The 66,365-nt window shown below is 38.0% G+C and overlaps 2 protein-coding genes across 2 annotated transcripts; one reads left to right on the top strand and one right to left on the bottom strand.

The window, feature by feature from the left end:
• Window positions 1-12,120: 12,120 nt before the first annotated feature.
• On the top strand, window positions 12,121-13,397 carry LOC132304667 (uncharacterized). Its single transcript, XM_059802405.1, has 3 exons — window positions 12,121-12,431; window positions 12,722-12,980; window positions 13,083-13,397. The coding sequence occupies exons 1-3, from the start codon at window positions 12,121-12,123 to the stop codon at window positions 13,395-13,397; spliced, it is 885 nt and encodes a 294-aa protein (XP_059658388.1).
• Window positions 13,398-22,186: 8,789 nt separating this feature from the next.
• LOC132302595 (rust resistance kinase Lr10-like) lies at window positions 22,187-26,542 on the bottom strand. Its single transcript, XM_059799502.1, has 3 exons — window positions 25,429-26,542; window positions 24,239-24,270; window positions 22,187-23,933 (listed from the first exon to the last, which is right to left on the bottom strand). Exons 1-3 carry the CDS (start codon window positions 26,274-26,276, stop codon window positions 22,771-22,773), a joined length of 2,043 nt encoding a protein of 680 aa, XP_059655485.1. The 5' UTR covers window positions 26,277-26,542; the 3' UTR covers window positions 22,187-22,770.
• Window positions 26,543-66,365: the final 39,823 nt, after the last annotated feature.

Below are 66,365 nucleotides of genomic sequence, written 5' to 3'. Positions count from 1 at the left end.
CACAAGTGTGTGATCGACCATAGGGTGGTTCTACACTGATCGGCGATACTGCCATTTACATGAGATTGATGTGTCAGTGACACTAGATATTGGTAGACTCAGATTTCTAACCACTCTAGTGGTCCTGGACATGCACACTTATGATGTTACTTGGGATGGATTGGTTATTTCACTACCATGCCCAAGTTAATTGTTATGATAGGTTTGTTGTTTTTACCATACCTAGTCAGGATATGTCCGTCGTTACTATGCCATGTTCTAATGGGGTCACTAGCACGTATTTGTTGTATGTGGAGGAGGAAACGAATGAGGAGATTACTGTGTCATTGGACAACATACCAATCGTACAGGAGTTTCCAGATGTTTTTCAAGAGATTCCAAGGTTGCCACTTAGTTGAGAGATAGACTATGTGATTGACTTAACTCCAGGCACTACGCCTATTGCTAGAGTACGATACAGGATGACACCAGTAGAGATGCGAGAGCTGAGGGATTAGATTCAGCAATTACTTAGCCAGGGTTTTATACGTATGAGTACTTCACCCTGGGGAGTACCAGTTTTGTTTGTGAAGAAGAAGGATGGTTTGCTTCGCCTGTGTATAGATTATAGGGAGTTGAACAAGGTTACTATTCATAACAAGTACCCTTTACCTAGGATTGATGATCTTTTTGTTCAGTTGAAGGGAGCTACATACTTCTCTAAAATTGATCTGCGTTCTAGATATCTGATCGGTTGATCAACTATACATCAACCTTCACAATAGCACGAATCATTGTAAAATAGGGCTATTGGTCAGGTAAGTCGAACCACTGGGACTGCGCTAGTCTAAGGCAACCTAAGTGTCTAGAGTCATTCTTAGGATAATGAAGGGGTATAGAGTGTTTGTTTGTCACTAAAGATAGGAATGTAAAGATGCATAAATTAAGAACTTGCAAGAATTTAAAAGAGATAAAATGTGGGTAAAAGAGACTAGGGAAGTAACTTCACCACCTACAATATAAACATGCTAGAAAATGATTCATTCGGGGAAAAATAACATAAATATGTGGCTATGATAAGTAGTTACTCATGGTTACTACATTACCTTCAAAGGATTCATGGAATCAATAGGCAAGAACAATTTATCAAAGATTTTACATGCTCAATTACCTAAACTAAAGTGTAATTTAAGACATGTTCACTAAGCTAGAAATTGTCAAACCATCAATCATATGATAAGAGCACATGAAGCTAAGAATTAAGAATAAGCCATCAAAGGAAGAACCTAAGCTATGGCCTATCAAATCTCTCAACAACATGCCATTAAAGCCATTCCAAAAATCTCATCTTCATTGTCACCATGAAAATGTAAACCATACAACCATGAAAACATACATTCTAAGACAAGAAAGTAGGTCCAACATGATCATTAAATCAAAATCCATTCATTACATCAAGTAAGAGTTCTAGATTATGGAATCACCACAAAAATACATTATTTTTCCCAAACTAGAATCAAAAGTAAAGCATGCTTACAATGAGGGGTTCCATTACCTCCCTAGAGGAGGAGTTAGTTACACATGGGAGCCTTAGAATGAAGAAGAACCATGGATCCTCCTTCCATTTTCGAGCTCCCCTTTCTTGCTCCAAGAACTCTCCTTATTTTCTTGCTCTCTTCTCTCTCCTCTATCTTCCAAAATGTAGCATAGCAATTGTGTGGCCTTTGGTTGCCTTTTGTCCTCCAACAAAACCCTCTCTCTCCTCCAAGGAACACCTCCAACCACCTCATAAAGAAGGAAGATGGCATTGATGAAACCAATGTGCAAGTGGCTGAAATTGAGCCATTTTCGAGTGCAATCTGCCTGATTTTCGAGCACTCGAAGAGTGGTCTCGAGCACTCTAAATTAGTGCAATGTGCAACATGCTCTTCTTGCTCAGCACTGACCTACTTTGGTAAAACTGCTATAACTTTGTGCCCCGAACTCCGAATGATGATCTGTTTGAATATTTGGAGAGGTGATTCAGTGCTTTAAAAACTTCATGTTTTGATAATGACCCAATTCTCAAGTCTGGTTGGTCGAAAATGGGGAGAAAGGCAGTACTTCAGTGCTGCCAGGCAGTTCTGCGCACCTCTGTTAAGAAGATCGTAACTCTCTGCTCCAAACTCCGAATGACGAACCGCTTGAAGATTTGGAAAGATGATTCAGAGCTCTAAATCTTTTATGTTATGATGGAAGTCCAGTTCTTGAGTTTACTAGGTCAAAAATGGTGACAAAATTCAGGATCTACTGCTGCCAGAAATTCAGAATTGGCACCCTTTTTGTTCAAAATTCCACAAGGCATCATTTTTGCTTCCTTTTTGCACTTTAACCTGAAAATGCACAAAAACATGCAAATGGAGTTAATCTACATAAAATAATCAATTAATGGACTTTGTTAATGTAATTTAGGGCGCTTGAATATACAGTATTCAGCGCTTATCAATATCATCAACTTTGGGTTAAGGAGCAGGATATTCCTAGGACAACGTTTCTCACTAGGTATGGTTCTTATGAGTTTCGTGTCATTCCTTTTGGATTAACTAACGCAATAGCAGTCTTTATGGATTTAATGAACAGAGTATTCAGGGCTTACTTAGATCAATTTGTCATCGTCTCTATTGATGATATTTTGATTTATTCTAAGTCGGAGGACGATTATGCCAAACATCTTCGCATAGTATTATAGACGTTTCGTGAACACCAGTTATATGTTAAGTTCGAGAAGTGTGAATTTTGGCAGCGGGAAATGAAGTTTTTGGGTCACGTGGTGTCAGAAAAGGGAATAACAGTAGATCCAGCCAAGGTTTCGGCAGTGGTCGAGTGGAGATAGCCTACATCACCTACTGAGATTCGGAGTTTCTTCGGATTGGCAGGATATTATCATAGGTTCATTCAGGGGTTCTCGAAGATAGTGGGACCACTCACTCACTTAACTAAGAAGGGTGTACGGTTTGTATGGGATGAACACTGTCAGAAAGCTTTTGAGGAGCTAAAGAGCAAGTTGACTTCTGCACCGGTTCTGTCTACTCTTCAGAGTGTGATTGAGTATCTTGTTTACACATATACTTCTTTACAAGGTCTTTGGTGTGTTTTGATGCAGGAGGAACGGCCAATTTCGTATGGATCTCGAAAGCTTAAGCTTTATGAGCGTAATTATCCAACACATGCTTTGGAGTTAGCAGCTGTAGTCTTTGCCTTACGTAATTGGAGGCATTATCAGTTGGGAGAATCATTCAGTATTTAATGATCATAAGAGTCTGCAATATTTGTTCACTTAGCTGGAGCTGAATATGAGATAACGCAGATGGTTAGAGTTTGTAAAAGACTATCATTTCTCTATACAGTACCATCCAGGGAAAGCGAATGTGGTGGCAGATGCACTCAGTCGTCGATCCTATGCGAGTCTTTCTACTTTATTCACTACTGAGTAGAATGTTTTAAGGACAGTTGATGAATTGTCTGATGCTTTTATATCTTGCATGGTAGTTACACCTTTTATCATTCACAAGGTCTTGAAGGCACAACTCACGGATCAATAGTGTATTGACAAAGTTGAAGAGATAGCTTCTAGGAAGGTTCCATTTTACTATATTGGGATTGATGGAGGTTTGAGGTACAAAGGACGTTTAGTAGTACCTTCTGCTGACAATTTAAAGAAGATGTGATGACTGAGACTCATCATTCTAAGTTTTCTATTCATCCAAGAGGAAACAAGATGTATCAGGCTATGAAACAGTAATTTTGGTGGGCAGGTATGGAAAAGGACATAGCTATTTTGTCTCTCGGTGTAGTACTGGTTAGATGGTCAAGATTGATCATCAGAGGCTGCCAGGATCTCTACAGCCACTACCTATACCAAAGTAGAAGTGGGAGAGCATTTCTATGCTTATAGTATTTTTCAACTCATTGATGATTGTGATACCCCTCGATTCTAGAGTCACGGGTGATCAAGTCCGAGCACAGAATCAAGGGATACCAAATAATCAATATATAAACAAGCACGAATAACAAAAACTGAATTAAAAAAAAAAAAATTAATTATACGCTGGAAGAAAACTAAAATAAAAATCCTCAAACCTTAAATAATAATTTAATATAATTTAAATTCGTACAACTCGGGAATCCACCTGGTGGACCCCTAAATACAAATCTTTAGATAAATTTACAGAATTAAAATCCCAAAACCATAATAGGAAGGAAATCCTATGTAACCGGTAGAGTGAGTGTCTGTATCTGCATCAACACGCTCAAACTCTAAGCTGGAACTGGCGAATACCTGAAAAATAGGAGTGGGTCAGGCCCACATGCAAGTTCCAATCTACTACAATCCGTACATAAACCCGATACGCAGATACATCCTAGATAGCTCGGCAATATGTACAATAGTCCATATATATATAAATACACACTATAGGATGCTCACTAGCCTATAACATAGTTCAGCCTGGGTAGAAGGTGACATATAAAACACGCTTTTCAGCGGCCAAGTACCTAGACCTACCAGAGAACATTAGTTATATCCAGCTACTCAACCTTTGTAATATACGTACCCTAACAATGATCAGGAGACTCAAGCTCGTATCACGGTACCATAAATATATATATAAATTCCTTCCTAGTGCAGAGATAAAACAAATATCCATTATGTCGTTCAACTGTTTTAGTTGACAGGACATGCATCCATGTAGGATTTAATTGTTTTAGTTAATCCATTCCGTATGTATGAAGGGGTAGGACTTAGCTTTTTGATCTAATCCATCCCTGATATGTCACCATCTCATACCGGTACATATAATGCAAATGATCATTGAATGATGCAACATTATGAGCAGTACATCAAATAAAGTCCACATAATCCATATAGTTAATAAACATAGATTTTAAACAAGTCATCAACTAAAAATCCAGAGTCCATCCATGTAACTAACGAGACAAAGTTTAATAGTTCATCAAGTTTAAGTACAGCATTCATCCGGATAATTCAACAGAAAATATATAATTAATTCTGCAATTAATTCCAGGCCAACATCCAATTAGATCGACAGAACTTAAGTATTAGTTCAGCAATTTAAGTCCAAACCAAAATTCAATAATTTCAGGGTAGTGCGTAATATTACAGCAATTAAATCCTAAGCTCAAATCCATGTATTGTAGAAAAGAATTTAGTATTTTCACAGTTACCATCCGAGGTATGCATAGATCAAACATGATATATAACTGACCCTAGCATACAACCAAAATAAGATTTGTAATCAAATATATATATTCCGTTAAGTTACTAAAATTAAACTAGGCATTTAAACTCCTTCTGTCCGTTAACAGCTTGCACTGCTGTATACTTTATTATGGTTAAATCTATGAGCAGAAAGACATTAATTTATTTAATGTGGCTCTAACCTAGCATAATAACATATTTAAAGTTCATGCTACAATCCGTTAAATTTTTTAAAAGAAGATTTAGCAATTTAGTCCGTCCTATCCGTTTAAAGCATACAAAGTTGTTTATTCTTACCCTGTTTCTACCAATTACCTTATGGACCAAATTACACATTTAAAGGGATTAAAATCCATTATAATTACTTTTAGAATTCTCATTCCAGTCCCTGAAACCATTTAAAATCCCAAACAGTGCCCAAAAATGTCCAAACAGTGTCCAAACCACGCCCAAACATAACCCAACCAAGGGAGCCTGCTCTAAAATCAAAGAGCAGGCTCTTTGCCACTTAGAGCCGGCTCCCTAACCCCTTAGAGCCGGCTCTTTGAAGGGGGAGACGGCTCCTATAAATTTGGAGCCTTCTCTTTCCCAACTTTGAGCCTTCTCCACTTCTTTGCTTCACCTCTGCTCGTGCGTTTGATGTCTGTGCTTCCGGCGAAGCTTCCTATCCTATCCCCAAACCTTTGTAGCATCGTTAGGATTCTATTTAAGTTTTTTACAGTCCTAGAACCCCTCATACTCCAGTGTAAATCAATCGACAGAAAGTAAACTCACAACAGAACAGTTTATGCAACAATAAGTTTAAACTTTAAAAAAAACACAGAACAGATTACAGAAAACATCTAGCATGCATAAAGTCCATTTTTAAAAGTTTAATTACGTTCCTGGAGTCTATATAAGATGTACAGAACACAAGTTTACAGGAGAGGAATAGATTGAAACTTGCCTTAAGATTCCGATTTGAAATCTTCATCGTCGTCTCTAAGTTTCAGAGCTTCTCCAAGACTATTCATTCCTCTAATCACTGCTCCAGTTCAATCTCATAGTAAACCATTCCTTCCTCCTTGATACGACCTTCAGTTACATTGCTGAAAGCCTTTCCCCAGTTTTCCTTTCATGTTTTACCCCTCAGCCTCTCTGTTTTTCTTTTCCTCTAGTTACGGGAACATAGTTTGTTTTTTTTTAAAACCCTTGCCAGACCTACAACTTATATATATATAGGCTCCATTAAAACCCTAATCCTAATTTCCATGACTCATTATATGACGGCTATACCACATAAACCCTAAACTTAATTTATAAACCATATAAGCCATATACAACACACGTCAGTTAAAACCAATTAATCAATCAATTAAATTAAAACAAATAATCAATTACTTTAAAATACCAATTAATCATCCAATTAAATTAAAACAAATAAGCAATTAATTTAACACAAAACAATGCTAATTAAACATATAAAATTAAAACAAATAAGCAATTAATTTAACACAAAAACAATGCTAATTAAACATATAGCCAAAGACTCACACAAAACACAAAATCCAAATAATTAAATAAAAATGAAAACAAAATTCAAAGAAAATTTAATTTAAATTCCAACTATATCCTTTTAAATATTAGGGGTATTACAATGATATATCTATCATTATTCTAATTCCAACTAGGTTACCATGAAGTAATTAATCATTAAAAATAAAACCATTGAGCAGTAATTGAAAATGTAATTTTTTTATTTTTATTTTTCTGGGCCAAAGATCTTGTAATCAAATTCAAATGCACTTATTTACCTATCACAAGAAACAAGTGGATACATGCTTATTAAACCAATTCAAAATCCCCAAAGTTTCAGACTTGTGCTCATACAAGGTTTCATTAAAGTGAACACAGAAATACAAAAAAAAAGTAAATGGAATTGAAAATTTAGCTGAACTTACTTGAGAGCAAGCTTTCTATAAGCAGTTTTAATCTCCTGGTCGGATGAATCTCTAGTCACGCTCAAAACCTCATACGGGTCTCGGCGAATCGCCAGGGCCGAAGTCCCTTCCGTCTTGGAACCGCCCATTTCCCCCTCTCTTTCTGTAAACACACCTCCCTATTCTTCACTTCAAAATCTTGTCTTTTTCTTTCCCTCTCCAGAGCTTGTAAAGCTATATCTTCTCAATTGCTATTTGCTACCATCAAATAAAAGACAAACACCTTATCTGCAAATCACAATCAGAAAGACGACAAAGAAAAAACCCATCAAAATCATCAAAGAATAAAAAAATTTAAAAAATCAGACCGAGAAAAACTAAGAGATTTTACAAATTGTTGATGACCGCGCCACAATACCTGATTACGTGGCGCCACCTCTGCAACATAGGCACGACTGGCCAGTGCTAACCTGGCGTGCCCACGGTGGATTAGGTATTCTCGAGCTACCAATCCAATAACGGAGATTACTGGCCGAGGAAGGGGTCGCTACCCTTCCTCTACCGCGGTCGCGCCCCGCTCCAGTCGGATGGGCTCCTTCCCCCCTGGCTCGCTTGAGGTTGCTCTCTGAAAGAGCAACCTCGACAAACCTGTTTACACATTCTCCTTCTTGGCGAAAAAGACCTCGGGACAGAACTGGGATGGGAACCTGCGAGGTCATGAAGGCAGGACCGCGAAAGGGGCCTATCCCCACTGAAGCACGGGAATCTGAGGACATGTGGATAGGTGGCTGAGATCTAAGGGGTCGCCTCAGGCCGAGGCCAGCACAAGGGGGAAAAGATACCCGGTACCTAAGCTCGAGCGATGAAGGATAAGAAAAGCATTAATTATGAAAGACATTTGATAAGACCCGCATTAATTAGGGAGCGCCGTTACCTCCTTTGACCGAAGGAAAAAGCGCCGTGGCCCATCCATCAATGTCTCATCCGTCAAAAGAAGAAGCCATCGAACCTTTGGATAAGAGTGGGCTCAGCCAAAGGACTAAAAGGCATTGACCGAGGAAGTAAACACTATAAATAGGGGTGTTGATCAGCCTCTAAAGGAGGAAAAACCACCGTATTAATACTTATCCTCTGACAAGCTCGAGTTTGCACGGTACTGAGGTCGGCCTTCCTTTTCTCAATCTCCGTACCTAGAGAATCCCTTGTGTTGCTTGGATCTCCACTTGGATACTGATCTCAGATTTCTTGGCATACGTGGAACGAACTCCTCATCCTGCTCACGAACTACCATCAATATTTTGGCTACTTCACTGGGGAGGAACGGTTCACCCATGTCAAGTATACGAGAGATCAGTCCGTCCTCTCAAACCAGCCCTGCCCTAGGCGAGGGCTACGATGGGTCTGTAAGTATGCCTGGGTTGTACTTCCCTGGAACTAGGATTATCTACCCTGATGCACTAGTCGAAGCCCATAACTCACTGTCGCATAGAATGGAGCAGCTTGAAGGCACTCAGAGGGAGGTAGTGACCTTGCTGCGGCAGATTGTTGACCAAGGAGCACTTCAGCGAGGTGCAAATCCGAGTGACAACCTTCTTGATGAGTTTACTGGGGAACATGCAACCCCGGGTAATCCGGCGCGACAGACATTCTCGTTGTCAGTCGCGGCAAGACGAGCCACCGGTCGACGCAGGCGGTCGCGAGATACACCGTCGCGGGCTCGCCGAACCCTTTTTAGTACTCCTCTCATGGCACCCGCAAGGTTGAGTATGCCGAGTACCGGTCGGAGGGAGGCTCGTCACAGAGACACGAGCTCGGACGGATTCGGACATCAACAGGACCCTGTGCAGCGGTCGCTGTATGTAACTATGGCGGACCTACAAACGCTGTTGCGAAATGAAAAGAATGTGCTGATGCAGGAGGCAGCCCCTGAACCACCTTACGCACAATCCATCGCGCTTCTCCCTTACCCCCCGGTGTATTTGACCCCCAAGTTCAGCAAGTTTGATGGAAGGAAAGGGAACCCGTGAGAGTATGTGGTACGGTTCATTGAGGCCTTGGGGCCCTTCGGAAATGATCATACTCTACATCTTAGGGAGTTTTCAAAAACTCTCACGGATAGGGCTTACAAGTGGTACGCGAATTTGGAGTCTGGGTCACTTACCACTTGGAGCCAGCTGGCTACCATATTTCAATCCAAATTCTTTTAAGCAGAAGAGAGGGTGACAACCCTTTCCCTGACTAAAGAAGTCCAGGGCCCTGGGGAGGACTTGCTCTCATATGTTCATAGATTTCATGATTGGGCTATGGAATGTTATGAAACGTATGAAGAGGAAGCGGTGGCCAAGATTTGCATACAAGGCATGCAGAGGTCTTACCGCATTCACCTCATTAATCTGAAACTCCTCACCTTTGCTGACTTAATTGAGGCATCTCGGAACTTGGCAAGCAATCTCGCTATTTGTGCGCAGGGTGCTACCCAAGAGGAGTATCGGCGTAGATGGAGACCCCAAGTCACTGCTGCAGATGAGCCCCCCGGAAAGAAGAACGCGAGACCATCCCGTGCCCCTCGAGCAAAGAATCCGGACGAAGCGCCTCCCCCGTTCCCATGTACCCCTAAAGAGGTGGAAACCATCCTCAAGAAATGGATCCAGCACGGAGACATCAGGCTGCCAGAGGTCTCTCGTGAGCCCACCTTGGAAGAAATGGCCTACCCCAAGTACTGCATGTATCATCGGTATACTCGTCATCCTACTTATGATTGTTGGGCGTTGCGGAATACCTTTCACAGACGAATTGCTAACGGTGAACTCATTCTTCCCCCCAGAGATGTGAGGGAAGAGCCTTTCCCTGCGTATGATCGTGGAGTGGCAATGATGGTGTCCTGCAGGGAGACCGAAAGGGAAGAGACCGAGGGTGGTGCGGCCGAGATCACGCTAGTGCAGGGAGATGACCTCGAGGCCTTTCACTTGTTAGAAGCGGCTCCTGTCAAGAATATTCTCCAAAAGATGGATTTTTCTCCTTTTGCCCAGAAGGAAATAGCAAAATTTCTGTAGCTAGCAGCAAAGGAGGGTGTCAAGGAGGTGGCGTCTATCGCGTCACTCCCTGTATCACAAAAGTCAGCAGGGTCGGCTTTGGTCTTTACAGAGGAAGATAAATGTGTCCCTACTCCGCACAACAGGCCATTGTATGTTACGGCTTCGCTCAATGGGGTCAAGCTCAAGCGAGCGTTTCTGGATAATGGTTCGTCCCTCAATATCATGCCTCTGGAAGTCTTTCGCCGCAATGGTTTACCAGATGAGAAACTTATCCGAAGGCCAACAGAGATCGCCAGGTTTGGAAGTGATATTCGGAGAACTGAGGGGTACATGACGGCCGAGTTGACCATTGGGAAGTTCAAAAGTTCGGTGAAGTTTCACGTCATTGATTCGGATACCTCTTACCATTTGCCCATAGGTCGAAGTTGGATACACAAGTTCGGGATTGTACCATCCTAGTATCACCAATGCATGAAGGGGTTCTGGAACGGGAAACAGGTGATGGTCCGCTGCTCTGATCGACCATTTACTAAAAGAGAGTCTCACATGGTAGAGGCTGGATTCTTTAACGAGTTAGAAGATGCAGAGGAACCACAACCATTAAGGGCCTTTCTTCTACCGAAGTGGGAGGATGTCGACCAACAAAAGGAGGAGAAAATGCCAGGAGCGACTGCTAGCCGGAGGAAGTCAGCTATCTGCAAAAGGATACGTTTGGCCGACGGGAGAGTGGCATACCGCTTATGACGGTGTTGAGGGGCACGATCTAGGGCGAGATCGCGCCCCCGAGTAGAATCGTGTCAGGTAGAATCTCTGAAATTTGAGGAGGCCAAAATGGAGTCAGGCGAATCCGCTCGGCTCAGTTAAGAAGAAGTAGAGGAAGTTAATTTAGCCAATGACGGTCGCTCCCGGATAACCTATGTGTATAAAAAGTTGGAAGGAAGTGAAAAAGCGGCACTGGTAGCTCTGCTCAAAGAATTCGAGGATGTCTTTGCCTGGACATATGAGGAAATGCCCGGATTAGATCCTTAGGTAGTGACTCACCACCTTAACGTGCGACCGGATGCACGCTTGGTTAAGTAGGCGCAAAGAAGTTTTTGGCCAGAGCTTGAGTTGCAGATAAAGGAGGAGGTGCAGAAGCTTTTGCGTGCCGGCTTTATCAAACCAATTCAACATCCCATGTGGTCAAATGTGGTTCCAGTAAAAAAAAAAGAATGGAAAAATTAGAGTTTGTGTTGACTTCAGAGATCTGAACAAAGCATGTCCAAAAGATGATTTTCCACTGCCTATAATTGACAACTTGGTAGACTCAACCTCAGGGCATGAAATGTTCTCGTTCACGGATGGATACAGCGGATATAATCAAATTAGAATGGCGCAATGTGATGCAGAGAAAATAGCATTCCGCACCCCCATGGGAAATTTCTATTTTACAGTCATGCCCTTCGGCCTGAAGAATGCAGGGGCTACTTACCAGCGGGCCATGACAGCTATTTTTCGTAACATGTTGCACAGGCAAATGGAGGACTATGTAGATGATCTGGTGGTGAAATCCCGAGTTCGTAGTGAGCATTTGACTAATTTGAGAATTGTTTTCGAAAGATGTCGGAAGTTTAAGCTAAGGATGAATCCACTGAAATGCACCTTTGGGGTCGAGGCCGGCCGTTTCTTGGGCTTCATAGTGTATCGTCAAGGGATCGACATCGAGCAAAGCAAGGCCCGAGCTATCATAGAAATGCCCCCGCCGCGATCCCTCAAGCAACTGAAGAGTTTAGTAGGAAGGGCCTCGTATTTACGACGCTTTATACCGGCGCTCGCAGAAATAACACATGCTTTTGGCGCTCTGATGAAGGAAAAGTCCGAGTTCAGATGGAGCGAGGAACACTAGCAGGCTCTCGACCGTCTCAGGAAACTACTCTCCTCGCCGAACACCATGATAGCCCCTCGGACAGGGATTCCCCTCAGACTCTATATTACCTCGACAGAGCGCTCTATTGGGGCGCTCCTCGCTCAGGAAAAGGACGGTCAAGAGCGCCCCGTGTATTACATCAGCCGAGTTGTGCAAGGTGCCGAGGCACGCTATTCTTTGATAGAACGCCATTACCTCTTCCTCGCCTTTGTAGCTAAGAAATTCCGCCATTATTTCTTAGCCCATGCCATTCATCTTATCACCAAGTGTGACCCGTTGAGATATCTGCTCTCGCGTCCAATCATTTCGGGGCGAGTGGCACGGTGGCTCTTAATGTTAGCTGAGTTCGATATCCATTGTCTAGCACCACAGGCCATCCTAAGTCAAGCCTTGGCAGATCTGATAGCCCAATTCCCCTCTGGAAATTTTGAGCCGGTGTAGGATGATCTTCCCCTCGATGAATTCGAGTCAATTTGTTGCGTGGATGAGAACATGATCTGGACTCTGTCATTTGATGGATCATCAACCTCTACAGGAAGGGGCGCAGGAGTAGTGTTAACCCCTGAAGAGGGGAAAGCCCAAAAATTTTCATACAAGCTCACCTACGGATGTTCCAATAACACAGCAGAGTACTGGGTCTTCTGGCGGCCCTGGAAGCTAAAATCAAGCGGTTGCACGTGCAAGGGGATTCAAACTTGGTGGTAAAACAACTAGATGGCTCTTATGCTATCGAAGAGCCGGCTTTGGTAGCATATAGAACTATTATCCAGAAGCTCAGTGGTCACTTTAGTGAGCTCCAAATAACCCACGCACCGAGGGCTGCTAACCGGCATCCGGACGCCCTGGCCACTCTGGCATCCAAGGTTGAGATTACAGGAGAATCAGTAAACATTCGTATTCACAGGAAGAATGAGTCATGTCTACATAACATAAAGTGCACGGGTAATGAAGACAAGGAAGACTGGTGAGCTCACTATGAATCGCAGCTGAAGTGCGGCACGGGCGAGGTTCCTTTGTCGGAACTAAAAAATTTTGCATTGTATTTTGGAGTGTTGTACTTTAGAGCGCCTGGCGGAACCTTGGCAAGATGCATCAGAGAAGAAGAGGCGGGAAAAGTATTGGATGAAATTCACAGTCACACCTGCGACGATAATTCCTTGAGTCTATACCGAAGAATACAAAGGCAAGGGTATTACTGGCCGCGCATGGCAAAGGATGCTGCGGCTGTACAAAAGGCGTGTTCTGATTGTCGAGAAGTGTTCGAGGGGTCTCATTATGTAGCCAATGTTGAAGAAGACTGAAGACGGAAGTATGTGGAGTATCTTAAAAATCAGACGCTCCCACAGGATCTCGAAGAAGCTGCGCTGCTAAAGAGGGAGGCCAATCGTTTTTTTATCTGTAGTGGTGAGTTGATGAGGTACGGCTTTGACGGCAGACCTAAGTGGTGTGTCAATTCAGCCGAAGCTCGCGAAGTTCTGAAGCAAGTGCATGAGGACGAACACCAAGGGTGGAAGAGGCTATACCATCGCATTATACAATTGGGTTATTATTGGCCCACAATGCAAACTGACAGTAGAAGCTACGCCCAAAAATGTTGAGAATGCCAAGTTCATAGTCATGCCATCCACGCGCCAGCAATGGAACTACAGCCCACGGAGGCTCCTTGGCCCTTTCACACATGGGCAATGGATTTGATAGGACCCATTTCACCCAAGTCTAAGAAGATGAAATGGATACTTGTAGCAACAGAAGTGTGCACCAAATGGGTCAAAGCGGTAGGTCTATCGACAACGACTGGGCAAGTGGTAGCAAACTTTGTTAAGGAAAACATCATATGCTGATTCGGCGTACCTCGGGTCATTGTGTCAGACAATGGAACCCCCTTCGTTAACAGCAAGGTACGGGCACTCCTTCAAAGGTATCGAGTGGCCCACCACAAGTCGACTCCGTACTATCCTAAAGGTAACGGACAAGCGGAGGCCACTAACAAGACATTGATTCGAATCCTAAGTAGAACATTGAAGGAGCAACATAACAAATGGGCTGAGCAGTTACCGTTAGCGCTATGGGCATACCAGACTACCACAAGGGGAGCCATAGGCACCACCCCCTTTTCATCGGTATATGGCACAGAGGCGGTGCTCCCAATTGAAATAGCGATTCCATCTGGAAGTCTAGCTGAGCGAAGCCAGCTACAACTCGACCCCCGGATAGGCGAGCTCGAGGCGCTTCAGCAGCAGAGAGAGCATGCAAGGAATAAAATGGTAGTCTATCAAAGAAGGGTGGCTCGGGTATATAACGCCACTGTGCGTCCTCGGGCATTTCAAGAAGGTGATTTAGTCTTAAAGACCGCAACACATGTGATGCGAAACTTGTCCGCGCCTAAGTTTACCCCCAAGTGGATATTATGACATCGGAAGAATAGAGAGTAACAAGGTACTGGGCACGTTTAACGCTAAATGGTTAAAAAAGTATTACTCTTAATTTGTAAGCCTAATTCGAGGTCCTAAGACTGTAAGAGGCTTTTGTAATACCAAACCTGCTTTTGTAAGGAGAATCATGTTTGCTATTCGCTTAATGTAATGATTGAGCATGATTTTCTCTTTTTTCTTTCTTTTCACAAATCAAACATCTGGTTGACCTCACCTGTGATAGAGGTCGTTTAAAATTCATTTGCCCACCTCACCCTGGGGAGAGGTCAAAGCTGCAATATCACCTCGCCCCAGGGAAGGTCTGTCAAAAAATAAAAAAAACTGGCAGAGAATTGATTTATAATAACTTCCATGACATTGCGACAAAAAGGGGGGGAAGTTGGAACTAAGCAAGAAAAGACTGATTCATTAATAACATAAAAGGGACCCTCAAATGGGCTACAAACGGTTCTCGCTACAATTTTTTTTTTACAACCTCAAGGCAAATCATCTAACGCTAGAGTAGCGGGGCCGAGCAAGGATAGCTTGTGTTTGATCTCGGCATTTAGAGAAATAATATGTTGCTCCCGCACGCTCACTTGTTCTTGTAGCTCAGCCAGTCGAGCCCTCTCGGACTGAAGAATCTCTTTCTCCTCCTCGGTCTGATCTCGAAGATCTTTGATCTCCTCTACCATTCTTTCGCGTTCCACAAACGCCTTGATTCGTGCAAAAATGTCCTCAGCCCAAGCTACGTCAATCTGTGCTCACTTCAGATTAGTAAATAGGCGATCTAGGGAACTGAGTTTCTCCTTACTTAAAGAACGACCCCTGGCCTCACGAAGACTCACCACTAGTTCACACGTTATTTTGTATGCGAATTCTAGAAATAGAGGCAACATCCCCTCGAGATTGCCAAAGGTTTGAGGATGTTTAACCATCACCTCGTCTAGGATCTCCGCCTCACTTAGGGAAACATTGGCCCCACCCCACGACACGTGCGAGGTAGCATGTGCCCCGTGATCTGGCCCAGCAATGTTCTGTTCGGGTTCTTCCCTTTCTTCACCAGAACAATTCCGTATGTCTGGAATCATGTTTAGCTCCGGTTCAGATGCAACTATAGCTTCAACTTGACCAGCACCCTGTTCCCCTGGCTACTTCGAGCCACGAGGGCCTGAGACTTCATCTCTGGAAGAACCGCCGGAGTTAGAGCTTCCAGTCTTGTCCAGACTATCTTCAGAGGAAGGAAGGGACTGGAGAGCTGATTCGACCATCTTTTGGAACTCGGCAATGGGTTCTCGAGGTAGCATATGGACGACCTCGACCTGTGAACTGGTATCGCTGTTCTCGCCATTGCGGCCGGAGTAATGACCCTCAGAACCTACGGCGGCCTCGGCTGCATCAGACATGGCTGCCTCGACGTATGTGGTATGTGCAGAAGTGAGTTGAAAGAATAGGAATGAAGTGAGTTGGGAAGAATAGGAATGAAGGAACGATACCTGCATTAGAAGGAGAATGGCTCTGACTCATTTCAAAATTAAAGATCCCCATGGCGGGGTCTGCTTCAGTATTAACCTTTCCCGTGTCCTCGTTAAGCCGGCCTAAGTCTTTAGCCAAGGGGATTAATTCCTTCCCTACCCCGCGGCGAGGAGGCGCGGGAGGGTTGAAGTTAGATGTTAGTACCGCCCGTGCTGCTTGCTCGGGGTCTTCAAGGACACTCACGAGAGTGTGGAGGGGATCGAAAGGAATAGCTAAGCCAGCTGGTGCCTCGGGAGCTTGGACTATGGTATTACCAGGTGCGGTTGAAGCCGGAGCTTTTTCAAGAGGCGCGGACTGAGACCTCGTACTCTGGGCAACCCTAGCTCGAGCTGAGGGGACAGAAACCCCCAAGGAAGGGATGGAGACTGGAGCGAGGGGAGCTTCTTTGGTGGTGCCCTATATACATAAAAAAGAGATGGTTAATTTAAAAAGTGTAAGGAAGTGGCAAGTAAAGAATGCTCGCGCTTACCTTGGCTCTCCTGGTAGAGGTGATCGCGGGCACAAAGGAGCTGACGTCCTGATCAATCTTGCATTTGTCTCGCTTTGTCTTGGTAGCTCGGAGAGCTATCGTAGGCGCCGCAGTACTTGGAGGGACCAGAGGTGGTAGGCCAGTGGTGTTACAAAGCTTCCCGCGAGCAGATATAGAGGTGTTCTTAAAAGAGCGAAAGGAGGTATTGCCTTTTAGCAAAGAATGAGCAGGAACAAGAGTTGGAGTACTACTCACAAACTGCCTGAAGGAAGTTATTACCTCCTTCCAATACACTTTCGTCTGAGGTCCCCATCGCCCTACTCGTGCGGAAGAAGGAATGTGAAGGATTCGGCGATCCCCTAAGAGTTCTGCCTCCTCGAAATCCAGAAAACGTAAGAAGCCCAGGGCATAAGTACTATGATCTTGGCGAGCTCCATACCCATAGTCCCGAGGAAGCCCCTGATCAAACCCAAACTGTCGAGCTATCCTATGGGGATTGTAAACCTTGCCCCCTCCCAAGTTAGGAGGAAGAAGGGCTGGAAGGTAACCCGCTGAAGTCATGGCAACGATTGTCAAAGCTGGGGTACGCCTTAATGACTTGCCCGAGATAACCATGCCATCTCTCGAGGCGCAGCACTCCACCCGAGGACCATGGATGTAAGGGTGAGCTAGGAAATAACTCTCGCGGTCAATGTACTTCGCAAGCTTCTTTTTTGTGGTTTGCTTGTGCCATTGAAAGGATCGTTTCAGCCCCTTGTCTCGAGGAAGCGCTTTTGGGCAAGGACCATACCGAGGAAAGTGCTCATAAAGGAACATCTATAGGAAGATGGTGTTAATAGGAGAAACTAGACTCATGCGACCTACAGAGTGCTCCATGCGGGCGTGTGCCAAGTCAAGCTCATGATAGAGTGTGCCGAGGAACAAGGAGGCCAAGGGGAAGCTGTTACCATAGGACAATCTCACGGCTAAGGGGATGAGATCAGGACAGGGGCCATCATCGGGGGGACCTGGGAAGATGAACCTCGATAGCCAATATAGGAGGAAAGCTGCGAGGCGAGTCGAGTCTTTACACTTGGGACCATTAAAAGAAGCCTCTTCCTCTTGGTTCGGAGGAGGAAAGTCCCGAAAGTAGTAACGGAGGAGCGACACAAAAGTGCATTTTTTTCCAGTCTCCGGAAACTCCTCGCGAAGACCATCATCTTGGTAAAGCGAAGCAATCTTGCCGGCCGCGGTAACACCACTGCGTAGCTTGGCAGCAAGTTTGACCTCGTCTTCGGAAAGTGTCCACGAGCACGGGTTGTGCTCACCAAATACGTTTAAGCACATGAGCTGCACAATATCCTTTATGGTAAGGGTGAACTCCCCCCACGAAGTGACAAAAGTATGGGTGTCGCGGCTCCAGCGAGACAAGAGGAGAGCGAGATCATGGATGTCTCGCGGAATGGTCAACTCATGGGTGTTGCGGATCACATCAGTGATCTTGAAGACCTTTAAAGTCTTAAAAAATTCAGCATCAGAAAGTACAGCATCTGTCCATTGCTCCTACCCTCGACCGTGGCTGGTCTGGCTGGTAAAGCTGAGATTGGAATGAGGAAAGTCGCCGTGCTCAACTCTAAACCTTAGCACCGAGTTAGCAGGAATAGGCGTTCCTACCCGTGCGTAAGGCTCGCCCTCAAAAAGGAACATGTCTCCTGGGGTCTCGTCAACCTCGCTCAATTCATCACTGTTCGACCAAAAAGTATCATTCGAGCCAAAGTAAGGAGCGACTCGCCATTCTGCCAAAGGAGGAACATTGGGAACATCGTCGCGTAAGGTCATGACCGAAGCTCTTTTTTCCGAGTAAGGGTCTTGAGGAGTTTGAGAGGGGTCTAGTTTGTACTGTGTATAAGGGGTGAGTTTTGGTTTAAATAGTGGGGGCCCAGCACCCCAAGTGTCGCGCCCCTGGCCGGCGAAGACACGGGGCTCGGTATCCGAAGCGTCACAGTTCGATGTGCCAATAAAATTTTGACACATAAGTTGAGAAACCGAAGCGACATGACCTCTTGAATTGACATTTCTCCCCGGCATTGAAGTGATGTGACCCTTCGACAGAAATTACAGTAATAGGGATAAAATAAAAAAATAAAAAAAGAAAGAAAGAAAGAAAGAAAGAAAAAGCAGCTTGCTCGAGCCCCCCTCTCAGGAACCTCGAGCAGGGGGGCAAAATGTTGATGACCGCGCCACGATACCTGATTACGTGGCGCCACCTCTGTAACATAGGCACGACTGGCCAGTGCTAACCTGGCGTGCCCACGGTGGATTAGGTATTCTCGAGCTACCAATCCAATAACGGAGATTACTGGCTGAGGAAGGGGTCGCTACCCTTCCTCTACCGCGGACGCGCCCCGCTCCAGTCGGATGGGCTCCTCCCCCCTGGCTCGCTTGAGGTTGCTCTCTGAAAGACAAAAGAGGCTGAATTTATAAAAAAAATATATATATATCTAATTTTTTTTATTTTTATTTATTATTACGTATTTTGCTAATTTTGTAATTACATATTATTATTAGCTAAGAAACACTAGGCCACGGCCTTTTGGTTTTCATTCTTTATTTTAATTGCCAAAAGAAAATTTTATTATATTTAATAAGATTAGTAAAATGTGCATTATATATATAAGAATAGTTTTGTATATATCATTCTAGGAGTAGTTGATAGAATTTAGAATTTTATTTGTAATTGATATAGAATTTTTAGGAGTAGATAACTGTTTTTATATATTTATTAAAATAAACAATATTATAATAATTAAAAATACATTATAAAAATAATGTTGTATATATAATTTTTAAGAGTAGTTGATAAAATTTAAGATTTTATTAATAGTTGATATGAAATTTTTTGGAGTCAAGTATAGATATAGAATATATGTCTTACCTTTATATATATATAGAGAGAGAGAGAGAGAGAGAGAGAGAAATTTTTATATTGTCTCCTTCTCTCAAACATCCAACTTTAAATTTGGTAAATTGTAATCATATATTTTCAAATTATTAGTATTCATAGTCAATTTTTTTGTTATAAAAAGATTAATATAGTCTTCAAAATAGTAATACTATTTTTTACTTAAAAAAACATTTGAATAATTTTCTTGCACCTTTTGGAGCTAAATTTATTATTCATCAAAGGTTGCATAGGGCAGTGGTACTTACTCATCTTTTAAAATATATAAATAAATAAATTTATTAAAACTAGAATTTGATTTTCTCATTAGAATTCAAATATTTTTCCATTTTCATAGCATGTGTCTTATAGCATTACATTGTTTTATATAACAATTTTACATTACTTTATTAAATGATCAATTGGCCCATTGGTATCACCCCTTCCTCTCCCAGAGGGAAGGTAGGTTTTTTTCAAACCTATTGAAAATCAAGGCACAAGATTCGCCTCTTTATGAGGATATTCAAAAATTTCTCATTGACATATTTTATTGGACCAACCAAGCCAACGGAAGGAAAATGAGAAGAAAAGGTTAATAATTTAGGATGAAACTAAAAATCATTAATGGATCCCTCGCGTGATAAATTACCCCTTAATAAAACCTCTCACATGATATATTCTTTAAATCTACCAACTACCCAAAAAGAAAAGTTCTATCTTTTCTTTTCTCTACCTTTCGTATTTTTTACTCTTTCAATGTAAACAAATTGTAAGAAGCAATAGGATTAAAAAGTTAGGATGAAACTAAGGCTATGTTTGGTACGGTGGGTTTGAAGGAGGATGATAAGAGTAGTTATGAGGGAAAGGGAAGGGAAGAATAATTTTAACTCTCCATTGTGTTTAGTTGGTTAATGAAGGAAAAGAAAGGGAAGGATAATAATTATGTTTGGGAAAAGAAAGGAAAGGGAAGGATAATAATAAATTTACTATTATACCCTTATTATTATTTTAAAGGAGATATATATATATATATATATATATATATATATATATATATATATATATCTTATATTTTGCTACACAGCACCTCCATCTCTAATCTCGTTCTCAAATCTAAACTTGCCCTCTCCTCCTCCTCCTCCTCTCTCTCTCTCAAATCAAAACCCACATCTTTCAGTTTCCATTGCTGTTCCAGTTCGGGTTCACCGTGGCCGTCCGCCTCAAAAAATCAAAACCCACATCTTTCAGTTTCCATCACTGTTCCAGTACAGGTTCGCCGTCCGCCGTTCGCAAGCTTCCCGCGCTGAATACATGCCCAATATCAAGTGCAATTTTGAGGGTAAAAGTGGCATGACAAATATTATATGAGCCATTGCCTGCCATTGCCTTCCCTTTCCTTCCTTATCCTCCTATTTTTGGAAGGTTAAAGAAATTACTGTACATTGTTATGAAGAACCCCTCCAAACCCTTCCCTTTTCCTCCACTCACCTTACCCAAACACAATTTTTTTATAACCCTCCATCACCTTTCCTTCCCTTTCCCTTCAAACCCACTCTACCAAACTGAGCCTAAAGAAAAATGAATGAAAGCTTTTCTTATATCTGGATTATATATAAAAGGGAAAAGAAAAGAAAATTAGAGCTAAGGAAGGGTTTGAAAACTCATGTCCTTCTAAAAATTATAATTAAGAGAATCAGTGATTATCTACTTTTCTTTTTTTTTTTTTTTTTTTTTTTTTTTTTGAAAAAGATAAATGGTCTGCCATTGTTTTTTTTCCTTCCTCTCTTATCCTGAAAGGTTGGATTCTAATAGAAAAAGAGAAGAAAAGAAAAACAAAATGGAGCACAGGTGACCACATCCATAACCAACCCTTCTTGGCACAAATTATCGCAATAGCTCAAGACCATATGGTTTCAATTTCCCCTTAAACTTCCTATTTTTTTTATTTTTTTAAATTTTATATTTTTTTATTTAATTTTTTTAATTTTCTTTTACACCAATTTTTTAAATTATTTTTTATTATTTAAAATTTTTAATTTTAGTCAATTTTATTTATTTCTTTTTAAAAAAAAATTTTTAATTATTTTTTATTTTTTAATTATTTAAATTTAAAATTATTTTTAATTATTTTTAAAATTTTTTTGGAAGGTTTTAAAATTTTTTATTATTTTTAATTTTTAATTTTTTAAATTATTTATAATTATTATTTTTAAAATTTTTAAAATTATTTGTTTTTTAAGAAGAAATTTCTAGAGAGAGAAACTTAGAAAGAGTGGATTGATAAGAAACAAATTTAGAGAGAGATGATTGTGAGTGAGAAAATTTTAGAAAGAGAAATGAGTTGAGTGTAATATAGAATAAATGTGTGTTGTTTGTTTATTATGTAATGGGTGAAATATAGGTTGAATAAAGAATATGGTTAACCATATTTAACCCATTTTGACCCTCAAATTAAATAGTTAAAAATTACTCAACCCATCTTGACCTTCAAATTAAATATGATTCAACCATGACTATTAAAAACGGACTAATATAGACAGATATATAATTTCTGACCCATTTTGCTGCCCCTAAATTCTATACCATAAATTTTCCAGAAGAATTTTTAGCTGAACTGTTCAGCTTTACAGATGTCTAGTCTTGTCCACTACAACAAATTTCAAGATTTCCATAGACAAAACAGAATATTCACCTTGATACCCTACTGGACTTTTATTAATGAGTAATTACTATAATTCTCTCTACTCCCAAAAATAATAGTAAAAATTAATAAATAAATAATCCAACCCTGCAAAAATGCACTTAATTTAAAAACAGGAAAGCTTTATGCATGTGGAAGCATTACACAAAATAATTTAATTTTTGGTTAAGCAATGGTTTGCCTCCTCTTCAATCACCTCACCATCCATGAAATCCAAGTTCTTGCACCGTCTCTGCAGTTGCAAAAAAAATATTGCAGACTCACCATCATATTTCTTTCATTTTGACTCAAATGTGGGGAGACTAATGAATCCCTATTTGTCAAATCTCATATTGTCACGAGACCGTCCCGCTATGTAGATATTGTTCGCTTTGTACACTCTCTGTACTCATGATTTTTAAAACACGTCTATACAGTTAGAAGACATCCACACATTTAAGTGTTGTGAACTTCTCCCCCAAGAGATGCGCGAGGTCACACATATCCTACTCACCTTCGTTTTAGCTCTTCCTTTGTTCTTATAATTTTTCCTAATGAATTTCCCAACCTGAAGCATCTTTTGCATCTTTACCACCTTGTAAGGATGGTTCTTTTGTGTCCTTACAACTTCAGGCACTACCTTTACATTGCTCTGGTTTTAATTTTCAGTGATTTCACCACTTTCAAATGCTAGAGGTAAGGCACTGTCATCGCTCTCAATGGAAGTCATGTCATGCTCAAATTTCACGCGAGGAGGAGAGAAGAAGAATGGCTTAGGAGGCATTTCAATGGCTTCTGCATTGCCGGACAACATTTCAACCACTCTGGTCATCGAGGGACGATCTCTAGGATTTATCTGAATGCACCACAAACCAACCATAACCATCTTCCTCGCAATGAACACTTCCTCTTCCACCACAGAATCAACATTTTCTTCAATGAGCTTGTCATAAATCCAACTTGGAAAGTATGCTTCACTTGAATTGCTCGTCTCTGGTTCTACATGCTTCCTCCCTCCAACTATCTCTAACAGCATCATTCCGAAACTATAAACATCGGATTTATGAGAAGGATTCCCAATATTTCTCATGAAAATCTCGGGAGCAATATAGCCTATGGTTCCTCTTGCACCTGTCATTGTGACTGCACTTCGATTTCTAGAATATACTTTTGCCAACCCGAAATCTGAAATCTTGGGATTGAAATTCTGGTCCAGCAACACATTTTGAGGCTTTATGTCAAGGTGCAAAATCCGCGAGCCACAACCGGTATGCAGGTACTCTATTCCATGTGCAACTCCTATGGCAATTTCAAGCAGCCTTGCCAAACCAAGTGAAATGCTCACCTCCTCTTTGGATATTATGTCTGCTAAAGATCCATTGGGCATGTACTCGTAAACAAGAGCTTGTTTTGATCTGTCCCAACAAAATCCCAATAAATGTATGACATTAACATGGTGGATTCTACCGATGGTGGCTACTTCATTGATGAAATTGTGGCCGTTGTCTCTGCAATTCTCGAGCATTTTGACAGCAATGAGCCGACCATCTGACAATTTTCCCTTGAAGACGTTGCCATAGCCGCCTCCCCCTAATTTTTCTTTGAAGCCATTGGTCATTTTTCTAATGTCATTGTAGGGATAGTTGGTCAGCACAGTTGATTGATAGTTCTTAATGAACTGCTTTGCATTTCTCTCATCCTCTGTGGTTTGATCCTTTTTGAAATATGAGGTCTTGAAGATTGCAGAAGTACCCTTTTTATACTTGAAAATGAGCAGTGCGACTACAACAAGTAGAACAAATGAGCTTCCGGATGCAACACCTACAAGCAAGACACAGCTCAATGAGGAATTAATTAAATGCACAAAAACAAGAACCGAAACTCATTAGAACGGTGTTGTTAACAACCATCTACTCTTAAAAAAAACTTAAGCTGTTAAAGAGAGTGTAACTTTTATATTTAAATCCTTCAACACACACTCATGGATTTAACACGGGTAAGATTTGAACACAGAACCTGAAACTCATAAGGTTGCAGGGTAAAGTGATTTTGTGGCATTATGAGTAGTTTTTGGATGAGATACAAATTTCTACTTTTACCAGGTTTCTACAAGGTTAAGGATATACCTGCAATGAGCTTCCATCTACTTGATTTGTTCCTGCAAGGTTGAGAAGGAAAATAATAGACATTATGAAACATTCAACTTATCTAAATAAACGAGGATTGATGGTCTATCAAACAAAACAAGTAGTTGTGGCTACCAAGCAAAACATTTTCATTGAGAAAATGTGAAACTGAAGCAACAAAGGGCACCTGATTATGTAAATGTAATAAAATGAAGATCATAATTCGAGCCCAACCTTAGTTTTCTTTAGGTTGGATGGGTTCGGTTAAACATGCCTTTTTATTATAGAAAATGGTACTAAAAAAATGATTTTATTTTTATACAAAACATGATCATACCTAACATTCCAACTGGTATTTATTAGACTAGTATTATTAGCTGGGACTGACATTGAATCATTACTTCTAGAGGGGAGGAAAAGTGACACATCAAAGAAAGTGAGAACAACCACCATGGCTGTGGTTCCATGAGAATATATTGGTGTGCCCCGTGCACTTGGCCATCAAAGCCTTCTGTTCCTGCGTGTGTTGTGCATGGACGGACCGGATACACCAAATACCTTCTCGTGGTCCTATATCATCGCATTAAATCACTTTACTTCATATACTAGTGAGGATCATTAATTAATTCCGCACTTAATGCTTTAATATCAGAGTGTCATTAGTGTGAGCTCGAGTATCATAGCATTGGAAGGAACTAGAATAAAGTAATTATGATAAAGTCTACAATACTATGGGGTACTTACACGTTGTGCCCCCGCTAATGAAGCATCATGGAAACTCTAATTTATCTTGACACACAAGTGAAGGGGCCAGATTGGCCCTGGGTCGGGTCAGTAAAGCCAAAAATGTCTTGCGCCTATTGGCAGCCAGCAAAGACCATCCCGGACCCAATTAAAAGATCCAGTGGCCCCTTCCACTGGGCATCAGAGCTGGCTGTCTTGTGCACGGACGGACTAGACACACTATGGGGTACTTACACGGGGTGCCCCCGCTAATGAACCATGGGAACTCTCATTTATACACAGCAAAAGGACTAAAGTCATATAATCCCATCCACATGCTAGAAATAATTAAGCGTAAATGATAAGTAGTAAACTCTTGGACGCATCTTTTTAATGTAATGTAAGTAGCGAATAATATGATCGTGACCTAATTATATTTAATAACTTGGAGAGATGAAAACACTTACCTAACACCACATCCACCTTTACAAAAACAAATAATGTTGTTGGCGCCGCTGTCATATCCACACCGTCCACTTTTATTTTGACACTTCATACAATTATCAGGAGTCGTCCAATTTAACGCAAACCCATCACCCAGAACACCCAACACCAACTCAATCGAACGGTCACCACTAGTCCTATTCAAGAACCCATACCTAAACAAGCTCGCATCCAATACCGGCACCATCATCACCAACTCGCACCCACTCGGTATCTGAGTCGCCACCGGGCTGACTCGCCCATCAAACCAAAGATAAAGACGAAAATCATCACCCTCACTGCAACTGTAATTTCCCACAATTTGTTGAGGCATGATTGTAGTAGCTACCTCAATTGGGCACTTGAAGAAGGTGAAGTTGTTACCCCGTGTAGGGAGTGTCAGGGATGCTGCTGAATCGGCGGGAGTGGAAAGGGAGGGGTTTCTGAGGGACCCACACGAGCCGGAGCGAAGGTCGTCGATGAGCTGAGGATCGACGACGGTGATGAGGTTTTCGGATGCGTAGAGGCCGAGGACACGGTAGGAGCGGCCGGAGAGTTCGAGGCCGGCCGGAAGGGAGGAGGTGGCGTCGCAGGAGATCTGGAAGCGCGGAAGGCCACAGTCGTAGGGACGGGAGCCGAAGGTGTAGGAGGAGGAGAAGGGGAAGGGGAAGGTAATGTTGCCACACCAAAAAGGTGCACAATTGTCGTAGTACTCGGGAGAATTCAACTTTTCGGAGATACTGAGAGTGAAAAGAGTGGTGCATGAGATGAGAGAGAGAAATAGTATGGTGGGATGGAAGAATTGGAGAGAAGTTAGCGGTTTGATCACCATATTTTTTTTTTTTTGGTAGTAATTGTAATGGTTTCTATATTTTTGTTTTCCTCTTTTCGACTTAAAAAATAATAATAATAAAATAAAAGGGTCAGTAGGCTAAATATGCCATGCTCATCCTTTGCGATGAGTGATGTATGGCTATCAAGGCAGATGGCTGACATAATTTGTGGACTTTTCAAAAAAATTAAAAAAAAACAAAAACAAAAACAAAATTAAATTTACTAGTAAACTTTGGCGTCTTTGACTTGTACTACTACTATAACTCCGGCTGGTCTCGACCGCTGTTTTATTGTTTTACCATATTTGCTTAACAAGAAGATCTATATCAAGAATTCTTACATTAAAAATTGAATTGGTATATATGGTAGAAAATTAGAAGAGAGACAACATGATTTTAAAATACAAGTTTCAGTTGGATGTAAGTTAAATGGCCCCATTTGGTAATTTTTATGTTATTGTGTCTCTCATTTTCAATTTTTACTTTTAGTGGTTGTTATTGTATTTCTTTATTGCTTGTGTCAAACTAATAAAAAATAAAATCAACACGACTGATAGAGACAAGTTGAGCTTAAAATAGCTCATCGTGAGACAAGTTGAGTTTAAAATAGCTCATCGTGAAAGACGATGATGGAGCGAGTTAAGAATATGTTTGTTTTTGGTAGAAAATAAGTCAAAATAATTTTTTTTTTTCTCCCTAAAAATTGGTCATTTTGAAAATATGTTTTCAAAATTTTAAAATATTTTGAAAACTAAAAAACAAACGACCCCAGGGTTCGCATTTAATAAGCTAGCTTCTCATCCCCTTACTTTACCCCTAAACGCATTTAATAAGCTAGCTTCTCATCCCCTTACTTTACCCCTAAACAAAGATACACTTGTGGCGACCTTATGGGCAGGTATGTGTGAACGTGTGTAGGTGACACCAATAGACTATTTCGCTGGATGTGTTATATGTGCACAATTCCACATCATCTGGGTGTGGATGAGGCAAATGCTATATGTATATTCAATACCCTTTTATGACACAACGTATTTTAAAATCGTGATGGTCATGAACCAATCAAAACTTCAAAGTTAAGCGTGCTTAACCTAGAGTAGTACTCTAGGAAGTTTCTGGTTCGGGAGAGCCAAAAACGGACAATATCCTAGAGTAGTAACAGGATGAGTGACCCCTGGGAAGTCTATAGCTCGGGGAGCCAAAAACAGATAATATTGTGTCTGGTTAGGGTAAGGGTTGTTATAAAATTGTTGAAATTATTTGTCGCATTGGTTTGTAGGAGCCAAAAACAAACAATATTGTGTTTCACTAGGGTAATATTGTGTCTGGCTAAGGTAAGAATTGTTACAAAATTGTTGAAACAATTTGTTGCAGTGACGGAATGGAGAATATCTAAATCAAATTAAATAAATATACAAAGTTCAAATCTTGTTAAAGTACATTTTTGTGTGAATCATTAAAGCTAAACCTTGCAATATAATTCATATTCAAGCCAAATAATTCCTTCACATGCAAGATGGCCGGTCAAATTAAGATAATGCAAGGCAATCACTAGCCTAGATATTGAGAAGCACATTAACTTTAATTTTCTCCAAATTTAGTTAAAACATATAAGCATATCGGGGTAGCTCTGTTGTACAATATGAGTCCCCAATTGATCCCATTCATTGGCATGTATAGGGTAAATATGACACTATAGTATCTCATTGATCGTCTTCTATTTCGCAAGTCTTTGCAAAATCTGCATTACAAGTTAAGGAACACACTTTGAATTAGGAATTAAACCCAAGCAGAATCGGGGCTATCCTTATCAAAGGTTGTAGGGTGCTTGGATGAAACTTCATAGCAAAAAGAAAGCAAATGAGATGAAACTTCATAGCAAAAAGAAAGCAAATGAGATGAGAGAATTCAAGTTTTGGGAGTGAGTGAGATGGAGAAGAGTGGTGCATGAGACAAGTGAGAGAAATAGTATGGTACTAGGATATTGGAAGATGGGTAGAAAATCTAGAGGTCTGATCACCATTTTTGAGTGACTGGTATGGTTTCTATATTATTATTTTTCATTTTGGATTAAATTACATACTATTTTCAAGTGCTCAGTATATTAATAGTCCACCTTATGGGTACTCCTTTGCTTGTATTGGTACATAGGAATCTGAATCCTCTATTAGATGATATTAGGGTTAGGGATACCCATATACAACAACCCCATTACCTACCCATAGTTACCATGCATAGGTTTACTTGAGCAACGACACTTGCACAACTGTACATTTAAAAAAAAAAAAAATGAAATGAAAAAAATATTATATTGTATTGAATTGATGTTAAATACAAGAGGTATATATATATAGCTGAGGGTAGGTGTGTGAGTTTGTATATCATTAAAGTTTAATAAAACTCTTTTAGCACTCGGTTTATAAATTCAAAATATCATAATATGACATGTTTTTATTCTCTTTAACTAGTATTTCTTTGTTTATGAAATTGTTATTTTGGGTTGAATGATATTTAAGCACAATTTTTATATTTGTTTTATCATTTACTTATATATATATAAATAATTATTATTTTTTCATTCAAAATTGTAGATGTTTTATTAAGTCACGCGTTATTTCACGGTGCATAAAGATTAAAGGACCAGCTAGGAATCAATTTAATAAAGGACTACACATGTTAATTGATTTTGATCATGTGCGCGCGCAAAAACTCGTTCAACTTTGACAAGTTAACTAAGTATTGCTCAACACTCACGAATACAATTAAAAGAATGGAAGAAATATTGAAATCAATACTCAAAATCGCCAAGCAAAGATTGTCTGCCTTTATTTGAGGTCTCCATTACAACAAATAAGGGTTTCAGCGACTGTCTAAACCGCCGCTATAAGGTTCCCAAAACGCCGGTAATTCCTCTACCGGCGGTTTTACCTAACAGCCAGGTTTGAAATAATTACCGGCGGATGTATACAACCGCTGGTGAAAGATGATTCAGTGGCGGTTTTGTCTGCCGGTGTATTCAAAGTAAAATGTCAATTAACTGTATACTTCGTCACTTTGAAGTGCCAGTAATGTAGACTTTTTTACTTTTGGGGACGTGTTAAACGCCGCTGTATTCTTATACTCCAGCACTTTGAAGCGCTGGTAATGTAGATTTTTTTACTTTTGGGGGCGTTTTAAACCGCTGGTAACGTGTTAATTTAAAAAGCAAAACTATTTTCTGGTTTAATTTATATATTAGCAAATATTTTATTTTGTTCCCAGTTTAATGAAATCAAAAATAATTTACCAACCACAACACATCAAACAACTTAAATTTGATATGTAAAATAGAACAAAGTTGCATTAGAATTCAATAACATCCCATAACATATAAGTTTTGTTTCAAAATGTCAAGTGCTAATAAAAGGTTAAAAAATGAAACACCAAAATCTAATAAAACTTCAAAAGGAAATCATTCAAAATAAAACATCAACGTTTCATTGAGAATTTGAGTGAGACTATGTGAGGATCTTGAGAATTAATCGTTCAACTTCATCTCTCGTCTTGTTTCAATTTACCATACATACATTTTAAATAAAAGCCATTAAACAAAGAATAATAATTAAGACAATTAAATGTATGGTTAAAATAATATGATAATTAAAATCTATAGTGAGCACATTGATGAAATTTCATGACCAAAAATAAAATTTAAGGATCACCAAGTGTAGTTGAGGAGCCGGGTACCTTCACTATAAAAAATAATTTTATTATGCACCTTTATAATAGAATATAATTATAAATATATTAGGACTTATAATATTTATATAGTTAAATGTTTACAAGGGTACAATAACAAAAATATTTACCTGTACATTAGAATTTTGATGTTCAATATGATGCAAAATCATAGCCATTTTTGCATTCAAAGCTTCATATTTTTCATCATACTCAACACACTTCTTTTCCACTATCTCCTTCATTTCTGCATATGCAACATGTGTCTCCTCCTATACTTGTGAGGTCCTTATCAGGTCCGCTTTACTAGGAGATGGCCCCCAAAGACTAGTAGATGTAGGTCCTAAGCCATACATCTGAACACCGCCTCTTCTTTCTTCTCCTATAATGTAATACCCCTAATTTTAAAAGGATAGTCTCGGTATTTTCTTTTATGGTTTTTATGTATTTTTAAATTCTTTACTCGATCTACTTGTCTATTTGTTTAATTGTTAATTGTTTAATTGTTTAAATTGATTTCTTTTATGATTTTTGTGCATTTTTAAATTCTTTACTTGATTTATTTATCTATTTGTTTAATTGTTAATTGTTTAAATTGATTTCTTTGTGTAATTAAATTATATGCTTATGTGGATGTTCATTAATTGATTAAATTACTTTATTTGTTTAATTGATATTATTTGTGTTATTGAAATTTTATGATAGGTGACTTAAATTAAATGTGTAAAATTAATTGTTTAAAGTAAAATGTTTAATTTTATTAAGGATGGGATTGGATGGGTTGGATTAAATGGGTATGGTTGACACCCATGGATGTATATACATGTATCTATGGGTATATATGTATATGTGGATTAGTTTAATTGTTATTAATTATTAATAATTGAATTGTAATTTTAGTCATTATTTAATATATAATATAATTCTAGGGTTTTATATTCTTCACGGGTTAACCGACTTTTCTTTTCATTCCCTAAGCGTAATTAGAATTAGGTTACCCTAAGTTGGCCTATAAATACATCATTAGTGGTCTGCCAAGGGTTTAGAACCCCATTCCCGTAAAAGTGGAGGTAGAGAGAAAAAGTAATGAGGTTTGAGAGAACGGAGAGAACCAGTAGGGTTTCGGCTGTAGATTAAAGGACGGAACAAGGAGGAGGGAAGGTATTGATTGTGGATTTAAATCAGAGCAGTAGGAGGTTGACAGTGAACGGAAGTCGTCGGAAAACTTAGGAAGACGACGTTAAGGTTTCAAAACTGAAATCTCCAAGGCAAGTTTTATTCTTACTCTCTCCCCTTGACCTGTGTTCTGTGCATGCCTAGATGATCTCTAGGATTTTAATCGGACATTAAATCAATCTTGTATGCTTATTAAATCAGAATTAATCTGTATATGTGTTGTAAATTTAATCTGTTTCTTCGTATCAATTATTTCAAATATGTGTTCTAAATTTCTGTTAATAATGCATACTGGAGTTTAGATGTTTTCTAAGTAATTTTGGGACATAAAATTGAAACCTAAGAATTGTATTAGACATTACAGAGGGTTCTGAAACATAGTCGGAGGCGAATGAGACAACCGGATCAGTTTACGGCTCTCTGTGGGAGAGAAAGCCGGCTCTCCATGAAGGGGAGAGCCGGCTCTCTTGTTTAAATACACCAGTAAGTGTATTTTTGGTGGTTTTTGGAACTTTAAGGGCTGAAATAGAATTCTGGGTTTTAAAGGGAGGGTTTTTAATGATTTAAATCAACTTGTTAAAATCCTTAAACAGTTAGTATATGCTAATATGCTAATATTACTGGACATCATGAAATTTAATTATTTATTTGCATGCTGTCAGTGGATGTGGAATATTTACTTGCTTATTGTTGTTCGAGCAAGCTAAATTGATTAGTATGATTGTACTTAAGTATAATTGAATATAATATGCTCAGTTGGTTATCTGATTTATATTATATCATTCCCTAGATTTTAATTGACGCTCTATTGATTACTACTTTGTCAATTATTGGACTGTCTTGTGGATTAACTGAAGTTTAAATTAAATTATTTAAATTGTTAATTACATGGATGTTATTCTAGATGTTAATTGATGAACCATTAAATTATATTCTGTCAATTACATGGATGTTATGGATTGTATGTACCGGTATGGGACGGTGACATATTAGGGATGGTTTAACTCAAAACGCTAAGTCCTACCTACTCTGGAATAAGGAAATGGATTATAAAATTAAATCCTACTTATATTTAAGTCAGATCAACTGAGTAAGTTGAGTGACTAACTGGATTACTTATTAGTTGTATTTAAGTCAGATTAACTGAGTAAGTTGAGTGACTAACTGGATTATTTGTTATTTATATTTAAGTCAGATCAACTGAGTAAGTTGAGTGACTAACTGGATTAGTTGTTACTTTTATTTTATGTCAGATCAATGAATAATTGAATGACATACTCTGGTTTTGAATGGATTTTAAATATATGATTATGGTACCACGATTTGAGCTTGAGTCTCAGAATCGATGGTTAGGGAGCGTATATATATTGGGATGTATAGCTGGCTATAATGGTTAAGGTATACCCTGTTAGGTCTAGGTACTCATGCCCATCTCTGGTGCATTTTGCGTGTTGCCTTTTATTCAAGTTGAGACCCCCTTTGAAGTCCAGTGAGAGTCCCTTAGTGTGGATATATATATATATATATATATATATATATATATGTATGGACTAGATAGATATTGTTGAGATATTTAGAATGTATCTGCGTATCGGGTCTCTGTTTGGGTTGTAATTAGAATAGAACTTGTTCATGGGCCTGACCCACTATCATTTTTCAGGTAGCGGACGGTTCCAATCTTAGAGCTTGTTCGGGCTGAGCAGAGATAGTCATTCACTCTTTTGACAACGTAGGATTTTCTTTCATGTTTTAGTTTTTGGATTTTATTTCCGTACTTTACTTTATATTGGGACTTTATTTGGGGTCCATTAGATGGATGATGAGCGCTGAAAAGTGCGTATTTAAACCTCTTAAGCTTAGACATTCTAGTACCTTTATCTATCTTACTTTACCGTTTTAGATTGATTTCGTAGTATTTTCATTTTCAGGCACTTATCCCGAAAATAAGCTAACTCAGTCAAGAGCTTAATTAAAGCAATTCTGGGATTAAACAAAGAAAGGAGCAAAGTGGAGAAAGAAGGAAGTAATTGAAGCCAAAGGTGGGAAGCAGCAAAGTTCGATCGATCCAAGTTTAAGGTTCGACTGATCAAACAATGATCGATCTCAGCACTTCAAGATAGATCCAAGCCTTGACCCAAAAGCATAAAGTCCAAAAGTTCGATCGATCCAACACCACCCTTCGATCGATCGAATACTTTTGTCCTTATTCAAATGATTGATCCTATCCACAGCTGTACCACCCACTAACCACTTTTTTCCTTTTCCTAAAAATATCTCCTAAAATATCTCGAATTTGTCTTTTCCCAAAAAGCTCAACCAGTTGGATCGATCCAGCCTAAGTTCGATGGATCTCAGCCAGTTCAATCGATCCAAGTCCAAGGTTCGATCGATCGAACTTCCTCTAGTGCGAAAAAGTTAAATTTCCATCTCATTAAAAGTTGTCCTTTATCCAATCATTAGGGAATATTGTGTGCACGACCCCAGCTCATTTTGGGTGTCATTTTGACCTACCTATAAAAGGATAAGGATTGCTTTTTACAAAGGGAGCTAATAGAATTCTAGGGTTTATTCTCTTGAGAGCCAATATCATTTTTGTAATATCCCTAATTTTAAAAGGATAGTCCTGACATTTATTTAATTTTTTAATCCTTTATTTAATTGTGTAATTGTGTGCTATTTTATTTAATTGGTTATTTTAATTGTGTGTTTCTTCCATGGTTATATAAATTTGACTTTGTTTTAATTAATTGATTAAAGTGTTTTATTTTCTTTTATTAAATTGTTTAAAATTAAATTATTTTATGATGTTTTATTTGACTTAATTGATAATTGGTTTTATTTAATTAAATTGGTTTAAATTAGGATTGTGTTTTTTGTGTATTTACATATTAGTCGACATAGGTTATAACTTAGGTTATTTTTGGGCCGACTAAGTGTTGCATTAGGGCTCAACTTATACAAGGATTAGGGTTGGATTACTACGCCTATAAATATGACCTTATATGGGTTTAGAGTTGGAGAAAAATACATAAAACTCTATTCCCGTATACAGTGATACAGAGAGTTGTGAGAGCAGAGAGATAGAGAGGGATTAAGGAGGGAAACTAGGATTGTGGGCTTCAACTAAGACTAAACCAAGAGTGACGGAGGTGGAACAATAGTTGGAAACTTCGTCGAAAAATTCAGGAGACGACAGTTTAGAGTTTCAATTATGAAACTTAAGGCAAGTCTTGTTCTTCTCTATCTCTTTAATCTGTGTTATGTGCATGATTAGCTAGACTCCAGGGATTAAATAAAGGCTAAAACGAAATAGTAATGCATGCGTAATTGGATTAAAACAGAGAGTTTCATGTTTATATATGCTTATTCGTGTTTTCTTTATTTCTTTGATCTTTATGTATGAACTGTTGTTTAAATTGAATCCTTGCTTACTAAAATATCTAAAATAATTTAGTATAGACGTATGGGACATAGGTGGAAGCTTAGAAGCCTTAACAATGAAGTTTTAGGGTTTACAGAGGCTAAACAGATGAAGAAAACGGCTTCAGCACCAACTTAGCCGACTCAATTAGAAACTGAGCCGACTAAGTTGTCAACTTAGCTGACTCAGTTGGGAACTGAGCCAACTAAGTTAGCAATTCAGCCGACTAAGTTAGCAACTTAGCCTGCTTGCTCAGTTGGGATTTTTGGTTTTAAACGCCCAATTTGGGTTTTTTGTGCACTGTTTGGACTATACAGAGTGTTAGCACTTCGTTTAAATTGTTTTAAATGATGTATATTATTGTTTTAGATCTTTAAGAATATAGGTAAATAATTATTCATAAATGGATTAAGGTATGGACAGTGTACAGTTAGGGGAAGATCCTATATGTTGAGCTTTGAATGCTAATCAGCTTATACTTTGGAACTTAGAGGATTGTTTATATATGATTTAAATTATAATTAATCATATTTAGATAGGATTATTAGTAACATGGATTACTTGAATTTAACCATGCTTGTGTTGGATCAAATAAATTTTCACTTTGCTATACATCTGCATTAGTTTATGGATAATTTGGAGGATGTGAACGCTTATACTTGTTTTAGCTGTTTACATTATTGGAATTAGATTTTTAGGCTCTATAATGACTGCCTAATATTGATATATATGTGTTAATTTATATTGATGCATGTTTTGAAGGATGGTTGTTGGATATATATAGTGTCGTTTTATTAACTATGCTATCTGGAGGACTGTATGCACCGGTATGGGACGGTGACATACTGGGTATGGACTAGTTCAAACACTGTGTTCTACCTAACTTGGATTGAGTTATGGATTAATCACAAAGGTTAAGTCCATCACCTATATGTGTCATATCAATTGTGAATTGAATGATCCACTATGGTTTCAGGATGGATTTGTTATACATATATCAGACCACTACACAGATAGATGGTATTTTGTATTAGGAGGAGTACGGACTTTATATATATATATATATTATATGGTGCCGTGGTATGAACTTGAGTTCCAAAAGTGTTTGAACCAAAAGTTCCATTTCCGGATGCCTTAAAAGGATCCATTTCAAAAGACAAGCAAAAGGCAAAAACCAATGTAATTATGGAAATGTTTAGGCAAGTGAAAGTTAATCTTCCACTATTGGATGCATTCAAGCAAATTTTGGCTTATGCTAAATTCTTGAAAGACTTGTGCACCCAAAAGCGGAAGAACAAGAGCTAAACACCAAGAAAAGTGGTTTTGACCGAGCAAGTAAGCTTAATTTTGCAACATAACACTCTTCCAAAGTTTTAGGACCCCTGTTCACCCATTACATCATGCATTATTGGTGATCATATCATTAATCGGGTGCTTTTTGACTTAAGAGCAAGTGTTAACCTTTTTCCATACTCGGTTTATGTCAAATTGGGCCTAGGTGAATTGAAACCGATGTCGGTTGTTTTGCAACTTGCCGACCGATCCATTAAAAAGCCTAAGGGTATAATTGAGGATGTATTAAAATTGACAAATTCTTCTTCCCGGTTGATTTCGTTGTCATAGACACGGAACCGGTCCCCAATCCTAAGAGCCAAATTCCCGTTATCATTGGCTGTCCTTTCTTGGCAACCGCTAATGCCAACGTCAATTGTAGGACGGGGATAATGAAGATTTCATTTGGCCACATAAAGGTGAAGTTAAATATCTTTAATCCCACACCCAATTCATTTGACAAATATAAAGGAGAAGTTAATGTTGTAGATGAATGTCATGATCTTCAATGTCAAGGACATGAGCTTTTGTGTAAGACCAAAACTTCTAAAGGATCATCTTCAACCTTGCATTCTCAAAATCTTGTTTCAAATTCTTGCTTTGAAAGGGCATGGAAGCCTAAAGGTTGTGATTGCATAGACAAGGGACCAAAGGTTTCTTTTGAGCTTAATCCAACAAGTTCTTCAAAGAACCATTTGTTAGGTGGAATTCAAAGCATCTATCACCCCAACAAGGAGGGGATGCATTATAAGATCTTTGATCTGGGCTAAAAGAGCCCAATGTCTTGCTAGAGATGTTAAAGACTAGCAAATACATTTCGTAGGGTGTCAAAACCCTATTCCTCCCCCATTTCTATCTTTCATTTCATTTCTTGCGAAGTCTAGATACTTGTTTTTGGTTCATATGCATTGAAAGGAACTTTTGGTGAGGATTGCATGAGCTTTCATGTCATTATTGAGCATTCTACATAGTTCGATCGATCTCAAACCTGAGTTCGATCGATCGAACTCCATTCTGCATCCAACACTTGGTAAATTTTTCGACCTACAGAAACCTGCATCCAAATCACCTCTCTGTCCTATCGTTCGAACTAACTCTTAGATCGATCAAGAGACCTTCGATCGATCCAACTCTAAAGTTCGATCGATCTCATGATTCAACACTTAGAAAAATTTTGAGCCTACATCAACCTGCATATTTCACCTCTCTGTTTCATCGATTGAAACATTCCAAGATCGATCTGAAGTTCTTCGATCGATCCAACTTCCAAGTGCAATCGATCTTCAAGTTCCAACACTTAGCCAATTTTCTGAGCTAAAAGACCTGCATATTTTTGCTCTCAGTCTGATCGATCGAACTCTTGTTTCGATCGATCTCAGTTCTCCATTTCATTATTTTGACTTTGTTTTGACTTTTAAATTTTTTTAAAAAATCCAAAAATATTTTCATTTTTATTTTATTTTATTTTCATTTTATTTCATTTTATAATTCAAAAAGTTTTCAAAAATTCAAAAATATTTTAATTAGTTTTTAATTATTATTGTTTATTCAATTAAATTCAATTAAAAAAAAACCAAAAAATATTTTATTCTATTTTATTTTACTTTATTTTCCAATTTTTAATTTTAATTCCAATTTTTAATTTTAATTTTGCAATTTTCAAAAATTTCAAAAATCCAAAAATACTTTGAAGAGAGTTCATCAAAGTTCAATCAATCTCAGTTGAAGTTCGATCGATCGAACTCTGTCGAGAATGTTTTTAGAAATAGAATCGAGAGTTTTCTAGATCGATCCCTTAGATCGATCTCACGCTTTCTGTAAACCCTAATTCCCTTCTCTGTCGCCATTGTGCCATCACCTCTCCCACTTCTGGTGAACTTTTCGATGAGCATCTAAGCATCAATCTCTTTTTCCCTTCTCGGATTCATCTTCACTCTTCCACTTCTCTCATCGTTTGAGGTAAGATCCAAGAATATCCCTCATGATTTAAGCTTCAATCTTGTGCATACATGCTTTATATGTTGAATATATGATATATACATGACAAAATCCTCCATTGTTGAAGCTTGAACCATTTGTCTATATATATATATGTGTGTGTGTGTGTGTGTGTGTGTATTTTTGATGATTTGATTCGATTTGGGAGTATTGGCTTTGAACAGTGGCTAGGATTGATTGATTTGTTGTATTGATGGGCCCACGAACATGTTCGTGTGGGCCCCGTGCTTCCAAAGTCACAGATCTGTGACCTTTGAGTTTTCATCATCGCACAGTTCGATCGATCGAACTTGTATCTCAGATCGATCTTGAGAGATCGATAGAACTCATGTCTTCGATCGATCGAAGGTGTAAGATCGATCTCACTTATTTTCGATCGATCCAACTTTTGTGATCGATCTCACTCCTTTTTATGATCGATCGAACTTCACAGATCTTACACACACACTTTATTCTTCACACCTTATGTTCATGCTATCTTATATATGCCTAATGCCTGTGATATTCCACATTGGATGCATTTCATACTTACATTGTTTAGCATGTTTCATATCCTGCCACTTGCATAGAGTCATGTCATATCTGTTTTGTCTATATTTACTTGACATTTATGTTTCTATACTGTGTTTAAAATTTCTTATTCTGGCACTAACTCCCATTGCAAGTTTTTCTTTTTCTTTTCGCAGGCCATGGTTAAGAGGAAAACTGTTGCCAACAGGCAACACGAGCCCCACCGACACATTAGACCACGGGCAAAGGAGCCAGCAGAGCCCTCTTATGCACAGGAGGAGCCAACATAGGCTACCCACCTCAGTCACAATCTCATGAGGCTGAGGATGACCATATACCATCCACCTCTGCGGCTCATCCTGCATTTACTCCATCACCATCTCCACTGCATGCTGGAGCTGAGCATTCACCTATACCAGCTCCACCAGCTCAGCCAGCTCAGGTAGCTCATCTGGAGCGTGATAGGCCCGCGCCTCGATATGCGCATATGACGGTTGACAATGAGTCAGTGTTCGACACGGCCTTTTTTTCTAGATCGGTGCTGACCTGGTCCGCTTACCATGACATCATTCAGAGGGGCCTTGCCGCTATTCTTGCTCCTGTCACAGAGCCGGTCTACCCACGGCTAGTACGGTTGTTCTACCAGAACCTCCGGCCATCCTCGCGTACTACAGCCGAGCTGGTCACTTCTGTAAATGGCTATCAGATTACCATCACAGTGGACTCACTAGCCCACTCTTGTCGCTGTCCACACAGGTGCCCTCCAGAGCTTTAGGAGACATATCCAAGGCTATACAGGTCTTCATATGCCGACATGACAGTTTTTCTTACAGGTTACCATGCCGGTGGCGAGACCTTCGTCACCCGGACATTCCTTCCAGATGACCTTTGGTTCACCGATTCCGTACTTTTCTAGAACATTTACATGGCCGGACACAAGATTCAGCGGAGAGGGGATTATCTGACAGCCCTCTACGCATTTTACATAGGCCACTGGGTGTCCATTCTTGCGCTCATCTGGAGCGTGATGAAGAAGCTATATGACAAGTACATCAGCAAGGAGACGCCCGGACGGACTAAGTCTCTTCCATTCGGCCACCTCATCACCCAGATTCTCATAGACCAGCGCTACCCTATTCATCCTCGGGAGCACCCCGAGAGAAGTTCCTGTCATTTTCTGAAGAAGGACTGGAACAGGAGCTACCGAGCCATCATTACTCGCCTGCAGGACCACGCAGTAGTGGCTACAACGGAGCTAGAGGAGGAGGAGTCCCAGGCAGAGGCATAGGCAGCAATAGCAGGTCCCGCAACGGATGACACACCAGTCGATCCAGCTGCAGATCATATAGATATTGACTTAGAACGCCCTGTAGATGATACAGAGCAATACTCTCTAGCTAGGTCGCCCATGCATGAGCAGGAGCAGACTCAGGAGCTTTCTTCTGATTCATCTATGCCTGAGGCTCCAGATCTGACCCCCAGCTTTGGAGTACATCTGCAGATGCTTGAGGATGCTGTTATTGCCATCCGAGCTGATCTCACAGCCCACAGAGCTGATTTTGCTGCCTTCCGCACGGATGTCGCAACCATGTTCCGAGATCTATCCCGAGATATCCGCGGAGCCCGGCCTGCCCGTCCTACCTCATCCTCCTGAGTTCCCAGTTCCTTCTATCTCATGATCCCTCTCTCCTATTGATACTTTATTTTTGTTACTGTACAGTACTATTATTTTTACAGCCGGTCTGTCGGCTTTGATATTTTTGTTGTACCTATACTTTATCTATTTTATATATATCTGTTTTTGCTATGAATGTCATATATTATATTCTCATATCTATATGTTTGACTCCATCAGGTGCATCACAGTGACTTCAGTGAGAGAGTGCTACCCAATTTTCAGGACCACCCTTATACCTCTCTCATCTATTTATCTGTTTATCCCATTTACACTTGTATGTCCACTGTGCACTAATTATCCCATTTTGTTATCTAATGAGTTTATCCAAGTGCCAATTTTCAGGACCACAGTTCATCCCAAGTTTGGGGGGGCCATGCCACCCATTTCGGATACTTCAGTCCCGATCATTCTTACTTAGTTGCACTGGTATACTCTTTCCCTTATTCTCTTGCACGTTGAGGACATTGTGCCATCTAAGTTTGGGGGGAATGGTGTTTTGCAGTGTTAGCTTTAAATTTCAAAATTTTGAGCATGACTTGTGTAATTGAGGAACATTTCTATGACTGGTCCATATCTAGCTATGATTTTGATCTTTTGAGGACTATATTGCTTAAAATTTAAAAATTGTTTAACTTGAGAGTCCAATACTCCTTGTATGCCTTATGAATGCCATTTATGAGTAAAATTTTCGAAAGATTGATATCTTCCTTGCACTTGTGGTCCACATCATCTTGATTTTGTGATTGTTTTGAGATTCATTTTAGGATTCTACACTAACACCGGCGCACACTAGCATTCATTTGTGGCGTACATGCTTTGTTGATTATTGAATTGGTTATATCCCAATTGGACTAGTAATGCATTGAAAGCTTTCATTCTTGATAAAGCAGGATAATAACCCTTTTTCACTAAGTAGCCGGGATTCTAGCCTCATCAAGCATTGAACTTCTCGTGCTGAAAGGTGGAGGGCCCAAACTCTAGGTTAATAATTAAACTTGTTTATTAAAAAAAAAAAAAGCAATAAAAAGTGAGGACTTCTCCCAAATGGTGAGAAGTGGGAAATGATTAGATGGTTGTTGTCTTGATTTGTAACCTAGTTGATTTGAGCTTGTAAATCTGTAGGGGTATTTGAATGCCTAATGCCCTAAAACCGTCTGGTTTGGGAGTCATTGACCTAACGCTCGACCTCATGAATCTCTAGAAAGCTTAATAGATTAACACATTGCACCATATTTCCATCTTTAATCCTAAAAAAAAATTCGAGTGAAATGAATAAGCACACCTAGAACAATAAAGTTTTAATAAAAGGTCCACTTTTTGTCTTGATGATCGGTACTAGATTTGTGTGCTAGTTTGAGGGTAAGGATGTGATTAATTCTTTAGTTGGCTTAGATAGCAACACATTTGATGCCGGTCCACTTAAAAGGATTCTAGAGTTGTTTTGATTTCCATGATCATTTTCTTGATATGTAGAGGACCATATTTGTTTGTTTGATGTTGAAATTTTGGGATATTACTTAAAAATGTTTGAAAAATTGCATAATTGAGGTAGTTTTCTCCCAATGCTTATTTGCAATATTGATGCCTCTTTTGAAATAATGAGCTTAATGTTTGTGGGTACCATTTCTGGAAACCCTCATGAGACTTCACTCATCCACTAGGGATAACCTAGGGGTTTAAAAGGCTTGTTGCATATGCTAAGTGCAATCGTGTTCCCTATGAAAGTGGCGCTATCCATTTATTGTTTTCTAGATTCATAATTGTATTGTTGTTCATTTCATTCCTTTACTTTGTAGTTCATTGCTAAGGACTAGCAATATTTAAGTTTGGGGGTGTGATGAGCGCTGAAAAGTGCGTATTTAAACCCTTTAAGCTTAGGCATTCTACTACCTTTAGCTATCTTACTTTACCATTTTAGATTGATTTTGTAGTATTTCCATTTTCAGGCACTTATCCCGAAAATAAGCTAACTCAGCAAAATAAGAGCTTAATTAAAGTAATTCTGGGATTAAACAAAGAAAGGAGTGTAATACCCCTAATTTTAAAAGGATAGTCTAGGTATTTATTTATTTGTTTTAATTGTAAATTAAATGTTTTCTTTTCTTTTATTATTTTATTTTATTTTTCTTTTATGATTATGGTTAGTAGTAATGGGCCAACCAATTGGGTCCCATGGACTACTTGGATAGGAGGTTGGATGTGTATGGATTATTACCCATGGATAATGTATGTATATATATAGATATATATTATATACATATATAAAAAGGAAAGTAATTTATTAATTATTTTTATGGTAACTTGGGTAGTAATATTTAATCTGATGTATATGTTTTATATTTAAATAATAAAAATATACATAGATTTGATACTTGTTATGGTTTAAGTTACTTTATAATATTATGGTAACTTAAGTATTATTGGATAATCCATTAATAAATATTGGAATGTGTATAATTTATTTATTTAATAAACATATGCATAAATTATATACGTAACATATTTTACTTACCTTTTTAATATATATATAAAAGAGAAAGTAATTTATTAATTACTTTTATGGTAATTTGGGTAGTAATATTTAATCTGATGTATATGTTTATTTAAATAATAAAAATATACATAGATTTGATACGTGTTATGTTTTAAGTTACTTTATAATATTATGGTAACTTAAATATTATTGGATAATCCATTAATAAATAATGGAATGTGTATAATTTATTTATTTAATAAACATATACATAAATTATATACGTAACATATTTTGCTTACCTTTTTAATATTTTTATTTTCATTTTTTTAGTTAACTTGAATTGGGAAAAGGGTTAGGGTTATTTTATTTAGCCTATAAATATATAGCTATAGGTTGTAAAAGGGGATTAGAAATATTCACGTGATATATACTAGAGAGATAGTGTTAGAGAGGGAAGGAGGAAAAGGAAGGAATGAGGAGAAAAATCATATAGAGAAAAGATCAAAGAAGAAGAAGTTTAACTTTCGATCCGAAAGTTTAAGGCAAGTTCTTCTTCTATCTCTTTCCCTTTGATTCGTGTTTCTGTACATGCCTAGGAAATTCTAGAATTTATTAAACACATAAAATTAAATAATTATGCATGTTTAATTGGGTTAGAACATATGTTTTATGAAATTGGTTCATATCTGTTCTTGTGTTATGAATTGATAAAATGCATGATTTTGATTTGATTTCTTATGTGAATTTTTATATGTTTAAATTATGTATTTTTTATATCTGTGGAATTATGGAACGTAGAAACATGCCTAAGATTCCTGAACATTAAATAGGGATTAGGTTTGGGTTTTAATAAATTTAAATAGACTCAATCATAATGATGCTTGCTATTTGAATATTTTAAACAAACGAATTGATTTAATCTTTTAAAATATTTTAGTAATTGAGATTAAATGTATAGGATGAATTGGATATGGAGAATCCTTATTTAACGGTATAATAAAATATCATCATGTATAAGATTCAGTTTGTGTAGGACCTATGATATAGGAAGTTTAAAGAAATAATAAGTCATTCCTATTATGTGATAACTTGATATCATATTTATCATAGTTATTTATGGAATGTTTGATGTATTTCCTTAATTGTTACATCAATTGTTAGATTGTGTGGTTTAATGCACCGGTTTGGGACGGTGGCATTCTAGGGATGGATTAACTTATTAATTAAGTCCTACCTATTTTATATAAGGGAATGGATTAACTAAAATGTTAAGTCCTACTTATATTTAAGTCAGGTCAGCTGAACAAGTTGAATGACTTATGGATGATTAATTTATTATATAAGGGAATGGATTAACTAAAATGTTAAGTCCTACTTATATTCAAGTCAAGTCAGCTGAACAAGTTGAATGACTTATGGATGATTAATTTATTATATAAAGGAATAGATTAACTAAAATGTTAAGTCCTACTTATATTCAAGTCAGATCAGCTGAACAAGTTGAATGACTTATGGAGGATTAATTTATACTGGATAGGATGGTTACTAGATTATATATATATAAGTATAGTGCCATGATATGAGCTTGAGTCTCAGGATCAATGGTTAGGGCGCGTATATCGCCAGGGATGTGTAGCTAGATATAGTGTAGTTGTGTACCCTAGTAGGTCTAGGTACTCATGCCCACTATATGTGCGTTTTGCATGTTGCCTACTATTCAGGTTAAGACAACCCTATAGTCTAGTGAGGTTCCTTTAGTGTGTATATATATATATATACGGACTACTAGTTACTGTTGGATTGACTAGGATGTATACGTGTATCGGATCTCTGCTTGGACTGTAGTAGAGTAGAACTTATTTGTGGGCCTAACCCACCATTATTGTTCAGGTGTTCGTCACGAGTAGAGGTTGTTCGTGCTGAGCGGGGATCAGTCTACTTCATTCTTCTGATGCTACATAGGAGTTCCTTTATGATTCAGTTTCCTGTTTTAGATTACTGTCATTTGTTTAGTTTGGATTTTCTAGGGGTCCACACAGTATGGATTCCCGAGTTGTTTTTTGGAGGATCAGTTGTATCAGAAGAGTTTATTAATTAATGGAAATATATTATGAGGTTTATTATTAGATTATCATTTTAGTTTCTTGGCAGCATTTTATTTATTCTTCTTTATTCTTTTGTATTCTGTGTTCGTTTATTATCAATTTGTTTTGATATCCTCGGGTATTCGGGCGTGGGCCTGGCCAACCTGCATTCGAAAATCCGAGGGTATCACAAGGAGCAAAGTGGAGAAAGAAGGAAGCAAATAAAAGCAAAGGTGGGAAACAGCAAAGTTCGGTCGATCCAAGTTCAAGGTTCGATCGATCGAACAATGATCGATCTCGGCACTTCAAGACAGATCCAAGCCTTGGCCCAAAAGCATAAAGTCCAAAAGTTCGATCAATCCAACACCACCCGTCGATCGATCGAACACTTTTGTCCTTATTCAAATGATTGATCATATCCACAGCTGTACCACCCACTAACCACTTTTATCCTTTTCGTAAAAATATCTCCCAAAATATCTCGGATTTGTCTTTTCCCAAAAAGCTCAACCAGTTGGATCGATCCAGCCTAAGTTTGATGGATCTTAGCCAGTTCGATCGATCCAAGTCTAAGGTTTGATCGATCGAACTTCCTCTAGTGCGAAAAAGTTAAATTTCCATCTCATTGAAAGTTGTCCTATATCCAATCATTAGGGAATGTTGTTTGCACGACCACGGCTCATTTTGGGTGTCATTTTGACCTACCTATATAAGGATAAGGATTGCTTTTTACAAAGGGAGCTAATTGAACTCTAGGGTTTATTCTATTAAAAGCCAATATCATTTTCAATATCATCTCTTGGAGAGCAAGCTTAGAAGGGGAGGAGGCTAGAGACACCATTGGAGTTCTTAATCAACAAGGAGCAGATTTCAACCATGGAGTTAGCCCTTGAAGGTTGGAGCAACATCACTATGAGTGGCTAGACATCCTGTTGGGGCTAGAGTTAGCCCCGAGCATGCTTTCTATATCTTAATTTTGTGTATTATTAAGGGATTAGTGTTGTAATTGATGTTTTGACACTTTGATATATATAGATCTTGTTTATTCAATGATTTATGTGGTTTAATGCTTCCAATTGATCATTTCATTATATTCATATGTCTATGTATGCTAGAATAGATGTTCATGTGCTTGTCTCTAGATTTTGTGTTATTGATGCATGTCTATGTGTATTGATGCTATAGATTTAGAGATTGTCAAGACATAGTGCTTAAAAGAATGCTCTTGTGATTTTTTTGATGGTTCATACTTATTCCTTGATGGATTATGCCTCTCCCCTAGTTTATTTTTATGCTAGTAGTGTAGATGTAGTGTAGTTGTAGTGTAGTGTTAAATTGGAGAACAATCTATGCTTGTTGTTTAATGATCCAAGCTTTTGTTTACAAGAAGCATATGTCTCTAACCTTGTATTCTATTTGGATTGTGAGCTTAATGAAAGGATTAATGACTTGTTTTGATCTATTGTGCCTTTCACATGATGTTTAGACAATATATGCTTCATTGCTTAGATATATTGTGCCTTTCACATGATGTTTAGACAATACATGCTTAACTAGTCATCCTTGCTTGTTGAATCAACCAAACACACACACACACACACACACCAATATTGCAACACACCATTTGTCCTCATTAGTCACTTGTCAACGGTATAGAAATGCATTACTTGGTGGTGATCTCTGAACCCCAAGATCTCTCTCTCTCTTACTTACTCTTAATTACATTCTTTGGTTACCACTTAGTTTAATTTAGTTGCTCTCTAATCAACCAACCAACCAATTGTTTGATCACTTGACCTACTAGCCCTAATAGCGATTACATGACCTTGTTCGATCCTCACAATCCCTTGGGACGATCCCTACTCACTTTGTTATATTTTTAGTGAAGGTAGTAGAGGCTTTTATAAATGTAAAACTCTTGGTCCTCGCCTTAAAACACACACTCTCAAGCTGGACAGTGGTGCAGCAAACACCGGTCAATGGATTCCCGAGTTGTACGTATTGAAGGTTTTGGGAAGTTTGGATTATATTAATCTATAACTTTTGAGCATTTTATATTTAGAATTCTTTCAGGTTTGTTATTTATTCATTAAATTCTTTTATATTCTGTGTTCATTTAAATATTAATTGTTTGGTATTCCCTCGGGTTCGGGCTTGGATCTGATCAACCCATGTTTCAGAGTCGAGGGGTATCACAGTTGGTATCAGAGCATTCCAAGTTCAAGTGTCTCTAGGGTATTTCGTATTAAGACTTCCGCGTAGCGTTTTCTCTTTATTAGAGCTTAAGTTTTGGATTCGTTGGATTCCTTTACGGTCCATTTAAATCATACTGATGTCTGTCTTTTGGTGTTAACAGAATAGTTAACGCTAAAACCAGACGGAACCGTAGGTAGCGAAGGGAAGCGGCACGTAGGCAGTAAGGTCTCCTACAACGTTAGCAAATTGAGAAAGATCAGCAACTGCCTAGGTTTCAGGAGGAGGAGGAGGAAGGTGGTCAGTTGCGCATCGAGTAGGAGGGGGTACATCGGATTCAGGAGTCTTAGGATCGGGGCTACAACAAAGGCAGGAATCCAGAGTATTCTTCTCAGTTAGTTTACATTATTGCTCAGGCTATAGCTGCAGGCATAGCAACTGCACTTTAGAATCAGTCACACATTCAGCAGACACTCGAAGCAGTACCAGTGGTGTAGAATGTGTTTAAAGGTAATTGCTTTGCTTGCGGAGATTATGGACATACCTCCAACCAATGTCCTGGGTTATCTCAGAGACAGCATAATGGGGAATCATAGGTAGGACGGGATCAGCCATAGGCTAACCAGTAGAGGAGGCCGTTTGGTACTTTTAGGGGTACTTGCTATATTTGTGGAGAGTCTGGTCATACTTCCAGGTAGTGTCCTAAATGAGGAGATACCGGGCCGTCCAAGCAAGAGGGTACCGAATCACAAGGAGGGTGACTCTTTTAAAAGTAATTTTAATTACTAGTAGTAGTGGAGGTATTAGTAAAAGTATAGTACGGATTTAATCACGTACACTAGTAATATGTCAAAGAATATTTTACGATTATTCTTTTGACAATTTATGATTTATAGAAGTTCTTAATAAAGTGAACTAGCGGTTTTGGCTGTCTCTATTGTGTTTTATGATACATTTTAGTGATTTATTCATAAATGGTTTTATCAAACTATTTTGGGAATGTGAGTTGCGATGATAAAGGATTAGCACAATGAAATGGTTGGTATTTGGTCAGGCAAACAAATTTTTAATTATAACTATGCTATGTGGGTACGAGATGATTACCAAGGCGTTTATACAATAACTTGTGTAAATCAATGCGGTAAGTTTGATATCAAAGGAAGAATTCTCAAGACAGAGCGACATTCTAAATGTGAGCATATTTCGAAGTATTTTGTATACCTTTTGTGTTTTGCTCTACGAAGTATTTAGAAATTTTCGGTTTTTACAGGTTAGTTGGTGACACAAGTGTGTGATCGACCACAGGATGGTTCTATACTGATAGGCGATACTGCCATTTTATATGAGATTGATGTGCTTGTGACATTAGATATTGGTAAACTCAAATTTCTAGCCAATCTAGTGGTCCTGGACATGTACACTTATGATGTTACTTGGGATGGATTGGTTATCTCACTACCATGCCCAAGTTAATTGTTATGATAGGTCTGTTATTTTTACCATACCTGGTCAGGATATGTCTGTCATTACTATGCCATGTTCTAATGAGGTCACTAGCACGTATTTGTTGTATGTGGAGGAGGAAACAGATGAGGAGATTACTGTGTCATTGGACAACATACCAATTGTACAAGAGTTTCCGGATGTTTTTCAAGAGATTCGAAAGTTGCCACCTAGTTGAGAGATAGACTATGTGATTGACTTAACTCCAGGCACTACGCCTATTACTAGAGCACCATATAGGATGGCACCAGTGGAGATGTGAGAGCTGAAAGATCAGATTCAGCAATTACTCAGCCAGGGTTTTATACGTAGGAGTACTTCACCCTGGGGAGTACCAGTTTTGTTTGTGAAGAAGAAAGATGGTTTTCTTCGCCTGTGTATAGATTATAGGGAGTTGAACAAGGTTACTATTCGTAACAAGTACCCTTTACCTAGGATTGATGATCTTTTTGATCAGTTGAAGGGAGCTACATACTTCTCTAAATTTGATCTGCGTTCTGGATATCATCAATTTTAGGTTAGGGAGCAGGATATTCCTAGGATAGCATTTCTCACTAGATATGGTTCTTATGAGTTTCATGTCATACCTTTTAGATTAACTAAAGCAACAGCAGTCTTTATGGATTTAATGAACAGAGTATTCAGGGCTTACTTAGATTAATTTGTCATCGTCTCTATTGATGATATTTTGATTTATTCTAAGTCGGAGGACGATCATGCCAGACATCTTCGCATAGTATTACAGACGCTTCATGAACACCAGTTATATGCTACGTTCTGGAAGTGTGAATTTTGGCAACGGGAAGTGAAGTTTCTGGGTCACATGGTGTCAAAAAAGGGAATAGCGGTAGATCTAGCCAAGGTTTCGACAGTGGTCGAGTGGGGATAGCCTACATCACCTACTGAGATTCAGAGTTTTTTTGAATTGGCAGGATATTATCGTAGGTTCATTCAGGGGTTCTCGAAGATAGTGGGACCACTCACTCACTTAACTAAGAAGGGTGTACGGTTTGTATGGGATGAACACTGTCAAAAAGCTTTTGAGGAGCTAAAGAGCAAGTTGACTTCTGCACCGGTTTTGTCTACTCCACAGAACGGGATTGAGTATCTTGTTTACACAGATGCTTCTTTACAAGGTCTTTGGTGTGTTTTGATGCAGGAGGAACGGCCAATTTCGTAAAGCTTAAGCCTTATGAGCTTAATTATCCAACACATGCTTTGGAGTTGGCAGTTGTAGTCTTTGCCTTATGTATTTGGAGGCATTATTAGTTGAGAGAATCATTCAGATTATTTAGTGATCATAAGAGTCTGCAATATTTGTTCACTCAACGGGAGCTGAATATGAGACAGCGTAGATGGTTAGAGTTTGTAAAAGACTATCATTTCTCTATACAGTAGCATCCAGGGAAAGCGAATATGGTTGCAGATGCATTTAGTCGCCGATCCTATGCGAGTCTTTCTACTTTATTTAGTACTGAGTGGAATGCTTTGAGGACAGTTGATGAATTGTCTGGTGCTTTTATGTCTTGCATGGTAGTTACACCTTCTATCATTCACAAGGTCTTGAAAACACAACTCACGGATCAGCAGTGTATTGACAAAGTTGCAGAGATAGCTTGGGAAGGTTCCATTTTACTATATTGGGATTGATGGAGGTTTGAGGTACAAATGGCGTTTAGTAGTACCTTCTGCTGACGATTTAAAGAAGGATGTGATGACTGAGACTCATCATTCTGAGTTTTCTGTTCATCTAGGAGGAAACAAGATGTATCAAGATATGAAACGGTAATTTTGGTGGGCAGGTATGAAAAAGGACATTGCTATTTTGTCTCTTGGTGTAGTACTTGTCAGATGGTCAAGATTGATCATCAGAGGCCGCCAGGATCTCTACAGCCACTACCTATACGAAAGTGGAAGTGGGAGAACATTTCTATGCTTATAGTATTTTTCAACTCATTGATGATATATCTATCATTGAATAAATTCCAACTAGGTTACCATGAAGTAATTGATCATTAAAAATAAAACATTGAGCAGTAATTGAAAATGTAATTTTTTTATTTTTATTTTTCTGGGCCAAAGAACTTGTAATCAAATTCAAATGTACTTATTTACCAATTCAAAATCCCCAAAGTTTCAGACTTGTGCTTATACAAGGTTTCTGTGATACCCCCTAATTTCGGGACACGGGTTGATCAAGTCCACGCACAAAATTAGGGGATATCAAAGTAATTGTAGTATTTAAACAAGCACATATTACAAAATGAAATAAAGAATAAAGTAAGACGCTGAAGAAACTAATAAATAGTAAATCCCTTAATAACTCCCAAATGGTTACAACTCGGGAATCATGCAACTCAAGGACCCTTTAACCAAAATCCATAATCCAGAAGTTCAGTATAAATACTAATAACAAAAGAAGAAAATAATAATATCCTACTTTTAAATAAACCAAAAGAGTGGATAAGTCCTCCAGCTGCGGATCCTCAATCTTGAGACTTGAACTTTGATGAGCATCGAAAAGTACGCATTTAAACCCGTTAAGCTTAAGCATTCTAGTACCTTTATCTATCTTACTTTGCTGTTTTAGACTTACTACGTGTTATTTATATTTTCAGGCACTAATCCCAAAATTGAGCTAACTCAGCCAAATAAGAGCTTAATTGAAGCAATCCTGAGATAAACCAAAGGAGGGAGCAAAGTGGAGAAAGAAAGGAGTAAAAAGGAATTAAGTTGTGCAGCTGAAAAGTTTGATCGATCCAACTTAGAGTTCGATTGATCGAACATCTATGATCGATCACAGTACTTCTCGATAGATCCAACCTTAGCCTTTGCTGAAATTCCAAGTTCGATCGATCGAACATCACCTTTGATCGATCAAATCCTATTTTGTCCTATTCAAATGATTGATCTTATCCACAGCTGTACGCCTACCAACCACTTTTGTCCTTTTCCCCATAAATATCTTCGAAATATCTCAGCCTTTGTAATACCCCTAATTTTAAAAGGATAGTCTCGGTATTTATTTATTTATTTTTATTGTATTTTTTTTAATTGTTTAATTGATTATTTGACTAATTGTTTATGTGTTTAATTGAATTAAGTGTTACTTGATTAATTGGCTACTTATCTATGTGTTATTTGTATTTTGTCTAGGTGTTATTTGTATTATTTGTTTAATTAGATTGGGTACTTAAATGATGTATTTGATTAATTGTAAATTAAATGATTAAATATTTTATTTTATTTTATTTTATGGTTATGGTTAGTGGTAATGGGCTAACTAATTGGGTCCCATGGACTACTTGGATAGGAGGTTGGATGAGTATGGATAATTATCCATGGATAGTTGTTTATGTATATATATAGATATATATGTATATACATATATATAAAAAGGAAAGTAATTTATTAATATTATAGTAACTTTAGTATTAATAAATAATCTGATGTATATATTTTATATATTTATATAATAAGGATATACATATATTTTATACGTAACATGTTTTAAGTTACCTTTTTAATATTATGGTAACTTTATTTATAATATTATGGTAACTTTAGTATAAATAAATAATCTGATGTATATATTTTATTTATTTAATGAGGATACAGATAGATTATATACGTAACATGTTTTAAGTTACTTTTTAATATTATGGTAACTTTAGTATAAATAAATAATCTGATGTATATATTTTATTTATTTAATAAGGATATAGATAGATTATATACATAACATATTTTAAGTTACTTTTTAATATTATGGTAACTTTAGTATTACTAAATAATCTAATGTATATATTTTATTTAATTAATAAGGATATACATAGATTATATACGTAACATATTTTAAGTTACCTTTTTAATATATATATATATATATATATATATATATATATATATATATATATTTTTTTTTTCTTTATTAAGTTGACTTGGATTGGGAAAAGGAATATGATTATTATTTAGCCTATAAATACACAACTATAGGTTGAAAAATGAGTGAAAATATATCACGTAATATATTCTAGAGAGAGAGAGTTAGAGAGAGAAAGAGAAATAGGAAGGAAGGAGGAGAAAACCCTTTAGAGAGAAGATCAAGGAAGAAGAAGTTTAACTTTCAATCCGAAAGTTTAAGGCAAGTTCTTCTTCTATCTCTTTCCCTCTGATTCATGTTTCTGTACATGCCTAGGAAATTCAAGGATTTATTAAACACATAAAATTAAATAATTATGCATGTTTAATTGGATTAAAACATAGATTTTTATAAAATTGGTTCATATCTATTCTTGTGTTATGAATTAATAAAATGCATGATTTTGATTTGATTTCTTATGTGAATTTTTACATGTTTAAATTATGTATTTTTCATATCTGTGGAATGATGGAACGTAGAAACATGCCTAAGATTCTTGAACATTAAATAGGGATTAGGTTTGGGTTTTAATAAATTTAAATAGATTCAATCATAATGATGCTTGCTATTTGAATGTTTTAAACAAACGAATGGATTTAATCTTTTAAAATATTTTAGCAATTGAGATTAAATGTGTAGGATGAATTAAATATAGAGAATCCTTATTTAACGGTATAATAAAATATCATCATGTATAAGATTCAGTTTGTGTAGGACATATGATATAGGAAGTTTAAAGAAATAATAAGTCATTCCTATTATGTGATAACTTGAAATCATATTTATCATAGTTATTTATGGAATGTTTGATGTATTTTCTTAATTGTTACATCAATTGTTGGATTGTGTGGTTTAATGCACCGGTATGGGACGGTGGCATTCTAGGGATGGATTAACTTATTAGTTAAGTCCTACCTATTTTATATAAGGGAATGGATTAACTAAAATGTTAAGTCCTACTTATATTTAAGTCAGGTCAGCTGAACAAGTTGAATGACTTATGGAGAATTAATTTATTATATAAGGGAATGGATTAACTAAAATGTTAAGTCCTACTTATATTCAAGTCAGGTCAGCTGAACAAGTTAAATGACTTATGGAGGATTAATTTATACTGGATAGGATGGTTACTAGATTATATATATATAAGTATGGTGTCATGATATGAGCTTGAGTCTCAGGATCAATGGTTAGGGCGCGTATATCGCCAGGGATGTGTAGCTAGATATAGTGTAGTTGTGTACCCTGGTAGGTCTAGGTACTCATGCCCACTATATGTGCGTTTTGCATGTTGCCTCCTATTCAGGTTGAGACAACCCTATAGTCTAGTGAGGTTCCTTTAGTGTGTATATATATATATACGGACTACTAGTTACTGTTGGATTGACTAAGATATATACGTGTATCGGATCTCTGCTTGGACTGTAGTAGAGTAGAACTTGTTTGTGGGCCTGACCCACCATTATTTTTCAGGTGTTCGTCACGAGTAGAGGTTGTTCGTGCTGAGCGGGGATCAGTCTACTTCATTCTTCCGATGCTACATAGGAGTTCCTTTATGATTCAGTTTCCTGTTTTAGATTACTGTCATTTATTTAGTTTGGATTTTCTAGGGGTCCACACAGTATGGATTCCCGAGTTGTATTTTGGAGGATCAGTTGTATCAGAAGAGTTTATTAATTAATGGAATTATATTATGAGGTTTATTATTAGATTATCATTTTAGTTTCTTGTCAGCATTTTATTTATTCTTCTTTATTCTTTTGTACTCTGTGTTCGTTTATTATCAATTTGTTTTGATATCCTCGGGTATTCGGGCGTGGGCCTGACCAACCCGCATTCGGAAATTCGGGGGTATCACAGCCTTGTCCTTATCCGGAGGAGTCAGACCACTTCGATCGATCCAAGATGCAGTTCGATCGATCGAACCCATCTTCGATCGATCCAAGTTAAGGTTCGATCGATCGAATTTCCTCTAGCGAGAAAAAGTTAAAGTCCAGCTCATTTATTCCGTCCTTCACCCAATCATTGGAGAATATGCCTTGCACGACCACAGCTCATCATAGGGTGTATTTGACCTACTTATATAAGGAATATGATACACTTTTTGGAGAGGCTCTAGAGTCTCTTGTCACACATTGAAAATCATCTTGGAGGCTATTCTTAGAGAGGAAGAAGGGAGGAAGCTAGAGCAACCATTGGAGGAGATCTTCACCAACAAGGAGCAGCCATGGAGTTAGCCCTTGAGGGTTGGATCATCACTACCATGAGTGGCTAGACATCTTCTTGGGGCTAGAGTTAGCCCCAAGCATGCTTTCTATACTCTAATCTTGTGTATTATTGAGGGATTAGTGTTGTATGATACATCTTAATATTCATGTATATATAAATCTTGATTATTTCATGGTTTGTATGGTTTAATGCTTCCAATTGACTATTCTATTCTATCCATATGTCTATGTATGCTAGAGTAGGATATTCATGTGCTTATCTCTAGATTTAGTGTTTTTGATGCATGTCTATGTGTATTGATGCTATAGATCTAGAGATAATCAAGATGATATGCTTAATGAATGTTATTTTGGTTCATTTGATGGTTTATGCCTATTCTTGATGGTTTGTGCCTCTCCCCTAGTCTAGATAGCTTTATTTTCATGCTAGTAGTGTAGATTTAGTGTAGTGGTAGTGTAATGTTAGATGGGAGGACAATCTACTCTTGATGTTTGATGTTCCATGCTTGTGAGTCTAAATGGCATATTCCTCTAACATTGTGTTGCATGTGGATTGTGAGCTTAATGAAGGATTAATGACTTGTTTTGATCTATTGTGTTATCCCCATGTTGTCTAGACAATATATGCTCTATTGTTTAGATATATTGTGCTCTTCACATGATGTTTAGACAATACTTGCTTGATTTGTCATCCTTGCCAATTGAATCAACCTAATGCACACACACCCTTATCATATTGCAACACATCCATTACCCTCAATTGATCACTTGTTAGTAGTATAGAAAAGTATTGCTTGGTGGTGATCTCTACACCCCAAGACCTCTCTCTCTCTTGTTTACCTCATATTATTTTATTTAGTTGAATTCAATTTAGCTTAATCAACCAACCAACCAATTGTGTGATCACTCGACCTACTAACCCTAATTACCATAGTTTCACAATTCGATACACCATCAAATCCCTTGGGACGATCCCTACTCGCCCTATCTATATTTTATATAGAGAAAGGTAGTAGTGGCTTTCTATAAATGTAAAACTTGGCCACCTCCTAAATTCACACACAACTTTCAAGCTTTGTTGGTTGTGGCGACTCCATCAAGGAAACCAACAACAAGTTTTTGGCACCGTTGCCGGGGATTTTAAATTGGCAACGTCGAATTGTGAAATTCAATTAGGATTAGTACTCTTTTGATCGTGTCTTTACTTTCTTTTTATTTTCTGTTTTTGATTACTTATTAAGTTTGTTCTTCATTAACAAGGTGCATTGAGCAAGGAGCTAGCAAAGAACTTCAAAGCTAAAGAGCAAAGCAAGCAAAAAGGAAAAAAAAAAAAAAAAAATGATAAAAATGAAGAGTTGCTAAAAAAAAAAAAAAAAAAAAAAAAAAAAAAAATTTGCTAAGCTAAGCTTTTAAATTTGGAGTTGAAGTGCTAAAGGACTATTGTGAGACCTTCTTACTCAATCTTCTTAGTTAAATCGGGGGCCCACGTGGAGGCATTTATTTGACATACATTGCATTTGAAAATTGTGGTTGTGAAGTTTAATTGCATTGTTGAAAAAGTTGCTTATTCGTGTTGCATTGTGCATGCATGGTCGTCGTTCATTGAGACCTACTCTTGTCCCTCTTGATTTGCATTTAGAATCCACTATTAGGAATCCAAGGGGAAGAGGAAGTTCACATAGAACCAATCTACCAATGGACGCTCTCAATGATGATCATGTTGAAGACCTTGGTCACATAGACCAACAAGGCATCCTTCACCCTAATGTGCAAAATGATAATATGCAAGTTCCACTAGGCATGCCTAGGCCATACATTCATCAACCTCCTCAACAACAAGGCCAAATTCCAATGGGAATTCCAAGGCCAATGTATGCACCACAACCCCCCATCATTAATCAAGCTCAATATAACCAAGGTGTCCATGTTGCACCTCAAGTTGCTAATCCACCACTCGCATTGAGAGATCACTATGTGCCTAATGAGTATAATGCACCCACATGCATTCAATTGCCACCATTTAGAGCACACCATTATGAGATTAAAGCACAAACTATCCAAATGCTACCTAACTTTCATGGACTTCCTAGTGAAGAACCTTACAAGCATTTGGATGAGTTTCTTGAAGTTTGTTCTACCGTTCGATACACGGACATGCCGGAAGAAGTTTTAAGGCTGAAACTTTTTCCATTCACCCTTCAAGATAAGGCGAAGTATTGGTTTAACAACCTTAGGCCTTTTTCTATAACTTCTTGGGCAGAAATGCAACAAGAATTTTTGAAAAAGTACTATCCGGTTTCGAAGACCAATGCTATGAGAACCGCCATTAGGGAATTCACACATGGGGAGGGAGAAACTTTCCACGAGGCATGGGAACGCTTCAATGAATTACTTAGGAAGTGTCCTCACCATGACATGCCTAAATGGCAATTGGTCCAATTCTTCTTTGAAAGCTTATCGGACAATTATAAAGGCATGGTTGATGCTTCAATGGGAGGTTCTTATATAGACCGGCAAGAGGAAGACGTGTGGCGTCTTTATGAGAGCATGAGTGAAAACTCTTTGCATAGAACATTGTCATCTAGGAATGGTAGAAATTCTCAAGGTAGGAAGAGTGTTGGCTTGCATCAAGTTGACCACTCAAATGATATAACCGTCGAGATGAAGTCTTTATCTCAAAAGTTTGATCAATTGATCAATCAAAACTTGGCGAATCAAGTGTCTTCCTTTCCTAACCATTCTCCTAGAGCTCAAAATGAATCATGTATGACTTATTCTAGTGTTCTTCATTCTACTTCTAATTGTCCTCATGGACAAATTCAAAATGAACCCATTGAGCAAGTTAATGCAACATTTGTGAACTAAGGGAACAATCCTTATGGTAACCATTACAATCCCGGTTGGAGGAATCATCCTAATTTTTCTTGGAAAAACCAAGGGGAGGGCTCGAACTCTTCCCAAGGCGATTTTCAAGGGAAATACATTCCACTTCACTTCAAAACCAAGGATCCCAAGGTTCAAGACCATATAACTCACAAGGAAATCAATTTGCTAGTTCTCCTTTTTCCTAACCAATCATATTCTCAAGGAAATTCTAGAGGTTCCGCTTTTGAGGAAAAGGTTTTAAATGCTTTGGGCACTCTAAAAGCAAATACTCAATTGTTGCATTCTCATTCTCAATCAATTGCTAAGCTAGAAACCCAAGTAGGGCAAATAGCTGAAACACTTAATGCTAAAGAGAAGGAAAAGATGCACATGAATGCCCCAATCAAACAACAATGTGCTGTAGAAACCAAATCCTCATTGGAAGGGCATAATGTTGAGCATGTCAATGCGGTAACAACCTTGAGAAGTGGTAGGGTAGTAGACAATCAAGTTAGAATGCCTAATGAAGAGAGTGAACCGGTACAACATCAAGTTGTCACCCGTCCCGTTCCACACACTATTCCTCCTTCATTGCATGTGCATGATCTTGAGAATGAGAAGCCCTCAAATTGTGAGTTGAAAGATGATTTCCAAAGAGATTCATTGAAAACAGTGTTGAAAAATGTGTTTGAGAAAAGTTCTTTGAAAAATGTTATTCATGATTCTTCTTTGAAAAGTGATTTGAAATCCAATGAATCGAACAAGTCCAATGCTGAAAATTCTTTGAAAGAAAATGCTGAAAGAGTTTTTGAAAAAGCTCCATTTCCGGACGCCTTGAAAGGGTCCATTTCAAAAGAAAGGCAAAAGACCAAGAACAATGAGATAATGGATATGTTTAGGCAAGTCACAGTTAATCTTCCACTTTTGGATGCAATTAAGCAAATTCCGGCTTATGCCAAATTCTTGAAGGACTTATGCACCCAAAAGCGGAAGAACAAGAGCCAAACATCAAAAAAAGTGGTCTTAACCGAACAAGTGAGTTCCATTCTACAACACAACACTTTGCCAAAGTTTAAGGACCCCGGTGCACCTACAACATCTTGTGTCATTGGTGAACATGTCATCAACCGGGCACTTCTTGACTTAGGGGCTAGTGTTAACCTTCTTCCCTATTCGGTTTATGTCAAATTGGGCCTAAGTGAATTGAAACCGACGTCGGTGGTTTTACAACTTGCCGACCGATCCATTAAGAAGCCTAAGGGGATAATTGAGGATGTGTTGATTAAGATTGATAAGTTCTTCTTCCCGGTTGACTTTGTCGTCATTGACACGGAACCGGTGCCCAATCCAAAGAACCAAATTTCGGTTATCCTTGGCCGTCCTTTCTTGGCAACCTCAAATGCCAACATAAATTGTAGGACAGGGATAATGAAGATTTCTTTTGGGCACATGAGAGTGAAGTTGAACATCTTTAACCCCACACCCAATCCACTTGACAAATATGAGGAAGAGGTTAATATGGTAGAGGAATATCATAATCTTGCTTGTGAAAGGAATGAGCTTTTGTGCATGAATAATATTTCAAAGCCTTCATCTTCATCTTCAGCATTGCATGCAAGAAAAGTGATTTCGAACTCTTGTTGTGAAAGGGCGTGGAAGCCCAAGGAAAGTTTTGACAAGGAACTCAAGACGTCTTTTGAGTTTACCCCAACAAGTTCTTCTAAGAACCATTTGTTGGGAGTGACTCGAAACATCTCTCATCCCAAAAAGGAGGGGATGCATTGCAAGATCTTTGATCCGGGTTAAAAGAACCCTAGGTCTTGCTAGAGACATTAAAGACTAGCACCGAAATTCGTAGGATGTCAAAACCCTATTCCTCCCTCATTTCTATCTTGCATTTTGATTCTTGCGAAGTCTAGATACTGTTTTTGTGGTTCATATACATTGGAAGGAACTGAGTAAGGGATTGCATGAGCATTCAAGTCATTTTGAGCATTTAGGCATAATTTCGATCGATCCAAGTTTTGGTTCGATCGATCGAACATTGGTTCGATCGATCCAACTATAGACTCGATCGATCTAGCTTTCATTTTGCACCCAACACTTAGAAAAATTTTGGACCTGCATCCAAATTCCAAAATGCATGCTATCGGGATCTCCAAATTTTCAAAAGTTCGATCGATCGTAAACCATTTCGATCGATCGAACTACCTTTCGATCGATCCAACATGTGGTTTGATCGATCATGAGTCCTAACACTTAGAAAAATTTTGGACCTGCATCCAAATTCCAAAATGCATGCTCTCGGGACTTTTCAAAATTTTTCATGTTCGATCGATCGAATTCCAAGTTCGATCGATCCAAGGTTCCAACACGTGTCAACTCTTGAACCCTTAAACTTGTACATTCTTTATCCTCTTCGATCGATCGAAATTTGCATCTCATTAATTTAATTTCCTTTGATTTTTCAAAATTCATTTAGAAAAAAAAAAAATAAATAGTTGGGAGAGCAAATAGTTCGATCGATCCAAGTTCGGATTCGATCGATCGAACTATTTGAGGATTTTAAAATGCCGTAGCAGCCATACGAGCCGACATCACTGCCCACCGAGCTTAGTTCACCTCTTTCAGGGCGGATGTCATGGCTTGCTTTGCCGATCTCTCCAGCCAACTCCCTGCACCTGCACCTGCACCCGCACCTGCACCTCCAGCTACTGCAGATCTTCACGATCAGGCCTCCTGAGACTCCACTTCCAGTTGTTCTATGCTTTATTTCTTTTATTCTGGATCTGTATTATACTGTCACTGTTACTGTATTATACTTTGCGGCCGGTCTGTCGGCTTTCTTATTTTATTGATGTACCTGCACTTTATATTCTCTATATATTGATTTTTGATTATAGATGTCTCTTAGTATCTCATATTTGTATGTTTGACTCCATCAGGTACACCACAGTGATTTCAGTGAGAGAGTGCTGCCCAATTTTTCAGGACCACTCTTACACCTCTCTCTCTATTCTCTATTTATCCCATTTTACACTTGCATGTCCACTGTGCACTGATTATCCTATCTTGTTATCTAATGAGTTTATCCGAGTGCAAACTTCTCAGGACCACAGTTTATCCCAAGTTTGGGGGGGCCATGCCACCCACTTTGGATACTTCTATCCCGATCATTCATGTCTAAAGCACTGGTATACTCTTTCCTTTGTTCTCTTCACACATTGAGGACAATGTGCAGTTTAAGTTTGGGGGTATTGGTGTATGTTTCAATGTTACTTTAAAATACTTTAAAATTCAAATTTTGAGCATGTCTTGTGTATTTGAGGGATATTTCTATACTTGGTCCATTTCTAGCTATGATTTTGATCTTTTGAGGACTATATTGCTTAAAATTTAAAAATTGCTTGACTTGAGAGTCCAATACTCCTTGTATGCCTTGAGGATGTCATTTAGGAGTAAATTTTTCAAAAGATTGATATCTTGCTTGCATTTGTGGTCCACATCATCCTGAATTTGTGATTGTTTTGAGATTCATTCTAGGATTCTACACTAGCACCGGTGCACACTAGCATTCATTTGTGGGGTACATGCTTTGTTGATTATTGAATTGGTTATATCCCAATTGGGCTAGTAGTGCATTGAAAGCTTTCATTCTTGATAAAGGTGGATAACAACCCCTTTTCATTGAGTAGCCGGGATTCTTGCCTCATTAAACAATGAACTTCTCGCGCCAAAAGGTGGAGGGCCCAAACTCTAGGTTAATAATTGATTATTATAAAAAATAAAAAATAAAAATAAAATAAAAAAAGTTGTAAAAGTAATAAAAGTGAGGATTTCTCCTAAAAGGTGAGAAGTAGGAAATAATTAGATGGTTGTTGTCTTGATTTGTAGCCTAGTTGATTTGAGTTTGTAAGTCCGTAGGGGTGTCTTAATACCTAATGCCCTAAAGCCATCTGGTTTGGGAGTCATTGACCTAAAGCTCGCTACATGAATCTTCTGGAAAGCTTAAGAGATCAACACATTGCACAATATTTCCATCTTTGATCCTCAATAAAAATAAAAATAAAAAGAAGAAAAAAGAAAAAAAAAATAGAGTGAAAAGAATAAGCGCACCTAGAACAATAAAGCTTTAATAAAAGGTCCACTCTTTGTCTTGATGATTGGGACTAGATTTGTGTGCTAGTTTGAGGGTAAGGATGTGATTACTTCTCTAGTTGGCTAAGATAGCAACACACTTGATGCCGGACCTCTCACATGGATTCTAGACTTGTTTCGATTTTCATGATCATTTTCTTGATGTGTGGAGGACCATGCTTGCTTGTTTGATGTTGAGATTTTGGGAGATTGCTTGGAAACGGTTGAAAAAATGCATACTTGAGGTAGTTTTCTCCCAATGCTTGTTTGCAATATTGGTGCCTCTTTTGAAAGAATGAGCTTAATGTTTGTGGGTATCATTTCTGGAAACCCTCACGAGACTTCACTCGTCCACTAGGGGTAACCTAGGGGTTTAAAAGGCTTGTTGCATATGCTAAATGCAATCGTGTTTCCTACGAAAATGGTGTTATCATTTTACTTACTTTCCAGTTTATATTTGTTTAGTTGTTCATTTCATTCCTTTACTTCTTAGTTCATTGCTAGGGACTAGCAATATTTAAGTTTGGGGGTGTGATGAGCACCGAAAAGTGCGCATTTAAACCCGTTAAGCTTAAGCATTCTAGTACCTTTATCTATCTTACTTTGCCGTTTTAGACTTATTACGTGTTATTTATATTTTCAGGCACTAATTCCAAAATTGAGCTAACTCAGCCAAATAAGAGCTTAATTGAAGCAATCCTGAGATAAACCAAAGGAGGGAGCAAAGTGGAGAAAGAAAGGAGCAAAAAGGAATTAAGTTGTGCAGCTGAAAAGTTCGATCGATCCAACTTAGAGTTCGATCGATCGAACATTTATGATCGATCACAGTACTTCTCGATAGATCCAACCTTGGCCTTTGCTGAAATTCCAAGTTCGATCGATCGAATATCACCTTCGATCGATCGAACCCTATTTTGTCCTATTTAAATGATTGATCTTATCCACAGCTGTACGCCTACCAACCACTTTTGTCCTTTTCCCCATAAATATCTTCGAAATATCTCAGCCTTGTCCTTATCCGGAGGAGTCAGACCACTTCGATCGATCCAAGATGCAGTTCGATCGATCGAACCCATCTTCGATCGATCCAAGTTAAGGTTCGATCGATCGAACTTCCTCCAGCGAGAAAAAGTTAAAGTCCAGCTCATTTATTCCGTCCTTCACCCAATCATTGGAGAATATGCCTTGCACGACCACAGCTCATCATAGGGTGTATTTGACCAACCTATATAAGGAATATGATACACTTTTTGGAGAGGCTCTAGAGTCTCTTGTCACACATTGAAAATCATCTTGGAGGCTATTCTTGGAGAGGAAGAAGGGAGGAAGCTAGAGCAACTATTGGAGGAGATCTTCACCAACAAGGAGCAGCCATGGAGTTAGCCCTTGAGGGTTGGATCATCACTACCATGAGTGGCTAGACATCTTCTTGGGGCTAGAGTTAGCCCCAAGCATGCTTTCTATACTCTAATCTTGTGTATTATTGAGGGATTAGTGTTGTATGATACATCTTGATATTCATGTATATATAAATCTTAATTATTTCATGGTTTGTATGGTTTAATGCTTCCAATTGACTATTCTATTCTATCCATATGTCTATGTATGCTAGAGTAGGATATTCATGTGCTTATCTCTAGATTTAGTGTTTTTGATGCATGTCTATGTGTATTGATGCTATAAATCTAGAGATTATCAAGATGATATGCTTAATGAATGTTATTTTGGTTCATTTGATGGTTTATGCCTATTCTTGATGGTTTGTGCCTCTCCCCTAGTCTAGATAGCTTTATTTTCATGCTAGTAGTGTAGATTTAGTGTAGTGGTAGTGTAATGTTAGATGGGAGGACAATCTACTCTTGATGTTTGATGTTCCATGCTTGTGAGTCCAAATGGCATATTCCTCTAACATTGTGTTGCATGTGGATTGTGAGCTTAATGAAGGATTAATGACTTGTTTTGATCTATTGTGCTATCCCCATGTTGTCTAGACAATATATGCTCTATTGTTTAGATATATTGTGCTCTTCACATGATGTTTAGACAATACTTGCTTGATTTGTCATCCTTGCCAATTGAATCAACCTAATGCACACACACCCTTATCATATTGCAACACATCCATTACCCTCAATTGATCACTTGTTAGTAGTATAGAAAAGTATTGCTTGGTGGTGATCTCTACACCCCAAGACCTCTCTCTCTCTTATTTACCTCATATTATTTTATTTAGTTGAATTCAATTTAGCTTAATCAACCAACCAACCAATTGTGTGATCACTCGACCTACTAACCCTAATTACCATAGTTTCACAATTCGATACACCATCAAATACCTTGGGACGATCCCTACTCGCCCTCTCTATATTTTATATAGAGAAAGGTAGTAGTGGCTTTCTATAAATGTAAAACTTGGCCACCTCCTAAATTCACACACAACTTTCAAGCTTTGTTTGTTGTGGTGACTCCATCAAGGAAACCAACAACAAACTTCTAATAACCTGAAAAATAAATCGTGGGTTAAACCTTATGAGCAAGCTCTCTCTACCAAGCCTCTGAAAATTAATAAACAGATCATCTCTACCAAAACCATCTCTAATAAAGCTTTAATTTTAATATACGATGCTACAGATATATATTAATACTTATATATACAATATAATAATTCTATCTGTTAATAGGTTCCTTAAATTGTCGAAACCATTCACCAATGATTAATAGTTAATCATACCTAAACCAATCCTCCATTTATAATGCTCTTATAACGTAAACTCTATTCATATTAATTCCCTCCTAAACAGTAACTTAATCATTAAAACAATAAATTACAATTTAAGGAATAATCCAATAAATCCAAAACCTAGTAACACGGTTGATTGTTTAAATTACATATTTAAAATTTAAGCTTTGATAAATCATCCATGTCTCCACCAATATTATTTTATTAATATAAAATAATACACTAATATGTGCGTACTAGATTATTCTAACCATAATCCAACCTATATAAACAATAACCTTAGATGAAAGTTTAATCATCTAAACACATAACAGTTTAATTATGTACTGGCAAATCAACCGTGCCATTTATAAATATATTTATTTATATACTAGCAATTCAACTGTGCTTTCTTAAGTATATTTACTTACACTATTAATTAGCAACTCAACCATGCTTCCATATATGAAATTTATTCATATATAATAATGCAGTATATTTAAGCATTTGGCAACTCATCCATGCCTCCAATTTAACCATGTACTAACTCTAAACTTAACAACAAGTTATTCCATACACAGAAATCATATACATATCATTAATTTAAAAAAAAATAAACTAACTAATATGATTTAATCAACCATATTACTATACCAAATAAGAATAATAATCTTAAATGATATAGATATGCATACACCTATATTATATAATATATATGTGTAAAACCATCCATAACAATATGTGATTATTTAAATCATATATATACATATATCAATAAATATATATATATATATATATATATATATATATATACACACACACCATCTTCCGTAATAAATTATTAACTATTTATATTATGCAAATAAGTGCTACTAAATATAGTAGTAACACTCCACCGCTCTCAAAGCCCTAGGAATATCTCTTACAGTGTTCGCTTCCAACCCTAACGAGTTAAAAACAATTTTGGGACATCACTGGACCCCACGGAAACTTTTCGGGGCATCACACGTATCCCCACGCGCCGCCTCACTCTTTTACACACACTGCACGCGCCTCCACGCGCTCAGGTTCATTGGCGGGCACGTCCACGCGCAGCCACGCGCTGTCACGCGCCTGCCACACTCTCGGCGCGTGTGTGGCTGCTTCTGATTGGCCGCCCTTTATGGTCTGGTGCACTCGCCCACACCGGATGAATTCTCCGTTGACCAGACCTCACCTACAGTCCAGATGAATGCGCGCATCCGATCCCTGTGTGCCATGATGCACTGAATCAATCCACTTAATGCTGAAAAATCTAAAGGCCTAAATCAACTCACTTACCACCTTCCTATGCACTCAACCACACTAAATCATTTGTTAACCATCAGAACCATCACATGGTCCTGATATGAGGCACAACGAATTTCTTTGCACCATAACACACTGAATCATAACCCTTTGTGCTACACCAGTATGTAACAGTGCATGTAATTAATTTAAATTAATAAAATTTAATTCCAAATAAATTCCAGAATATTCCTAAAAATACAAAATAAATTCTAAAAATATTCTAAAAATTCCAGAAAAATCCCAAAAGATTAATTTATTATTTTTGGCCATAATTGAACATATAGAATAATATTAAAAACTATTTAATTCAATTAATAATGTTACATAAGGTTAAAGTAAACTATAAAAATTTTCAAAAATAAAGTTTAATTAACCTAACCTCACATACAGGATTTTAAATTATCAGAACCATACATATATTGAGGAGGCCCGAAGTGACATGGGCCGGATATGACCCGCAAACGCGACATCCGGTCCGTACAGATGGGTCAAGCCCATAGAGAGACACTGCCATATGGGCCGAACGCGAATAGCCCATCAAAGATGACCAAAACTCACAAGAGGAACGGGCCTAGATCTAGCAGTCCATTAATATTTGTAAGTATCTATAAATAGGAGAGGTAATGGATAGAGGAAATGGGGATTTTTAGTTGAAATGTAAGAATTCTAGAGAGAGAAAGAAATGACGAATTTCTTGCATCTTCAATTGGCGCCGTCTGTGGGAAGCGTTGAAGATTGATTGATAATTGATCAATATCGCGTGGATTCAGACCAATTCGTGGGAACGAAACTCAATCTTT

The sequence above is a fragment of the Cornus florida genome, unplaced genomic scaffold (genome assembly GCF_030987335.1).
Source record: "Cornus florida cultivar Cherokee Brave unplaced genomic scaffold, ASM3098733v1 CherokeeBrave_3.0.0_Hap2_Chr04, whole genome shotgun sequence".
In the NCBI taxonomy this organism is placed as follows: Eukaryota; Viridiplantae; Streptophyta; class Magnoliopsida; order Cornales; family Cornaceae; genus Cornus; species Cornus florida.
The sequence above is the reverse complement of the archived record's forward strand: the minus strand, read 5'-3'. Positions and strand labels throughout refer to the sequence as shown.

What these genes read in the sequence shown, in the direction of transcription:
- LOC132304667 (XM_059802405.1), top strand. Translation starts at nt 12,121, where the DNA reads ATGATAGCCCCTCGGACAGGGATTCCCCTCAGACTCTATATTACCTCG. An exon ending in GTGGCACGGTGGCTCTTAAT is followed by an intron (nt 12,432 to 12,721) that starts GTTAGCTGAGTT and finishes CCAATAACACAG; the next exon opens with CAGAGTACTGGGTCTTCTGG. An exon ending in TTGAGATTACAGGAGAATCA is followed by an intron (nt 12,981 to 13,082) that starts GTAAACATTCGT and finishes TATGAATCGCAG; the next exon opens with CTGAAGTGCGGCACGGGCGA.
- LOC132302595 (XM_059799502.1), bottom strand. Translation starts at nt 26,276, where the DNA reads ATGGTGATCAAACCGCTAACTTCTCTCCAATTCTTCCATCCCACCATA. An exon ending in AAAGGTGGATGTGGTGTTAG is followed by an intron (nt 24,271 to 25,428) that starts GTAAGTGTTTTC and finishes TCAACCTTGCAG; the next exon opens with GAACAAATCAAGTAGATGGA. An exon ending in TAGATGGAAGCTCATTGCAG is followed by an intron (nt 23,934 to 24,238) that starts GTATATCCTTAA and finishes TCTTGCTTGTAG; the next exon opens with GTGTTGCATCCGGAAGCTCA.